Source organism: Odocoileus virginianus, chromosome 20 (genome assembly GCF_023699985.2).
Source record: "Odocoileus virginianus isolate 20LAN1187 ecotype Illinois chromosome 20, Ovbor_1.2, whole genome shotgun sequence".
Lineage (NCBI taxonomy): Eukaryota > Metazoa > Chordata > Mammalia > Artiodactyla > Cervidae > Odocoileus > Odocoileus virginianus.
Window position 1 is genome coordinate 4,040,251 of NC_069693.1, and position 72,089 is coordinate 4,112,339.

At 43.4% G+C, this 72,089-nt stretch overlaps 1 protein-coding gene and 2 long non-coding RNA genes across 3 annotated transcripts in view; 1 reads left to right on the forward strand and 2 right to left on the reverse strand.

Annotated features, from left to right (window-relative positions):
- Positions 1-325: 325 nt before the first annotated feature.
- Positions 326-7,236, reverse strand: LOC139029798 (uncharacterized). Its single transcript, XR_011482006.1, has 2 exons — positions 6,909-7,236; positions 326-5,056 (listed from the first exon to the last, which is right to left on the reverse strand). It is a non-coding gene; the product is annotated as an uncharacterized lncRNA (long non-coding RNA).
- A 9,850-nt stretch (positions 7,237-17,086) lies between these two features.
- On the reverse strand, positions 17,087-29,637 carry LOC139029799 (uncharacterized). The gene is made up of 3 exons (XR_011482007.1): positions 29,480-29,637; positions 28,831-28,897; positions 17,087-19,855 (listed from the first exon to the last, which is right to left on the reverse strand). It is a non-coding gene; the product is annotated as an uncharacterized lncRNA (long non-coding RNA).
- A 32,220-nt stretch (positions 29,638-61,857) lies between these two features.
- Positions 61,858-72,089, forward strand: part of NLRP9 (NLR family pyrin domain containing 9) — a 24,681-nt gene continuing 14,449 nt past the window's right edge. Inside the window, exons 1-3 of the mRNA XM_070451875.1 lie at positions 61,858-62,162; positions 64,963-66,526; positions 71,790-71,951. Coding sequence (XP_070307976.1) covers positions 61,883-62,162; positions 64,963-66,526; positions 71,790-71,951 — 2,006 coding nt within the window. The 5' untranslated portion in view covers positions 61,858-61,882. The remainder of the gene's footprint in view (positions 62,163-64,962; positions 66,527-71,789; positions 71,952-72,089) is intronic.

Sequence of the window (72,089 nt, forward strand, 5' to 3'; positions counted from 1 at the left end):
GACCGAGCGACTCAGCCCAGCACAGCGCTGACGTCAACAGCAGCAACTCCTGGTTATAGAATGAGTGAGCCGCCGATACATAATGTGCCAGTGGTTCAGGAGTTACGTATACTGTGTCACATGACGCGAGGTTGTAAGAGAATCAATCTTCCAAGTTTTCACAAGAAAAAATTTCCCTCAGTACAGTACAGTGTGCAGGTGCGTAGATGTTCACGAGACTTATTGAACCCATCTGTAATGTCTACAAATATTCAATCATAATGTTGTAAGTCCTGAAGTGATATAATGTCACACTTATTATACTTTAATAAAAAGTCACTCAATACTTAAAGAAGAGAATTAGTTATTATTGAAGGTATCTAGCTATTTATCACGTTAAGCATTATTTCTACCGACTCCAGAGCAGACCCCCGGCGTTCTAGGACCCCTCAGAAGCAGCAGGAAGGGGGAAACAGTGGGGAAACATGAGGCCAAGACGTCAGAAGTCTGTATCAACCACAGATGAAACTCTAAAGCAGCAGTGATATAAAAACAAAAAGTGGAATTCAGTATGTAAACGACGACAAAGGTGACCACAAGCATCAGGATGGTGCGGGCGGCTCTGGTCTCCGGGGGGCATCTGTGGTGTCCAGTGCAGGTGTGAATATACTGAACCCTCTGGTGGTGTCTGAGCAGGAGAAGCACCATGGAGCCACTGGACCAGACCATGATGGTAAGAAACACGGCATCAGAGACGGGCCACAGGTAGACAAAGCCTGCATTAGGAGCTGAGGGGGAACAGAACCACTTGCCCCAAGTATCAGTATAGTTGTGTATGTCCTGAGGACCAGTGATTTTCAGAGGAACAAGGATGTACGTTAAGAGGCTGAGCATCCAGCAGGTGCAGCAGGAAGGACCAATGACCTTGGGGGCCCTTCCTCTGAGCATCACCCACTCTGCTCTCCTGGGGGTGAGGGTGAAGGCCTGATAGGTGCTCAGGATGCAGGTGGAGCACAGGGTGGTACCGCGACCCACTCTCTGGATGTAATACACAAACTTACATCCAAGGCTGGACAGGGGCTTCCTTGACACAAAAGCAGCCATTGTGTGGGGAACCCCAGGGGAGAGAAGAACCAGGAGGTTGGCCACGGCCAAATGTGGCAGAACCATCTGTGCAGGTCTCAGCTTGTGGCCAAGCAAGACTGGAGAGATGCTGTGGGAGAAAAGGATGGCATTGCCCAGAGCCCCAGCCACCACCTGGAACAGAAAGATGGCTTTCACAGCCGCCTCCCCTGCGTTTCTCAGGGCATCTTTGTGAAAAGACATGCAGAGGACGTCAGAGTGGCCTGGAGCGGAAAGGGGGCTGTGTGGGTGTCGACATATGCAGTCTTCTCACAGAACCAACACTGGGAAAGAATTCCTGCTTTCTGCTCTTCTGTCATGCTCCACAGGCGGGGCTCAACCTGGAGCACACATACATGATACCGGTTACACTTTTCACTCTGATTATATTTATTTCTATTATTTTGGCACTTCCTTATTCTCCACCAGCATGTAAGCTCCATGAAGTAAAGAACCACATCATTTGTTCAGTAACATGGTGTGATGCATAATAGATGTTACAAACTCTGTACTAAGTGTATGACAATGTGACCCGAGACAGTAGCAGATACACTCCCCCCTTAGAGACGTTCCTGCTTCTTATAAGCATGTATCAAGAAAGAAATGGAAAATGCACAATACTGGTGAGCTTTAAGACTGCCCAACTAGTTACAACACAGTTGCAAGAGTCAGTTATTCACACTTGAAACTCATATTTCATCAGAATTACCACGCACAGTAGCACTGGGTTCTTCTTGCCTGAATCTGCTCTCCTGGGAAGGCAGTTAACTGGAGCCTAACCAGCTGGGGTTGGCACAGAGCCTGACTCACCTGGGAAAGGAAATCCCCAGCTCCAGCCCACTCTCGCTGTGCTGTCCCCTCCAAGGGGGAGAGAACCATGGAGACACAGGAGGTTCACAGTCCAGAGGCACACTCAGGGACTGACTGAGACCTCATCGTAGGAGGTGGAATCTCCCCTCTCCTCCAGGAAGGAGATAGAGGGGCCCCCGGGCTGGAAAGCTGGTGTTCGTCAAGTGGAGTAAAACTGAAGGTTTATTCTCATGCACACTCCAAGGAGAAAGCTAGTGGCAGAAGCTGAGCCCTGCTGGGGTAAAGAGATACTGTGCCCATGCCTGAGGTCAAGGAAGACTTCCCTGTCTGTACAAGAGAAGGCAGGCTTCCCAGGGGTCAAAAAGGGAGGGGGACCCCACCCCATAATAAGGGTGGACATGCACCCACAGGCCTCTGTGGTGGGATCCATCTTAGCAAAACGTTGCCCATGCATGTTGGGGAGGGTTCAGGGATCAGTCAGGTGTCAAGAAAGAGACAAGGTAATTGGCCAAAGGTAAACAAAGACAATATTTTAAGTATATATTATGAAATCATACAGTAACCACAGCAATTATTTTGAATTTAGACCAACAGAAGTTTGGTTTGTTTGTTTTTGTGGAGTTTTTAAAGATCTACTGACAAATGTCCTTTTTGCTAGTAAATCCCATCATTCGGTAATCTCAGAAATCATTCCTTATTTCAAAGAGAAAAATTCCACTATAGTTTAATCCCATTGCCTCTGACTGAACTCCCATCATATAGACCAAAGATCAGCAAACTTTTTCTGTAAAGGGACAGATAGTGGTATTTTAGGTTTTGTAGGTCCAGATGCAACTGAGCAACTCCATGTGTTTATGCAGCTGGGAAGGCAGCCACGGACAATATATTAACAGATGAGCATAGCTGTGTTCTCAATAAAAAAGTATTTCTGAAAACAGATGGCGTATGTGCACACCATCATTCATAGCAGCATTGTTCCCAGTAACCAGTAAGTGGAAACAGCCCACGGGTCCGTCAGGAGATAAGTGGATAGGCAAAGTGTCATCCTATATTGATAGGAATAGTATTCATCTGTGAAAAGGAAATATGCAGCATATTTGATATATGCTACAACACAAATGGACCTTGAAAACATGCTTAATGAAGCAAGCCAGGCACAGATGGAAAAATAGTATATGATTCCACTTATAAAAGTTACTGGAGTAGGCAAATTCATTGAACCAGAAAGTAGAATAGAGCTTAGCACTGACTGAGGGGAAGAGGGGTTGTTGTTTAATGAGTAGCAAGGGTCTGTTGGGATGATGGAGTTTTGGGAATAGATGGTGGTAGGAGTTATACACGGGCTTCCTGGTGGCTCAGATGGTAAAGGGTCTGCCTGCAATGCAGGAGACCTGGGTTTGATGCCCAGGTTGTAAAGATCCCTTGGAAAATGAAATGGCAACCACTCCATTCACATCACTAAAGGTTTAACAGGCGCTCTTTTTACCCACTACAAGCATCCAGATAACAAGGCACATTGAAATGCAAAAACAAACAAAAAACCCCCCAAACCCAAACAGTTTGAAGACACAGAGCAAGCATCAGATGCAGACATGGCAGGAATGTTGGGAGGGTCAGACCTGGAACGTGAATCAGCTATGATCACTGTGCTGAGGGCTCTAGTGGATAAAGCAGACACTGTGGGAACAGCTGGGCAACGAGAGCAGGAGAGGGGAATTCTAAGGAAGAACTAGGAAGAAATGCTGGAGACCAAATACTGTCCCCCAAATTCAAGACTGACTTTGATGGGCTTCTTAGTAAATTGGAAGACGCTGATGTGGAAGTAATTTCAGAGGGAGATTTACAGTGAACTCACGGCTCTGGTCCCACTCAGATACACACCCCAGCACATTCCCACCGTCCACCCGTCCAGCCAGGGCACGGGCGGGGCAGCTCAGGACGAGGCCGGGGAGCACCTGTCCTGCCCAAGGTGCTGACAGCACAGCTCTGGGCGCCTCTCCTGCTGGAGAGCCTGCTCTCCCGTTTCCTGCCCTGAGACCGAACACAAGGGCGCACTCACCTGTCTGCACTTGGCTCCACGCTCTGTGCAGGTAGTGTCAGTCAGGATGGGCCCCAGTTATAGGGACGGGGTCCCTGGGCCCGATCTCCCCACAGAGGAGCCGTTATCATGTCATCTGGAGTGGAGGTGACACTGTCTGCCTGGAGAGTCTGGGGCGTCTCCAGGGAGGAGCAGATCCTACCCCCAGTGCTCCTCACCCTCACCCACGCCTGGGACCTGTGACGACTCCTGGCAATTATTGGGAAGGTCCACAAGGGCAGCTGAGCAGAGGGCAGGGAGAGTTTTCTGTGTTCCCTGTGGGAGAACCCAAGTGTAGAGTGAAAGTCGTAACGGGGAGGGACACTCACAGTGCACCAGGGCTCCCTGCACTGTTTCCTGCTGGGCATTTTCCTTCATGGTCTCACTTTTCCAGACTGTTCCAAAGTGTGTTCTCAGTGATCATCAGCATGTGATCTGGAGGCTGGGCTTTCTCCCGTTCGATTTATGGCCTCAGGTCTGTTTAATCTGGAAAACGCCGCCTCTGAAGTCAGTGTTTCCCTCCTCAGAATCCTCAGGTGTCCCTTGTGTCACATGACTCTGCAAGGATTTAGTCATTTGTTCTAAGCCACCCACGGAGCCCTCTCCTAGAGCCTCTCAGTGGACCTCCAGCCTGTCCCTGTGTTCTGGGCCATTACTGTTGGAAAGATTTCTGGACTCACAGACAGGGACTAACAAATACCACTGATAAGGAAAAACAGAGAGGTAACATTAGACTGTATGCTGCAGTCCATAGGGTCACAGAGTCGAACTTGATTTAGTGGCTGAACAATAGCATTAGAAAACTTTAAATTGATCATTGCAATCATCAGTTGATAGTTGGATCTTGGGTACCAGTTACCTCAGCTGGGAAACAGTCCTGAGTTCATCCTTCTGAAGCCCAGAGAGCAGAGGGGTACAATCAATCATCCCCATTGGGCTCCTTCTGCAGGGAGTTAATGCACTGTAGCCAGTGGACTTGTCCACGGTTCAGGTACATGGGTTTGACAAGAGAAGGCAGGCAGGTAAGATGGCCACTGCCTCTTCAAAGTGTTCAACTGTGGCTCCTGTCTGCAGAAAAAAAGCATGATAATGATGCAAATTATTGACAGATTATTGATCCTCAGAATCTGCCCCCACACACTTAAACACACAGAAGCTACTGTGTGCTGTCCCTAGGACTTGGTAATGAAGGTGCAAACAGAAACACTCATGGTCCTGGTCCTGAGATATGAGATGCTGGTTACATGAAGGCCATGGTTCATCATCAGACTCTTCCTTGAACTGGTGAAAGGGTCTTGATTTCGCTGTCTATTAAGGTAGCTCCAGTCCCACGTGGCTACTGAGCCCCTGAAACGGGCTCGTCTGAGAGATGCTCTGATTGTAAACACACACTGGACGCCAAGCGTCTGCTAAGACAGAGAGACAGTAAGCTACCTTGTCAAGAACTTTTCAGAATTGATTATAGCTTGTGCTCAGTCGCTCACTTGTGTCCGACTCATTGCGACCCCATGGACTGCCACCCACCAGGCTCCTCTGTCCATGGGACTCTCCAGGCAAGAACACTGGAGCGGGCTGCCATGCCCTCCTCCAGGGGGTCTTCCTGACCCAGGGGTCCAGCCTCCGTCTCCTCTGTCTCCTGTGTTGCAGGCAGATTCTTTACTAGCTGAGCTATCAGCGAAGCCCCCATCCTTAATAAAATCTCACTTATTCCAGAAATAAGTCAACACTTGATGGGATTAAGGAGGTGGGGTGTAAATAAGGAGGAAATAGGAACCATATTCATAAAATCCCCTTGCAGGGGAGCTGAGTGGCAGTGGGGGCACGTGGAGGCCACAGGCGAACCTAGTGGACTTGAGGTGGGCCCACCTCATGGAATTTCTTTTTCACGTCTCCGATTTCTCCAAAAGACAGATTTGAGAGACATGGTCTGTAGTCTGTCTGCAAATGGAGGCATTTGTTAATTCAGCAAGCATTCTTGAGGTCAGCTCAGTGCCGGGCAGTGTGTGTCCATTTAGGGGCACTGGACACAGTACTCTGTCCTGAGAGAAGTCAACTGACCCTGGCAGGGTCTTCTTCACTTCCTTTATCATCACTGCTTCACAGTGTATGCAAGATCGTGACTTTTCCCCATTGACTTCATCAACCTCTCAGGTCGTGTCAGGCCTCCTGTCATGGCCAGGAGGGTCCTGCTGGGGTCAGAAGGCTCAGCAACGTGCAGTAGAAACGGAATACGGCATAGTCACTGTGCACTTGAAATGAATGTGTTTTTCAGCTCTTGAATGAAACTGATTGCATGCACACAGTTTTACTGTTGAAACAAGTCTTGTTTCCATAATATAAAAACCTCCATCACACACTAGGTTACAATTACAGAAAATTAAAAGAAAACTTTTGGAAATTGATCTGAAAAAAAAAAAAAAAAAAACACCAACCAATAATTGAAATAGAAATAAGTCCGGAAACCACAACACTACTTCTGGAAATGTAAGCTTCCCTTATACCATTTGTGTTAGTGATTCATGAACTATTCTGTATTTCTCTGCTGCGCTTCTGCGTCACGCGGGCAGCAAACGGGGACGTCCCGGTCCAGCCCCGCGCACACGACAGTTCTCTCCTCGCGCCTCGGCAGTCGGGGCCACTCGCTTTGCCCCGGATTCGGCGAGGACCGCCAGTGCCCAGACTCACAGGGCAGATCCTCAGGATCCTCAGGTCGTCCTGGCTAGGATGCGATGCAGAGAAAAATGGACGCAGCGGGAACTTGAGTGAATGTAACGACACGGGACCTCTCGCCAACGCGGTAGGAGGAAACGATCCCGACATTCAGGAAGACCCCCGCTCCGCGCAGCCGGGGGCTCACCCTGAGCGCGGCGCAGGAAGGCTCGCTGCAGGCGAACAGCACGGCTCCGTCTCTCAAACTCACGGCCCAGAAGCCGCGTCTCCAGTCGGCCGCGTCTCCTCTCGCCGGCGCGCACACACGCGGCAGACGCCCAGGTGCCCTCGGCCGCACCCCGCCTCCACCTCCGGGAGTGGCGTCGGAGGAGAACCGCGGGGAGTGCAGGACGCTAGTGGTGCGGCTGAACCTCTGAGGTCTCGGCTCCTTCTGCTGCTTGTAAACCCGCAATGGACAGGTCTCAGGTTCTCGGGAATGAGGAGGTACTCAGTGGCCGGGTCAACGTCCAAGGGCGCGTCCACGGCGGGGAGAAAGGTCAGCAAGAGCAGACACGGGACTCGACACTTCGTGCCCTCGGGGTGGGGGTGGGGTCACGTGGCTCACTCAGCTCACTTCCGTAACTCGGCACTTCTCACCCAAGCAGAGGGCTCCTGCTGATGCTCCCCTGAGCCTGATGAGATAGTTCCACGTATAAACTGAATGATTAAAGAGATACAGTTCCATGTATAAACTGAATGATTAAAATGGAACCGGTCTTTCTCATTCATGCCCATGTTCTCTTTGCATTAACTGGATTATTTGATTCAAGACTTCTGTTTAGAACATGGTATGCGTCAAAAAAAAAAAAAAATCCTTGGGTGTTGATTTTCCTCAAAATTGTCCAATTGAGACAGACTTTGTCAAAATACAGACACTGAATATACACCTGAATGGTGGTGATTTGACGTGTCCCAGAATAATGTTGGAATAGTAAGGTATCTTTTTCTTCTTTTTGCATCTTCTCTTTCTGTAAATGAACAACAAGCAATTGCATTCCAGTCCTTCCCATTCTCTGAGTTGTAGAAGATATAAGGAGACGTCTCAGAGGTCTCTGGATGAGGGGGTTTAACTCTGGAAGTCAAGACAGAGGAAGGGATTCCCGAGGACACGGGAAAGGATGGGCTTGGATACTGTAGTGACTCAGACCCAGAACTCCATGTGGCTGGGCTCAGAGGGCCGGGAGGAAGGACTAGGTACATTGGCAACATCTCGGCCTAACCCTGTGATGATGAGGGGGGCTCCACCCGCCTGTCCTGATGTGACCGTGTGGATGGGGCCACACTTAAGTTCAGTTGCTCAGTCATGTCTGACTCTTTGTGACCCCATGAACCGCAGCACACCAGGCCTCCATGTCCATCACCAACTCCCGGAGTCCACCCAAACCCATGTCCATCGAATCAGTGATGCTATCCAACCATCTCATCCTCTGTGGTCCCCTTCTCCTCCTGCCCTCAATCTTTCCCAGCATCAGGGTCTTTTCAAATGAGTCAGCGCTTTGCATCAGGTGGCCAAAGTATTGGAGTTTCAGCTTCAGCATCAGTCCTTCCAATGAACACCCAGGACTGGTCTCCTTTAGGATGGACTGGTTGGATCTCCTTGCAATCCAAGGGACTCTCAAGAGTCTTCTCCAACACCATAGTTCAAAAGCATCAAGTCTTCGGCCCTCAGCTTTCTTTATAGTCCAACTCTCACATCCATACATGGCCACTGGAAAAGCCATAGCCTTGACTAGATGGACCTTTGTTGGCAAAGTAATGTCTCTGCTTTTGATGGGGCCACAGGAGACTCAAAAAGAAACCCTCTGCCCTAAAGACTGATGACTCCACTTGGCTCCCTCCTCACATGGCTCTCTGGGAGATGCTGAGACTTTCTGACCATTGGAGAGAACGTGCGAAGATTTCCCAGGTCCCCATCATAAACACGGGTGTGCACGGAGCAGGATGGAAGCACACTCAAGGAGCCGAACCCCCCGGCTGCTTTCCCGATGACACGCGGGTTGGAAGGGCACCGGAGCACAGTCATCACAGCCCACGGATGATAGGACCCGTCCCAGGAGGAGGCTGGAAGGAGCCTGGGCACTCTCTGCACAGCTGGGGAGGTCAGCCCTGGCATTCAGAGCTAACCCAGGAAACGCAGCTGAGCTGTTGTCACTCCCCTTCCCTCCGAGTCCCGAGCCGGAATCAGGCACCTTAGGTCCCGGCCAGGGCGGGAGCACACAAGACCCGACTGAGACCTCCAGTCACACAGCCCGCGCACCTTTCCCTTTGGCCGGGCGTTCGTGCCCTCGGTACGCCCTGTCCACTCGAGCTGTTCAGAGTCACCTGGGGCTTTGCCACATCCTGTGGGAGGTGCTCAGTTGTGTCTGACTCTCTGCAACCACAGGGAATGTAGCCCACCAGGCTCCTCTGTCCACGGGATTCTCCAGGCAAGAATGCTGGAGGGGGTTGCCATTCCCTCCCTCCAGGGGATCTTCCCTACCCCGGGGATGGAAGTGGCCTCCCAGGCATCTCCTTCATTGGCAGGTGGATTCTTTACCATTAGTGCCACCTGGGAAGCCCACACAGGACTAAGGCATGGCCTAAATGTTATCATTGCTTAAAAAAAGAAAAATCTACGGGTAGCTCTTACCTACACCTAATGGAGGAGAACACTTGCTAGTTGGAAATAAGAAACATTTCAGGTGGCAGAATTCAGTGGGGCCCTCAGCGAGGCCTTTAGCTAGCCGAGCGCTGTTGAAAAGGCGCTTTGCCCGGGGCGATTGCCTCACCTCGGAACTTGCGGATCCTTGGGTTCATCTGGGGGACGGCTCTCAGCTGGGGCTCGAGGCCTTGACCTTGCACACCAGTGCTCCGAGCTGCAGTGCGCGCCTGAGCTCAGTCTTCTGGGAGACCACCGAACATTTGCGGCACAGCAAGCCCTCCGCGCCGGGCGCCTTCTGCAGCGAATCCAGGCAGCGGAAGCCGCATTTCAAGTATGTGGGGTTGTCCAGGTACGTCGGGCAGACCGTACATTTACTCGCTTTAAATAAGGGTTCAGCCATGGGTCCTCTCTGGGGAAACGTGCTTGAGACGGGAATTTCCATGAGCTGAATGGATACTAGTCCCTGGGGCACTTTTTAGCCCAGAATTTTTGTCTGATACAGAATATGACTTTAGTCATGTCTGATTCTTTTGCTACCCCATGGATTGTAGCCCGCCAGGCTCCTCTGTCCATGGGATTCTCCAGGTTAACAATATTGGAGTGGGTTGCCATTTCCTTCTCCAGGAGATCTTCCCAACAGGGTGATCCAACCCGAGTCTCCTGAGTTGGCGGGTGGGTTCTTTACTTCTGAGCCACCAAGGAAGCCTGATGGAGAATATAAATCTCTGCAATTTTTTTTTTGGCTGCGTGGAGTATATTATGCACAGTGAAGTCAGTCAGAGAGAGACAAACACTGCATGATATCACTTATATGTGGAGAGTAAAAAACAATACAAATGAACACATATGAAAAACAGAAACACGTTTACAGATATAGAAAACAAGTGTGTGGTAACCAGAAGGGAGGTTGGGTGGAGGGCAGTGCCACAGATTAACAGAGAGAAATTACTGTATGTAAAATTGCTAAACAAGGACCATACTGTTTAGCACTAGGGATGTACACCCATTACCTTGTAATAACTTAAAATAGAGAATACTTTGCAAAAATACTGAATCACTGTGCTGTACCTCAAAGTAACATATTGAAAATCAGCTATTCTTCAATAAAAATATAAGACTAATAAGTATGCTAGTGTCAATGCAATAAAGAGTCATTTGTCTTTTAATAAAAAACCCCCCAAAATTTAAAAAATGATGTTGCAATGATTACACTTGGCCTGTTAACATTGGTTAGATTTATCTGCTTCTCCTTTGTTTATGTGCATACTGGAAAATGAACTTAAAATCACACATGTGGGTCACCCTGGACTCTCCACCTGTCCAAACTGCGTGTGGCAAAACTCACACAGGAACTTGAGAGGTGGAACCAGTCTGTGACTGAAACTTCATCTCACAGAGTCTACCAAACTCTGATTAGACTCAGATAATGAAGATCAAACTAGTCAGTCCTAAAGGAAATCAACCCTGAATATTCATTGGAAGGACTGATGCTGAAGCTCCAGTACTTCGGCCACCTGATGCCAAGAGCTGACTCATGGGGAAAGACCCTGATGCTGGAAAGACTGAAGGCGGGAGAAGAGGATGACAGAGGATAAGATGGTTGGATGGCATCACCGACTCAATGGACATGAGTCTGAGTAAACTCCGGGAGATAGTGAAGGATAGGGAAGGCTGGCATGGGGTTGCAAAGAGTTGGACATGACTGAGTGACTGTCTTCTGTAGAACAGAAATGTAAGAATGAACACTCCTAAGACAGACTTACCTCTACTCAGTCAGGTCCAGCTGCTTGCCCCCTCTCACAGCTCAGTTCTGCAGTGAGAGCCACCTCCAGGGGCTTTATAAGAGATGGCTTCTCCCATCTCACGCCCATTCTTTGCTAATCCAATCAGGTTGTGATTTAATTCTGGCCTTAGGTTTCTTTATCCTCCAGTCATACAGAGATTTAACACACACACACACACACACACACACACACACACACACACACACGAGATAACTGTATCTTAAAAGTGCTATCTTTAATCTAATAGGAAACAAATATTGCCAATTCAGTCAGTCCTGAAGGAAATTCACCCTGACTATCCATGGGAAGGCCTGAAGGCTGAAGCTGAAACTCCAATACTTTGGCCACCTGAGGGGAAGAGCTGACTCATTGGAAAAAACCCTGATGCTGGGACAGGCTGAAGGCAGGAGGAGAAGGGGACGACAGAGGATGAGATGGTTGGATGGCATCACTGACTCAATGGACATGAGTTTGAGGAAACTCCAGGAGATAGTGGAGGACAGAGGAGCCTGGCCTGCTACAGCCCATGGGGTTGCAAAGAGTCAGACAAGGCTGAGCAACTGAACAACAAATGATATCCAAATAGCTGTCAGAAAAAAGTTTTCTGTATTCCCTGTGGAAAATTTTAGTTCAGAGTCAAAGTTAAATCAGGCGTGCAAGGGACCATTGAAGGTGCATCAGGGATTTCATTATTTCCAATTGGGCTGGTTCTTCAGTGCTTTTTCATGTATCCAAAATACTGAGTGTCACCAATGGATCAGGAGTCTCTTTTCAAGGACCTTAAATTCCATGCTTCTTTCTAATTATATCCCTAGGTCTTTTCATCTGTAAACTCCCCCATTTTAGGCCTTCTTTTCCACCTCAAAATCCTTTGTATCCATAATGTCAACATGATGGCACAGGTAAACAAAGAATTTTATTGGAAAGAAAGTTTTGTTGTGTTTTATTGGAATGCAGAGGGGCTTCACAGGTGGCGCTAGTGGTAAAGAACCCACCTGCCAATGCAGGAGACATGAGAGGCGGGGGTTCCATCCCTGGGTTGGGAAGATCCCCTGGAGGAGGTCATGGCAGCCTACTCTAGTATTCTTGCCTGGAGAATCCCATGCACAGAGGAGCCTGGTGGGCTAGTCTATAGGGTTGCCAAGAGTTGGATACGACTGAAGAAGGGACTAAGCACGCATGCATTGTAAAGCAGCCACCTCTGTCTGCATATTGTCTAAGGTGGCTTCTACCTACAAATGTAGCATTAAGCGGTTGTGACAGAGACCATGTGGCCTGTGAACATAAAGATATTTACTATCTGAGTCTTCGAGTAAAAGTTTGCTCCCAAGAACTAGTTTGTTGTACTTTGTGAGAATTCCAGTGCCCACAACCCACCCCATCTAAGAGTTAATGGTGCCCCCAGCCCCTGGGACAATCCCACACTCCTCAGGTTTTTCACTGAGAAATTGTTCTTTCTGCCATCTTTTGTTTCATATTGAGTTTTTTTTCATGCTTTTGTTCTCATGGTAGGGCTAATTCTTTGTTTCAGCCATGTTATTTTTTTCCGCGGTTTGAATATTATTAGAATTTCCAAGAGTACTGTTAAAAATTTCTCCTTTAAATACAGTTTCTATTTATTTTAAACTTAATTTTTACTGGAGTATAGTTGCTTTACAATGTTGTTAGTTTCTATTGAACAGCAAAATGAGTCAGCCACAAGGATACACATATCCCCTCCCTTAATGGATGTTTTCAAGCATACAAACTGTAGACAACAGGGTAATCACCCACTCACCCACCCATACCTCAAGCTCCTTGTCTACTTTTAAGCATCATCTACCTTGAGCAGATCTAGCAGTTCTTTCCACCATCATCTACCTTGAACAGATCCAGAAGTTCTTTCCACTGTAGAATTTTTACTTTTTGGCTGTGCCATGTGGCATGTGGGATCTTAGTTCCGTGACCAGGGATCGAACCCACGTCCTCTGCATTGAAAGCTCAGAGTCTCATCCACGGGACCACCAGGAACGTCCCTTCACTGGAGAATTTAAGTGATGATTATATCCTGGCTAGGGACAGCTTGGTGTTAGTGTGAAGAGATATAACTCTGAGGCATTTATGGGGGGGAAACCCTGCAGCAGTCACCACCATACACTCAAAGGGGAACGAGAGGAGAAGCTCACGATACGACTGTGGCTGAATCACTTGTGTGCTGCCTTCTAGAAAGTTCCAAATGACAGCTTCAAATCTTCTCACTCCCGCAGAAAAGGTAAGTTGAGTCAACCATCATTAACTCCAAACATTATAGAGAAAAATGATAATTTAAAAAAATTTTTTTTATTTTTTTGTTTTCTTTTTATTATTATTTTTTTAGTGAGGCCCCGCTTTCACGGTCTGTATTCGTACTGAAAATCAAGATCAAGCGAGCTTTTGCCCTTCTGCTCCACGGGAGGTTTCTGTCCTCCCTGAGCTCGCCTTAGGACACCTGCGTTACCGTTTGACAGGTGTACCGCCCCAGTCAAACTCCCCACCTGGCACTGTCCCGCTTGGCGCCAGAAGCAAGAGCCCCAAGGGGCTGGCCGCACCCCCCCCCCCCCCCGCCCCCGCCTCACCAGGTCCGTGAAAAAAACGATCAGAGTAATGGTATTTCACCGGCAGCCTGCAAGGCCGGCGGACCCCGCCCCGCCCCCCCGAGGGGGGGCCTCCCACTTATTCTGCACCTCTCATGTCTCTTCACCGTGCCAGACTAGAGTCAAGCTCAACAGGGTCTTCTTTCCCTGCTGATTCCGCCAAGCCCGTTCCTTTGGCTGCGGTTTCGCTGGATAGTAGGTAGGGACAGTGGGAATCTCATTCATCCATTCATGCGCGTCACTAATTAGATGACGAGGCATTTGGCTACCTTAAGAGAGTCATAGTTACTCCCGCCGTTTACCCGCGCTTCATTGAATTTCTTCACTTTGACATTCAGAGCACTGGGCAGAAATCACATCGCGTCAACACCCGCCGCGGGCATTCGCAAGAAAAATGATAATTATTTGAGAGTGTGCGTAAGACAGAATGTTAAAAAAGGCGCCGTAGGGTACGTGGTTGGGTCCCCGCTCTGATGCCTACATCCACACTGTACCTACTCCCGTCTCTCTCTCAATCTCACTGTTTGAATAGCAAACATCTTCTGGGGACCTGGGTATTCACAGTATGAAGCTGGCAGCTCTGGAGCAGATTGACGTGGAGAGGAGGGGTGTGCACATGTCTGTGTGGTTCTGCCCCGAGCATCTTTGTCTTTGGGGGCTGAAGTGGGAAAGATAATCCCAAACAAGGGGATTCCAGTCCTGTTGCTGATGCAGAGGAGTTCCAGGTGTCTTGTGTTCACCTGTGTATGTGTGTGTGTGTGTGTGTGTGTGAGACCGAGAGAGAGAGAGAGAGAGAGAGAGAGAGAGAGAGAGAGAGTAGGATGGATGCATAGTTGGGCACCCTCTTTTCTGTTACAGAGAATTAACTGTATCTGATGTTGGGTGGAGGAGAACTTTGTGAGATGATGAAAATGTTGTGTTGTACAGAAATATGTCACTATGGAGCAACTGGAATGAGTCTAGGGCAAATGAGGAGCAGAATTTTATTTTTTTCTTCTTTCTTTTTCTTTTTAGAGGAGCAGAATTTTAATCTTGCTCTGCTTGAATTTAGACGTAGGCAGCTCCACGTTGCTAGCCCAGGGACTGGGAGGAGCAGGTGTCTTCCCTTGTGGTGTGGGGCACCTGGCCCAGCAGATGGTGCCAGAGCTCCAGGATGGAGAATCAGGGCTGGAGTTGGTGGTGAGGAGGGAGGAGGCCGGAGATGATGGAAACGGCTGGGATCCACACACTTGCAGCTGCTCTTCCCAGGTCACAAGAGATTATGAAATAAAGGAATTAAGCTTCTTAAAGGGTTTCCCAGGTGGTGCTAGTGGTAAAGAATACACTCGTCAATGCAGAAGATGCCAGAGATGCAGGATTGATTCCTGGGTCGGGAAGATCCCCTGAAGGAGCAAATGGCAACCCGCTCCAGTATTCTTGCCTGGAGAATCCCATGGACAGAGGAGCCTGGTGGGCTACAGTCCGTGGGGTCGCAGAGAGTCGGACACAACTATGCTTGCACCCACACAAGCTTCTCAGAACCGTTTCTCCTCTGCCTCCTATTTTCTCTCCTTCAGGGAGAGACACACACACTCCCTCTCGCTCACACACACACCCTCACAATCTTACTCGTGGTCTCAGTCAGTCTCTCCACTGTGCTTCCCAACATGCACACCCTCTCTATTACACACACTCTCACACACCACTTCTGGTGTGTGCTTTGCAGGACTGCTATTACAAGAATGAAGAGGAACTTCAGTGCTTCTGGTTCCAGTAAAATGGTGTGTGGAACCAAGAGAGACCCGTCTGTCATGGCCACATGAGGATGCTGCAGCACCTGTCCTTAGCCGGGCCAACACGGCATGTTCTCTAGAGATGGGAAAGTGTGGAAACTGGCGCAGCCTCTGGATGGCCTGACGTCAGGACTGAAATGAACTCCACCAAAACCAGCTTAGGGGCCGAAGTAGAGTGATCTGTTGAATCCAGTTACAAGAAAACACCAGAGAATTTTTAAAAGTTAGAAAACTGTATTTTTTTTCCCTTTGGTGGTTGCCAATCATGTTCTACCTACATCATTCCTTCTACATTTACTTATTCCTATTAGATGTATCTATGTTTAAATCCTGACTTTGCCATTCTAAATATAACTGATTTTTGTGTGTACAGCTGAAGCTAACACAATATTGCATCTTTTTATTTTTCAACACCAAAACATTTTGTATTGGGGTAAATCTGATTAACAGTGTTGTGATGGTTTCAGGTGAACATTGAAGGGATTCAGCCATACATGTACATGTATCCATTCTCCCCCAAACTCCCCTCCCATCCAGGCTGCCACATGACATTGAGCAGAGTTCCATGTGCCATACAATAGGTTCCCATTGGTTTTCCACTCTAAACACAGTAGCTAACACAATATTGTAAATCAACTATACTTGGATTAAAAATGTGTGTGTAAGTGTTGAGTGTAGCTAGGTATATCTGCTTGTATGAGTATGTTCATGAAACTGAATTATGAGCTGTTTGTGCTGAGAGGCCCCAGAGCAATGACACATTCATGGCAGTGTGCAAAGCTAGCAGTGCACCCTGGTTTCTCAAAACTGACTTCCATTCGAAAGAATCTGTATTTTTTGATGAAAACATAAAAAAAATAGCAAAAGGCATTACAAGATCTGTAGAATTATACTATTTAAAGGTTTTTACATGTTCTTTGATAGGGTTGAAAGCAGTCGGATCAGACTATAATACTTTGGGAACCCATATATAATGGCTACCACAATCAACAGAAAATTCTTACACCTTAACACTATCAAAATAAATTTTTTGCCTTAGAAAGGTGAAAAAGATTTATGTATTAAAGTGAAAAGATATCCTTGATATACTGTTAAGTCAAAAAGGAGGTTTCAGAATGATAAATAAGGTTTGCATGCATGTGTGCTCAGTCATGACAGTCGTGTCCGACTCTTGGCGACCCCATGAACTGTAGCCCGCAGGCTCCTCTGTCCATGGAATTTTCCAGGCATGAATACTGGAGTGGGTCGCCATTTCCTCTCCCAGGGGATCTTCCCGACCCAGGGATCCAACCTAGTCTCCTGCCTTGCAGGTGAATTCTTTATCACTGAGTCACTGGTGAAGCCCTGAATATGGTTTAGTTTCCTCTCATTTAATAACTCAATATGAATTCATTTTATTATTTTTTCTATTCTTTTTCAAATTCTTTCCCAATTTAGGTCATTACAGAATATTAAGTAGAGTTCCCTGTGCTATACAGTAGGTCCTATTGGTTATTTATTTTAAATACACTACTAAAATTAGAGACACAGATATAGAGAACAAACATATGGACACCAAAGAGGGGAAAGGGGGGTGGGATGAACTGGGAGACTGGGGTTGACGTATATACAGTGTTATGTGTAAAACAGATAACTAATGAAAACCTGCTGTATAGTACAGGAAACTCTGTCAGTGCTCTGTGGTGACCTAAATGGGAAGGAAATCTAAAAAGAGGAGATATATGTACAGCTGATTCACTTCTGTGCAGCAGAAACCAACACGACATTGTAAAGCAACTAAAGACCAGTACTAGGACATAGAAGCAACCTAGATGTCCATCAACAGATGAATGGATAAGGTAGTTATCATACATACACACAGTGGAATATTACTCAGTTATAAAAAGAAATGCATTTGAGTCAGTTCTAATGAGGTGGATGAACCTTACAGAGTGAAGTTAGTCAGAAAGAGAAAGACAAATATCATATATTAATGCATATATATATGGAATCATGGAGAAGGAAATGGCAGCCCACTCCAGTATTCTTGCCTCGAGAATCCCATGGACTGTAGCCTGTCAGGCTCCTTTGACCATTGGGAAGAGTTGGACACGGCTTAGCGACAAAACCACCATCACCGTGGAATCAAGAAAGATGGCACTGATGAACCTACTTGCAGGGCAGCAATGGAGACACAGACATAGAGGAGAGACTTACGGACACAGTGGGGGAAGGAGAAGGTGGGACGATTTGAGAGAGTAGCAGTGAAACATATACATTAGCGTATGTAAAACAGATAGCCAGTGGGAGTTTGATGTAAGACGCAGGGGACCCCAAGCTGGTGCTGTGTGACAACCTAGAGGGGTGGTATGGGGAGGCAGGAGGGAGGGGGGTTCAAGAGGAGGGGACATGTGTATACCTATGGCTGATTCATGTGGAAGTACGGCAAAAAAAAAAAAAAAATCACAATATTGTTAAGTAGTTATCCTCTAATTTTAAAAAATTTAAACAATTTTAATGGTATATTAAAAACAACAGTCTGTCACAAAACAAGGGGGGAAGGAAAAATAAAGAGAGTAAAAACCCAACAGAACAGACAACTGAGACCCCTATTTTTCAAAGAAGAAAACTACACATTTAAGTGACAAATATAAAAGACGGCAGTTTTTACTCCTTCTTTCATACGACTTCATCCATCCAATCAACCAGATTACTGAGAGTCAACCATGTAAAGAACATGCAGCTTTCAGGTGAAGGAATCCATTGAAGAACACTGATTTTCTGTGTAACACTATAGCTGACTGGAGAAACATGAGTTAAACAAAGATTCAAGGTAATACAGAACAACACCTTCTCCTTTTCCCAGTTTTTAAAAAATCTTCTTTGCTGAAATAAAATCTCCATCCATCCTGGAATAATATTTACCTGGACCAAAACTGGATTATGTGCCAATGTATTTCAGGTATCATTCACAGTAACACTGAGATGAAATTTGTGGAAATACTTTAAATATTTCTTTATAAAGGAGATTTTTATCAGATGGTTGGATGGATTGAGAGAGAAATCGATTTCCTCAAAAATCTGAAGTATCCTTTTCAAGCTGATATAATTTGATGGCTGGACTATCAAATATACCAGTGCAGCACCTTATTAAACTTATCTTCCCTGTTCACTGGATTTTATGTGAAAATTTGGTACTTATTATAAACATCAAAAAGTATAAATGTTCAGTTGTAAAATAAGTCACAGGGATATAACGTACAATATAGTGACTATAGATAATAATACTGTATTGCATGGTTTTAAAATTGCTAAGAGAGTAAATCTTAAAAGTCCTTATTACAGGAAAAATAATTTTTGTGTCTGTGTATGAATACAGCAATTAATTTTTACTGAGGTGATATTTAGCAACATATACATGTATAGAAACATTATATTGTACAACTGAAGCTACTATAACATTTTATGTTAATTATATCAGTAAAAACGCATTGAGTAAAGAGTCACAGAATAGAGTGATACAGCTATTAGTGAAGCTATCTTCTACACATTTGCGCTTCAGCTGTTACTTCTGACAACATGAGAGCAGAATCTAGGAAATCTAGGATCCCTAAGGATAAGCAGAAAGGGGTTAAAAGTGGGGAAACATGAAACCAAAACTTGAGCGGTCTGTATCAACCACAGATGAATATTTGAGAAGGAAGCAATATAAAAAGAAAAAATGGAATTCAGTATGTAAACAATGACAAAGGTGACCACCAGCATCAGGATGGTGTGGGTGGCTCTGGTCTCCAGCGCGCATTTGTGGTGCTTAGTGGGGGTGTGAATATACTGCACCCTCTGGCGGTTTCTGTACAGAAGCACCACGGAGCCACTGGACCAGACCATGAGGCCAAGAAACACGGCATCAGAGACGGACCACAAGTAGCCAGAGCCGTCAGCAGGACCTGAGGATGAGCAAAACCACATTCCTTGGTTATCAGTATAGTTGTGTCTGCTCTGTGGAGCAGTGGTTTTCAGAGGAACAATGATGTACATTAAGAGACTGAGCATCCTGCAGGTGCAGCAGGAAGGACCAGTGACCCTGGGGGCCCTTCCTCTGAGCATCACCCACTCCACTCTCCTGGGGGTGAGGGTGAAGGCCTGAGAGATGCTCAGGACACAGGTGGAGCACAGGGCGGTGCTGCGAGCCACCCTCTGTAAGTAACAGAGTTTACACCCAAGACCAGACAGGGAGTTCTCTGACACAAAAGTTGCCATTGTGTGGGGAATGCCGAGAGCGGAGAAGAACCAGGAGACTGGCCACAGCCATGTGGGTGAGAATCACGTACGTGGATGTCTTCTTGTGGCCCAGCAAGACTGGAGAGATGCTGTAGAGGAAAAGGATGACATTAACCAGAGCCCCGACCACCATCTGTAACTGCAAGAGAGTTTTCAGAACCATGTCCCCTGGGATTGTCAGGGCATCTTTGTGAAAAGACATAGAGAGGACGTCAGAGTGTCCTGGAGCAGAAAAACGGCTGTGCTAATGATGACATCAGCAGTCTTCTTACAGAACTGACACTGGAAAAGAATTCTCAAAATAAAAAAGAATTCTTACTCTTCTTTATCCCGAGAAAGCAGATACTTCTATACTCTACAGGAGGGGCTCTACTTGAAGAACAAGCACATAACAACAGCTGTATTATTCACCATTATTGTTTTGTATTTATATCTGTGGTTCCAAATAGGAAAAGGAGTGCATCAAGGCTGTATATTGTCACCCTGCTTATTTAACTTATATGCAGAGTACATCATGAGAAACACCGGGCTGGAAGAAGCACGAGCTGGAATCAAGATTGCCAGGAGAAATATCAATAACCTCAGATATGCAGATGACATCACCCTTATGGCAGAAAGTGAACAGGAACTAAAAAGCCTCTTGATGAAAGTGAAAGAGGAGAGTGAAAAAGTTGGCTTAAAGCTCAACATTCAGAAAACTAAGATCATGGCATCTGGTCCCATCACTTCATGGCAAATAGATGGGGAGACAGTGGAAACAGTGTCAGACTTTATTTTTTGGGGCTCCAAAATCACTGCAGATGGTAACTGCAGCCATGAAATGAAAAGACACTTGCTCCTTGGAAGGAAAGTTATGACCAATCTAGATAGCATATTAAAAAGCAGAGACATTACTTTGCCAACAAAGGTCCGTCTGGTCGAGGCTATGGTTTTTCCAGTGGTCATGCATGGATGTGAGAGTTGGACTGTGAAGAAAGCTGAGCGCTGAAAAATTGATGCTTTCGAACTGTGGTGTTGGAGAAGACTCTTGAGAGTCCCTTGGACTGCAAGGAGATCCAACCAGTCCATCCTGAAGGAGATAAGTCCTGGGTGTTCATTGGAAGGACTGATGCTGAAGCTGAAACTCCAACACTTTGGCCACCTCAAGCGAAGAGTTGACTCATTGGAGAAGACCCTGATGCTGGGAGGGATTGGGGGGCAGGAGGAGAATGGGACGACAGAGGATGAGATGGCTGGATGGCATCACTGACTTGATGAGCATGAGTATGAGTAAACTCCGGGAGTTGATGATGGACAGGGAGGCCTGGCGTGCTGCAACTCATGGGGTTGCAAAGAGTTGGACATGACTGAGCGACTGAAGTGAACTGAACTGAACTCCATGACTTGGGAATCATGTCTGTCTTGTTCAGCAACGTGGTTGATCTCTGACAGGTGTTAAGTAATACGTACTGAGTATATGAATATATGATAGGAGACAGAGTCAAGGATATAGTCTACCACCCACAGAACTCATGATTATCCTGCCTATGGTAAAAATGTATTAAGAAAATAAAATGCAAAAATATCACTGAGGTTATAAGACTGTCCAACTAATTTTAATATGGCTGCAATTGAATTAGCTGTCAACATTGGAGAACTCATGTATCATCAGAATTACTCTACCCAGTGTAACTTAAGAAATTAGTCATGGACTTCTGGTTTCTGGTTTTTCATGCATGGAGCTTGAAAGTCACCACTCTGCTTTAACAACAAGAAACAAAAAAAAACTGAACAGAGGAAAAATTCTTGGATCTGTAAAAGAGGTGAGAAAACTGGGGGCATCACTGCCTCAAAGACTGAAGACTTGGACAGTGAATAGAAGGGATCAAAGCTTATGGGAGCAGAGACTCATGATGGAAAGAAACACCTTGGAAACAAGACCTGGGGTAGGAAAACATGCACTCTATCCTTGGGTTGATGGGGACTCAGCGTGTAGAGTCTGAAGGTAGAAACTCCAGGAAGAACAACTGCATTGGGATCTCCAGAGTTTTGCGGGTTAAAAATTATTACTGATAGAAAAAATAGAGAGGGGACATTAGAATACTTTAAATTGACCATAGCAACCATCAATTTATAATTGGTTCTTGGGGACCAGTTCCCTAAGCTGGGAAATAGTCCTGAGTTCCTTCTTCTGAAGCCCACAGAGCAGAAGGGGTACAATTAATCGTCCCCATTGTGCTCCTTCTGCAGGAGTTGATGCACTGTGGCCAGCAGACTTGTCCACAGTTCAGGTACATGGGTTTGAGAAGAGAAGGCAGGCAGATAAGATGGCCACTGCCTGTTTAAAGTGTTCAACTGTAGTCCCTGTCTGCAGAAAATATGCATGATAATGATTTAATGTACTGAATGATTTATTCATCCTTGGAATCTGCCCCCACACATTTAAACACATAGAGTTACTGTGACCCAACTGTGTGCCATCCTTAGTACTAGGTAATGAAGATGAAAACAGAAATAATACTCATGGTCCTGGCTCGGAGATATGAAATGCTGGTTACATGAAGGATGTGGTTCACCACCAGACTTCTAGTGGAGCTGGTGAAAGTGTCCAGATCTGGGCTGTCCAGTGTGGAAGCTCCAGTCCTGTGTGGCTACAGAGCTCCTGAAATGGGCTCATCTGAACTGAGAGGGGCTGTGGGTGTAGCACACACACTCAATTTCAACAAAGTATTAAGACAGAGATTTTAAACCATCTTGTCAAGAACTATTCAGAACTGATTACAACCTGAAATGGTAATAGTTATGACTGACACCATAAAATAACTGACACCGTAAAATAATTGACACTTACTTTAATGTGGCTATGTGTAAATTTATAATCATAATCGACCTCTATGACCAATGTCTGTTTCCATTGGGTGTTGCTGGTCAGACTCAGAGCTTCTACCCCTCAGCTGAACCCACCTGGCTGTGGCAAAACACCTGGTCCAGTATCAGGGACTGAATAAGTCAGCAGGGGAAGTGCAGCATCTCATGCAGCCTGCGAAACCTTCTTCAACTTCTTTGAAAAATAACGCGACATTATTTTGTCACGTAAACATTTATATTCTTCATGGCAGATCAGCTGTATAACCAGGAGAAACTCTTATACATATTCATCAGAACACATGTGTAAGAAAGTTCATCACAGCATGTCTTACAATGGTAAGAAGCCAGAAAAGACTCAAATAACCATCAGCACTAGAATAAGTAATGAATGGAATATTATAAAGCAGTAATAATGAGTGTTCAACATCACTAGTCATCAGGAAAATGCAAGTCAAAACCACAATGAGATATCACCTCACATTTGTCAGAAAAGCTATTATTAAATAGACAACAAATAACAAGTGTTGGTGAGGATGTGGAGAAAAGGCAACTCATGTGCACCGCTGGTTGTAATGTAATCTGGTGTGGTCACTGTGAAAAGCAGAATAGAGATTCCTCAAAAAATGAGATATGGAACTACCATACAATCCAGCAATTCCAATCCTGGATATTTTTCCAAAAAACAAAAACAATAATTCAAAAAGATATGGACACCTTAATGTTCATTGCAGCATTATTTACAATAGCTAAGAAATGGAAACAATCTAAGTATCTACCAACAGATGAATGTATAAGGAAGATGTAGTATACAAAGGAATATTACTTGGCCAGAAAAAGAATGAAATTTTGCCATCTGCAACAATGGATGAACCTAGACCTATTATGCTAAGTGAAATAAGTCAGATAAAGAAAGACAAATATTGTGACTTCACTTACATGGGGTGTCTACAAAAGAAAACAAAACAAACAAGATCAGACTTACAGAGGCAGATACTCTGGTGGTTTTCAGGAAGGAGGGAAGTTGGAGGTTGGATGAAACAGATGAACAGATGAAACAGATTAAGGCACAACCTCCAGTTATGACATAAATAAGTCACTAAGATATAACATTAGGAATACAGTCAACACTGTAACAACTTTGTACAGAGAGGAGTGGTAACGGGCCTTGTGGTGATCAACTCATAATGTAAATAAATGTGGAATCACTATGTTGTACACCAGAAACAAATATAACATTTATGTCGACTTTAATTAAATTAATTAATTTAATTAAAAAATAAAATAAAAAGAGAAAAGAAATAAATTCTCTTGATCCATATCCTTTCAACACTTGGTACTACCACATTTGTTGCATTAGAGACAACTATTTTATCACAGCAAAAACCATAGCATTAACTGTGGGTAATAATATGTATGGAGAATAAGCATTTATAAAAACAGTACCATAAAACATTACAAATGTGTGGAACTGTATAGTCTAAGAAATTCCTACATATTCTATAAAATGGCCAACAGTGATTCTAAGCAGAATACAATACTTTAGGAACTCATACAATGGCTACAAAAATCAAACCAATAAAAAAGTAGTTATACCATAACACCACATACTTTTCAAATGGAATGCAAAAAACAGAACACTAGACTATCCAAATAAAATGCAAAAAAAAAAGAGGGAAAACAGGAAAAGCTGAAAACTAAGACCCAAGTTTCTGATTTTCAGTGATGAACAATAAACACTCAAGTGACAAATATAAAGACAGTTTTTACTCCCTCCTTCATGTTACTTAATCCATTCAATCAACCAAATTTATTGATGGTCAATCACATAAAGAAAATTCAGGTTGAAAGAAGAAGCAACCCATATGAACAACATTTATTTTCTGTATTAACACTACAGCATACTGGAAAATACAAGTGAAATAAAGGTATATAGTAATACAGAAGAACACATCCACTTTATGTATTTATTATCTTCATCCATGAAATAAAAATTTCCACCCACCCTACAGTAATATTTATCTAGACAAACATTAGATTATGTGTCAATGTATATCAGGTATTAGCTGCAACATATGGAAAAAATAAAGAAGGTTTCTTCTAGAGAGCTGAACTGGCCATCAAGGAAATGATTTCCTCATAAAGAGTTTGTATTTATTTAATGATAAATTTCTTTCTTTTAAAAATTATTTATTTTATTTTTGGCTGCACTGGGTCTTTGTTGCTGTGTATGGGTTTTGTGTAGTTGCTGTGAAGGAGGCTACTCTCTAGTTGCGGTGCACATGTTTCTCATTGTGGTGGCTTCTCTTGTTGCGGAGCACAGGTTTAGGGTGTGCAGGCTTCATATCAATTAGACACTGTGGTGATCATTTTGCAGTACATATAAATACCCATTTATCATGCTGCACAACTGGAACTGACATTATGTTATATACTAATTATACTGGAGAAACATTACTGAGGAAACAGTTACAGAACGGAGTCACTACTCTCATTACTGAAGCTACTATACATTTCACACTTTAACAATACATTTTAATAATTCAGGAGCAGAATCTAGGTGCTCTAGGATCCCTAAGGAGCAAGAGGAAGGGGGAAACAGTGGGAAAACATGAAACTAAGACACTAGAGGTCTGCAGCAACCATAGGCGAAAATCGTGAAAAGCACTAATACAAAAAGCAAAAATAGAATTCAGCACATAGAAGATGACAAAGGTGACCACCAGCATCAGGATCGTGTGGGTGGCTCTGGTCTCTGGGGGGCATCTGTGGTGTCCAGTGCGGGTATGAATATACTTCATTTTCTGGTGGTGTCTGTGCAGAAGCAGCACCATGGAGCCACTGGACCAGATCATGAGGCTAATAAATATGGCATCTGAGACAGACCACAAGAACGTAAAGCCTGATATATGACCCAAGGATGTGCAGAACCACCTGCCTTGAGTATCAGAATAGTTGTGCGTGTCCTGAGGACCACTGATGTTCACAGGAATACAAATACTCATTAAGGCACTGAATATCCAGCAGATCCAACAGGAAGAATCTGTGACCCTGGGGGCTCTTCTGAGCAATGACCTCCCTTCACTTCTGGGCGTGAGGGTGAAGGACTGATAGGTGCTCAGGACACAGGTGGAGCACAGGGTGGTGCCGCGAGCCACTCTGTGTACGTAATATACAAGTTTACACCCTAGACTGGACAGGGGCTTACTTGAAACAAAAGCTGTCATTGTGTGGGGGATCCCAGAGGAGAGAAGAACCAAGAGATTGGCCAGGGCCATGTGGGTGAGAATCATGTCTGTGGGTCTCTGCTTGTGTCCAAACAAGAGTGGAGAGATGTTGTGGAAGAAAAGGATGACATTGACCAGAGACCCAACTCCCATCTGTAAGAGATAGGTAGTTTTCAGAGCTGCCTGACTTGCAGTTCTTAGGACATCTTTCTGAAAAGACATGGAGAGGATTTCAGAGTGTCCTGGAGCAGAAAGGAAACTGTGCAGGTGATGACATGAGCAGTCTTCTTACATAACCAACACTAGGAAGGGATTCTCACTCTTAACTTCTCTTGAGAAAAATGACACTCTCATATGTCAGATAATCAGTTTTACCTGGAGAACATACACTTGACATTAGTTATAAGTTTCACCATTATAATTTTTTATTTACTCCTACTTACTTATATATCCTATTCTCCACCTGCATGTAAGGTCCATGAACTCAAGAACCATATCTGTCTTGTTCAACAACATTTGCTGACCCATCATAGGTGTTAAATAATATGTATCAGGTATACGAGTGACAGAAGACAGAGATAAGAATGTACTCTACCACTTTAGGAGTCATGATCATCCCATTTATTATAAGAACGTATTGAATGATTTCACCAAGATGGCAACACAGAAAGTTTGCTCCTCCCATGGACACAGTGAATACATTTACACATGGATCAATTCCTTTGAAAGAAATTCAGGAAATCACTGAATGACTTGTACACATCAGATGACTTTGGAAACACCCACATCAAAACAGGTGGTAAAGTCTGGGACACCTGCTCACCATGAACCCCACCTGTAGCACAGTGCATTCCAATCACAATGAAATACTCAACTATTTGCTTCTCTGAGAAGTAAGGACTTGAACCACATTAGCTCCCTCAAATCACTTAGCTCTGGTAGACAGTGTGGATGGGCACTGTGGAGCTTCAAAGGGCTAAGAAAATCAAAAAGTGGCTATGAAATGACCTGCTAGCATCCACCATGGCCACATCCCCAAGATCAGTGCAGCATGAATAGGCTTTAACACCCATCACCCTGCTGGAGTTTGACTGTACTCTCGACTGGCTACTGCCTGAGAATCTGGCGTTTTAAGCACTGCATTGAGCGGCTGACTGGGAGGCTCTCAGGAGACTGAAAGAACAAGTGGCCACTCCTTCCACATTCTCCCTCTGGTTTGGTTCAAAAAATAAAACCAAGCCTTCATCTTGTGCCTGGAAGGAACTTGTCCACACACATCTCATGCCCCAACCTCTGTGGCTGCCCCTGAAGGGGTGGACCCTCTAATCACCCACCCCAACAGTGAAGGGTACTCAGCCTATTGGTGTCCCACAGGACTATGTTATGCAGAATGTAAGTTTTCAGTCACACATAGACCTAAAGAGAAGGGATGGAAAAAGATAGTCCATGCAAGTGGAAACCAAAGGAAGTAGTGGTAACTGTAGTCATCTCAGACAAAAACAGGCTAAAGGGCAAAAACTGTAACAACAGACAAAGGAAGTCATTATATAATGATGAAAGTATCAATTCATTAATAAAATAGAACAACTGTAAATACTTGTAAGCCCAACATTGGAGCACCTCAATACACTAAGGACTTGTTCACATAAATCAAGGGGGAAAATATACACCCACACAGTAATAATATGGACATTAATTTCATAGTCTCAGCAATAGATTAATCATATAAAAATCAATAAGCAATCATTGAACTCAAACTATATATGAGACCACATGAACTTAACAGACACACCATCCATCAGCAACAGAAAATATATTCTTAGGTGTACATGGTCCATTCACCATGTGTCTTATATTTAAGACTGAAATCATTTCAGGCATCTTTTTCAACCACAGTGATAAGAAACTAAAAATTAATTATTAAAGAAAAATGGGATAATTCACTAATATGTGAAGATTAAACTACACGGATGAAATGAAAATAAAAAATAAAAACATCTTCAGAAAATGACAATGGAAATACAAGATAACAAAAATTATGGGAAGCAGATTAAGAACTAAGTTGATAGCAATAAATATCTATATGAAAAAGGAAGAAAGATCTCAAACAAAATAGCTTTACACCTCAAGGAACTATAAAAGAAGAACAAATTAAGCCCAAAGGAAATAAATTGTGAGGTCCACAGCAGAAATATAGACATAATTTAGAGAAGTTGTGTTTGGTTCCAAACCATAGCAATAAAGTCAATGTCACAATATAGTGGGTCACACAATTTTTTGGTTTCCCAGTGCATATGAATATTATATTTATACTATGTTGTAGTCTATTAAGATTGCAATAGTCATCATCATGCTGGTGCACAAGATAAGCCTTCTATATAAGTTCTCACTCACCTCAGAGCATCTAAACAATAAAGCAAAAATTGTATCTAAAGTGAGAAACATAACCATAGTGAGGACTGCAATACTCCCACTTTCATCAGACAGAAAACCAACATGGAAATGTTGGAGTCAGCTACACATTAGAACAGTTGAACTTTATGGACATAACCAGATCAACCTATCCAAGAGCAGCAAAATATACATTCTTCTCAAGACCACAGAGAACATTCACCAGATCACATCACATGTTAGGACCCAAGCAGGACTTTTTTTAAAAATCTTTATTGAATTTGTTATAATATTATTTTTTTTAAATGTCTTGGTTTTGGCCCTGAGACATGTAGAATGTTAGAACTCTGACCAGGGATCGAACTCCTATACCCTGCTTTGGAAGGTGAGGTCCTAATCACTGGGGCACCAGGGAAGTTCCCCAAACAAGTCTTAACAGATTTAACACTGATATCACATGAAGTTTCTTTTCCCACAGTTATTATATGAAATAAGATGCCAATAACAGCATGAAAGGTGGAAAATTCACAGATATGTGGAGATGAACAAAAAGTGCAGAACAAACTGTGGTCAAAGAAGAAATCCAAATGGAAATAACATACCTTGAGATGCAAGCGTGAGTGGGAACACAGCAAACCGAAAGTTACGGGAGTCAGCAGAGGCTTTGCTCTAAGAGAGATGGTTCAACAACAAATGAGATTAAGAAAAAAAGATTCTGATAATCAACATAACTTTATACCACAAAGAACTAAAAACAAAAACAAAAAATCACACAAAATACCAAAAAACCCCCAAACCAAACATAACCAAACCACCCACTCAAAACTAAGGCAAAGGTTAGCAGATACATGGAAATAAGAAAAAAAAAAAGTGGAAATAAATTAAATAAGGACCAGAAAAGAAGTAGAAACTACCAAGGAACCCATGAGTTGGTTTTTGAAAGATGAACATTCCCCTTGTCTCTGAGCACCTGCAGCAACGTGAGGACGAAACAGTGACGTCGGACACGTAAGGCGTTTCTAACCCCACGGCCGCCCTCGTTCCTTTTCCCACCAGAGCGGCGGCATTCCCTCCCCTCAAAGCAGGAAACCCGTCCTGGCCTCACCTCCCAGCTCCTAGTCGCCCCTCTTCCCGCCACCCCAACGGTCTCGTCCTTCAGGCTCAGCCTCCTGGCTCCATCTGCTCAGTCACCTCAGGAGACCCCTCAGTCACGACTGACTCGCTCTCTTCATCTCAAGATGAAATTCATACCTTTTTGTTTGTTTGCTCTTCTCTTCTCTCTCTTCCTGATAAATCGAGAGCTCTTGGAAACAAGAAATACTCTCCCGGCAGATGCAGCGGCCGCCGACAAGCACCGCGGCTCCCGGCTCTCTTCGCCTTTCGCAGCGGCTCCTCGTGCTCCAGGCTGCTGTGAGTCGCGGCCGAACCAGGCACCACCTCTGCTCTCGCGACAGCTCCGAGAGAGAGGACCTAGACACTTATTCCTGCTCTCGCAACAACTCCTGAGACAGGACCTGGACATTTACTTTAGTTCTCATGACAGCTCCCGGCAGTGCACCTGGGTGCTTGTCCCTCCTCTCGCGTTAGCTCCCTAAATGCGGGCCTGGACACGTGTACCCCTGGTCTCGCGATTGCTCCGGAGTTGCGGGCCTGGACACGTGCCCCGGCCATTGCGTGGAGAGTTACCTCTTGGCGCCTGGAGCTAGACAAGCGCTTGGACTGTGCGTCCTCCCCCGCGTGAGCGCACATGACTTCTACCTGCTCTGTATCCCCGTCCAGCCTCCTTCAGGCTGCGGTGGCTCATCCTGCGGGTGTCCTGAGCCTGGCCCCCCTGAAGGGGCTGCTCCATGAATCCCGTTGAACTTTCTTTATTGGCAAAAGCTCGAACTTGAGTCTCCTGCACAGTGAATCCTCATAGGATCCTCCCTGAAACCCCCCTCATTTCTCCCTACATCACAGCTCCCAGTGACTCCTAAGTACATGCAGGTCCCCTCATCCTCTTGCATCTCTCCTCCCACACAATTGGCCCATGATCTCCTTTCTGTGGGGCTGAGTATTTATTGGGGTGAGTGATGTGGTCATAGGTACTGTTTGCTGTTTTGTGGGACACACAGAGATCAACCCCACAGAGGAGGTGCCTCCCTGATGCCATCATGAACCAGAATTGCAGAAGGACATACCTGTCCCCACACAATCTATGACACCCAACCCCACACAGTCACACATGGGGCACGACTACAGCCAGAGTCAAAAATGAACCCTCAGAAGGTGCCCTTGTGCTGTGAGAGGAACACACATCCCAGTCCTTGCTGACCCCAAGGAGCCTCTTTGTTCCCACAGGTGTCAGGGGACCAGTGTGAGCCGGTCTCTCTCTATGTAACACAACAAGCTGGAAAAACCTATCTTAGAAGAAAACAGAGAACCCATAAAAGCCTTATTTTCCAGCAACTTTTCTGATGACACAGCTCTGCCTTCACAAAAAACAATTTAAAGGCAGTTCTCTCTTTTGCTCCTGAGCACTTTCTGCTACAATAGCTTCCTCATATTGTCTTCGTTTTCTTTTCTTTTTTTAGTTATGTGAGTAAAAATACTTACAATACAGTGGAAGCAGCAGGAGTTCTGTTGTGTTGACAGGTGTGCGTAACTCTTCACAGGTGAGCCCTGAAATCAGAGCTGGTATGTAGCCCAGTGCTGAGGGAATGCCGAGAATGAGCTGCTTAGAGGCATCGTCATGAGCTGTGGGCAGCGGGACTAACGGAGCCTGGAATAAGGTCCCGCGTGGAGATACAGTGAGAAAGGGGGCAGGGGGACTCCTTCCCCTGCAAGCGTAGATCTGTGAGGTCTGCTACAACGAGCAGAGTCCTTGTTAACAACAGGGAGGAGCTCAGTGACTGGACCATCAAGGCTTGGCACACGTTCCAGAGACCCCATCCCTCCTCTCTCATCTTTAGACTCCAGGGCACAGGGATCTGTGGTGGACCACCCGCCTCTGCTCCCGGCCTGAGACACTCCCGGGCACACAGCCACCCTCCACCCAGCAGAGCATGGATGTGGATGCTCAAGGGAGGCCGTGTTGCCCCTGTCCTGCCAAGTGTGAGTTAAGTCTTAAGTCCCTCTCCTGCTGGAGGCAACGTCTCTCTCTCCCAGTCTTTGCCCTGAGTTTGAAGAGAAGGAAGCACTCACCTGTCTGGTCTTTGCTTCAGAGCTCTGTGCAGGGACGTGTCACTCAGGATGAGCCCCGAGCACCTGAGGTCATGGTTATAGGGACGGTATTTCTAGTCTTGGTCTCTCCACAGAGATTCCATTATCATGTCACCTGCTGTGTGGGTGACACTGACTGTATGGGGAGTCTGGGGCATTTCCAGTGAGGAGCAAATTTTATCCCTAGTGTAAATCATCATTTTCCTCCTTGGGTGATTAAGGACACCTTTTGGGAATGAATGAAAAGATCTGAATGGGCAGTCAAATAGCTGGCAGAAAACTATACACCAGCTCCCTATTACACAGTAGGTTAATAAAATTAGTTATCTATTTTATATATAGTAGTGTGAAAATGTGAAAATGGGGCTTCCCTGGTGGCTCAAAGGTTAAAGTGTCTGCCTGCAATGCGGGAGACCCGGGTTCAATCCCTGGGTCAGGAAGATCCGCTGGAGAAGGAAATGGCAACCCACTCCAGTATTCTTGCCTGGAGAATCCCATGGATGGAGGAGCCTGGCAGGCTACAGTCCACGGGGTTGCAAAGAGTTGGACACGACTGAGCGACTTCACTTTTCACTTTCAGTGTGAAAATGAAGCAGATTTGAAATTACTTCTAATCAATTATTTAAAAACTAAAAACAATTCATAGGAATTTAATTCCTTAGTGTTTAAGAGGAGGTTGTTGCTAAGTACACCTTTATTATTGATCATGTTTTATTAGCTTTTTATATACTCTAATAGGAAAAACAGTAAGTAAAATTATGATATTTTTAGATAAACATTGAAACAATTCACTCATAGTAAAACTAGCTCTTTCATATTAGTTAAAGGAAATTTTTCAAACAGAAGGCAAATTATACCAAAGAAAAAAACACAAAAAATAACTACAAACATTGGAAAAGGCAGTCATATTGATACATGCGTAAACTCTACTTTCTCTTCATTTCTTATTTTATATAGGACACAACTAGTTCATGACAGCTACAATCATAGCACTGATTGTCAGTAATTACATATATATATACAGTATTGAAGGATCCATACATGATGGCCAAAACATCACTGAAAAATAGTTACACCTTAACACATTAGATTTTTTAATTGGAAATTAAAAAACAACAGAAATGACCAAAAAAACCTAGAAGATAAGACAAATAGAAACAATCTCAAGTTTGCAAAATGCAATCATGAACACTGTGTATTCGAGTGACAAATGAAAAAGAAGACAGCTTCTAGTCTGTCCTTCAGATTATGTCATCCATCTGATCTATTAAATTTATTGAGGGTCCACCATATAAACAATCCAGTTTTAAAGAAGAAGCAAGACACTGAATAACATTGATTTTCTGTGTAACACTATCGTATATTGGAGAAATAGGAGTGAACTAAATTTACAAGGTAATATAGAAGAACACACTTTCTACTTTCCTGTGTGTTATCTTTCTCTAAGAAATCAAATCTCCACCCACACAAGAGTAATATTTATGGAGTCCAGTATTGGATTATGTGCCAATGTGTGTCAGGTATTAGCCACAACACATGGAGATAAAGTTTGTGGAAACTCTTGAAATGTTCTGGAAGAAAGGAGGTTTCTTTCAGAGTGCTGCATTTGTTAAGGCAGAAATGATTTCCTCAGTAATGGTTTGTACATTTTTCGAGCTCATAATTTCATGGATTGACTTTCAAATCTCCTAAGGCATCACTAGCATTAAGTGAACATTCTCAGTTCATTGGAAATTCTGTAAAAATTTGGTATTGAGTACAAACATCAGAAGCTATCAACATCTAGTTATAAAATAAGCAAGTCAAGGGGACATGGTGTACCACATGGTGAATATAGTCAATTATATTCATTGCATACTTGAAAAAAATAGTCAAAAACTTTAAAAAAAAAAAAGATCATGGCATCCAGTCCCATCAGTTCAGTTCAGTTCAGTCACTCAGTCGTGTCCAATTCCAGCGACTCCGTGGACATGCCAGGCTTCCTTGTCCATCACCAACTCCTGGAGCTTGCTCAAACTCGTGTTCATCGAGTTGGTGATGCCACCCAACCATCTCATCCTCTGTCATCCCCTTCTCATCCTGCCTTCAATCTTTCCCAGCATCAGGGTCTTCTCCAATGAGTCAGTTCTTCCCATCAGGTGGCCAAAGTATTGGAGCTTCAGCATCAGTCCTTCCAATGAATATTCATGACTGTTTTGATCTCCTTGAAGTCCAAGGAACTCTCAAGAGTCTTCTCCAACACCACAGTTCAAAAGCATCAATTCCTCTGCACCCGGTCGCATCACTTCATGACAAATAGAAGGGGAAAAAGTGGAAGCAGTGACAGTTTTTATTTTCTTGCGCTCAAAAATCACTGCAGACTGTGGCTGCAGCCATGAAATTAAAAGATGATTGCCCCTTGGCAGGAAAGCTATGACAAACCTAGATAGCGTATTAAAAAGCAGAGACATCACTTTGCCAACGAAGGCCTGTGTAGTCAAAGCTATGTTTTTTCCAGTAGTCATAAATGGATATGAGAGTTGGATCATAAAGAAGGCTGAGTACCAGAGAATTTGTGCTTTCGAATTGTAGTGCTGGAGAAGACTCTTGAGTCTCTTGGACTGCAAGGAAATCAAACCAGGCAATCGTAAGGGAGATCAACCCAGGATATTCATTTTGAAGGACTGATTCAGAAGCTCCAGTATTTTGGCCACCTGATGTGAAGAGCTGATTCATTGGGAAAGAGCCCGATGCCAGGAAAGATTGAGGGCAGGAGGAAGGGGGCAACAGAAAATGAGATGGTTGGATGGCATCATCCACACAATGGACATGAATTTAAGCAAACTCTGGGAGAGAGTGAAGGACAGGGAAGCCTAGCATCCTGCAGTCTATGGTGTCTCAAAGATTCAGATACAACTGAGCGACTGAACAACAAGAGAGTCAACCTTCAAAGTTTTCATCACAGGGACTTACTGGTGGTTAAGACTTTGAGCTTCCACTGAGGGGGAGCTGGTTCAATTGACAGTCCAGGAACTATTATCCCATGTTCCATGCAGCCAAATAATAATGATAACTAAGTAAATAAACGTGGCAAAGTTTGTGTCCCAAGAAAAAAATTTGTATCTTCTCTGGAGGTGGGAGAATGCAACTAGCTAGACTTATTTTGATCATTTTGCCACATATACAAATGCACATTCATTATGTTGTATATCTGGAATGAATACAATGCTATGTGTTAGTTATATCTCAGTAAAAAATGGATGCTGAGGACTTACGGAATAATTACAATTACTATTGAAGGTGTCAACTAGATATTTAGCACTTTATTCATACATTCTAATGACTGAAGAGCAGAACCTAGGAGTTCTAGCAGCCCTCAGGAGCAGCAGGAGTAGGGAAATAGTGGGGAAACAAGAAGCCAAGACATTAGAGACCTGGAGCAACCACAGACGAAAATCTGAAGAGGCACTGATATGAAAAACAAAACTGTAATTCAGCAGGTAGAAGATGACGTAGGTGACCATGAGCATCAGGATGGTTTGGGCGGCTCTGGTCTCTGGGGGCATCTGCAGTGCCCAGTGGGGGTGTGAATATACTGCACCCTCTGGTGGTGTCTGTGCAGGAGAAGCACCACGGAGCCACTGGACCAGACCATGAGGCCAATAAACATGACATCAGAGATGAACCAAAAGTAGCCAAAGCCTGTGACAGTACCTGAGGCTGAGCAGAATCACTTGCCTTGAGAATCAGTATTGTTGTATCTATGCCAAGGACCAGTGATTTTCAGAGGAACAGGAATGTATATTAAGAGACTGAGCATCCAGCAGGTGCAGCAGGAAGGATCAGTGACCCTGGGGGCCCTTCCTCTGGGCATCACCCACTCCGCTCTCCTGGGGATGAGAGTGAAGGCCTTATAGGTGCTCAGGACGCGGGTGGAGCACAGGGCGGTGCTGAGTCACCCTCTGTATATAATACAGAAATTTACACCCAAGACTGGACAGGGGGTTTCTCAAAACAAAACCTGTCATTATATGGGGAATTCCAGAGGACAGAAGAAACAAAAGATTGGCTATGGATATGTAGGCAAGAATTGTGGGTGTGGGTCTCCAGTTGTGGCCAAGCAAGATTGGAGAGATGTTGTGAAAGAAAAGGATGATATTGGCCACAGACCCAACTCCTATCTGTATAAGATGCGTGGTTTTCAGGGCTATTTGGCTTGTGGTTCTCAGGGCATCTTTGTGAAAAGACATGGAGAGGATGTCAGAGTGTCCTAGAGCAGAAAGTAGGCTGTGCTGGTGATGCCATCAGCAGTCTTCTTACATAATCACCGTTGGACAAAGATTCCCACATTTTATTTCTCCTGAAAAGGAAGACACTGTCATAGTCCAGAGAAATGACTCTACCCGGGCAACATACTCCTGACATCAGTTAAATCACTCAGCGTTACTATTCTGAATTTTTTCTATTTACTTTTATTAAACATTGTTTTTTAATTGTATGTTAATTGCTTTAAGATGTGTTAGTTTCTGTTTTGCAACAGTGTGAATCAGATATAAGTACACCTGTATCTCCTTCTTTTAGAGCCTCCCTCCCACCCCCTCATCCCACACTTCTAGGTCATCCACCAAGTTGAACTCCCTATGTTATACAATAGCTTTCTATTTACTTGTATATCCTGATCTTCTATCTTCATGTAAGATCTGTAAACTTAGAAAACATGCCTGCCTTGTTCAGCAACATTGTTGGCTCAGTTCAACCATTTTCAATGTCGATATTCACAGAAACAGGAAAAAAAAAACCCAAATTTGTATACAACCACAAAATACCCCAAATAGAAAAAGCACCACGTGAAATATGAACAAAACATCAAACTTCCTCATTTCAAACTATATGTTAAATTTATGGCAACATAAATTTGCATAAAATATGCATAAAAGCAGACATACTGATAGGACAGAACAGAAACCCATGCACTTATGGTGAATTAATTTTTGATGAAGGTACTAAGGCTATATAAATGGAATAAGGTTAGTCTCTTCAATAAGCAGTGTTTGAAAACTGGAAATCCACATCTAACGATTAAAACAGAGAGAGTAAACCTTACAGATTCTGGTCAAATGAAAAATATAACTGCATGTATAACAGATGTAAACTAGACTTACTGTGATCAACTAGAAATGTATACAAATATTTAATTGTTATTTTGTACCCGTGAAACAGACAAAACATTGTATCAATCATATCCAAATTTAAAATTCCAAAAAAAAAAAAAATCTGGACACTCTTACACCACACACAGAAATGTTCTAAATTGGATTAAACTTGGATGTAAGATCTGAAACCATCAAACTCCTACATTAAAGAAGTAAGCTTTTTGAATTGGTCTTGGTCATAATGGTTTGGATTTGACAACAAAAGCAAAGCAACAAAAGCAAAAGGGTGAGAGTTTATCATAGAAGAGCCTCTGCGGAGCAAAGGAACAATGCAATAGGAGACAATATTTGCAAGCCATGTATCCAGGAATGAATGAATATCCAAAATATGAAATAAATTTGTGTAAAAACCCAAATAATCCAGTTTAAAATGGGCAAAGGACCTGAACAGATATTTTTTCAAAGAAGACATACAAAGAGCCTAAAGGTACGTGGACAGGTGCTCAACATCTCTAGTCATCAGGTCAAAATTACAATGAGATAGCATCTCTTACCTGTTAGGATGTCTAGTCTCCAAAAGAGAAGAGATAACACATTGGCGAGAATCTTGACAAAAAGGAACACTTCATACACTGTTGGTGGGAGTATCAATTGGTACAGCTTCTATGGAGAACCTTATGGAAGTTCCTGAGAGGTTAAAACCGGAACTCCCATATGACCCAGCAATTCTGCTTCTAGTATATATACAAGGAGATGAAATCAGATCTCAAAGTAATATCTGTACAGATGAACATCTGTAAATGAACCCCTATGTTCACTGCTGCATTGTTACAACAGCCAAGACATGGAAACAGCCCAAGGGTCCACTAATAGATAAACTGATTAGGAAGCTGTGGGGTATTACACAGGGAAATATTACTCAGGTTAAAAAAGGTGGAAATCTTTCCTTTTGCAACAACATGAGTAAAACTCGAGGACACTTTGGTGTGTGAAATATTCATACACGGACAAACACTGCCTTCTATCACTTATAGATAGAGTTTGAAAAAAAATCAATTTCATAGAAAGAGAGTCGAATGGTGGTTGCTTGGGAACTGGGGTTGGGGAAAAGGGGAGAAGATGGTAAAGGGGTACAATCTTTCAGTTATAAGATGAACAAGGTCTGAGGGTTAATGTAGAACCTGGTGACGACAGGTGGTGACACCTAATATGTGAGGTGATGGATGCATCAATTCAGTCAACTGTGGACTCCTTCACAATGTGTACATATATTAAATCATGATGTACATTTTAGATATATTGCAATTTCAGTAATCAATTATGGTCCATGACCTCCTTCCCGTGGAGCTGAGTGTTTATTGGGGTCAGTGATGTGGTCAGACCTCCTGCCTGGACATTTCCTGGATACAGAGACCAACCCCACAGGGGAGGTGCCTCCTTGACACCAGCAGTCATGACTCAGGTTGCAGGACATACCTGCCCCCACATGACCTATGACCCCTAACCCCACACAGTCAGACATGGGGCACCCCCACAGCCAGAGTCAGAAATGAACCTGGAGTAGGTCCCTTGTGCTGAGACAGGAACACACATCCCAGAGCCTGCCACCCCACAGGAGCCTCTCTGCACCCACAGGTGTTGGGTGGGGGGAGCCCAGTGTGGGCAGGTCAGTTTCCATGAATTTTGACAAGGTCTGAATTCTGTTCACAAACGCTCACCCACCTAATATAAGCTCTTCCAAAGGTCCATCTTCTAACACCATTATCTTTGAAGTTTAGGTTTTTCTTTTTTCTTTTTTTATTAAAATTTTTTTCATTTATTTTTATTAGTTGGAGGCTAATTACTTTACAATATTGTAGTGGTTTTTGTCATACATTGACATGAATTGTAAATTCATGTCAATGTATGAGGTTTAGGTTTCTCAATATATGAATATCTGCAGACAAAAACATCAGACTATAGCTGTCCAAATATAATGTTGAATTACCATAGGGGAAACTGCTTTACTTCCTAATTCCAATATTTTCAAAAAACTTCACTTACTCTGCAACCTTTATACTCATTTGGCAGACTGGAGGTTAACTGGATTCTATCTCAGTGCAAATTTTTTTCTCTTTCCCCTGCTCTTCATGTTAAGAAGGCTGAGCGCATTTTGTCATTCGATTAGAGAGAGAAAAACATGAGCAACACTGATATACATAATACAGAACACGGAGAGACTTGAGACAGAGTACTGCGGCATAAATTACTGAGCCAACTGCATCCCGTGAAGGAAAATGTGAAGGTTGTTACAGGGCCCTGTTTCTCTCTGTATTTCTGTTTGTATGTGTATATGTCTGTCACTGGATCTTATTTTAGGACTTCCAGGTTCTAACCCAAATTCAGCATATCAATTTATTCCACTATATTCACACCCAAGCCTAATCTATAGGTCCAAGGAAATGAGTAGTCCCTTTCATGCAGTACTGAGAAGCCCACAGCACTGGTCACACAGGACTTGGCACAGATTCCGCAGTGACCCCTCCCTCTTCCCCTCAGTGTCAGGGGCCCCAGGACTCAGGATTTGCCGTGAATTCACGGCTCTGGTCCCACTCAGATACCCACCCCAGCACATTCCCACCTTCCACCTGCCAGCCAGGGCATGGACAGGGCAGCTCAGGACGAGGCCGGGGAGCACCTGTCCTGCCCAAGGTGCTGACAGCACAGCTCTGGGCGCCTCTCCTGCTGGAGAGCCTGCTCTCCCGTTTCCTGCCCTGAGACTGAACACAAGGGCGCACTCACCTGCCTGCACTTGGCTCCACGCTCTGTGCAGGGAGTGTCAGTCAGGACGGGCCCCAGTTATAGGGACGGGGTCCCTGGGCCCGATCTCCCCACAGAGGAGCCGTTATCATGTCATCTGGAGCGGAGGTGACACTGTCTGCCTGGAGAGTCTGGGGCGTCTCCAGGGAGGAGCAGATCCTACCCCCAGTGCTCCTCACCCTCACCCACGCCTGGGACCTGTGACGACTCCTGGCAATTACTGAGAAGGTCCACAAGGGCAGCTGAGCAGAGGGCAGGGAGAGTTTTCTGTGTTCCCTGTGGGAGAACCCAAGTGTAGAGTGAAAGTCATAACGGGGAGGGACACTCACAGAGCACCAGGGCTCCCTTCACTGTTTCCTGTTGGGCATTTTCCTTCATCGTCTCACTTTTCCAAAGTTTCCCAAAGTGTGTTCACACTGATCATCAACATGTGATCTGGAGGCTGGTCTTCCCCTGAGTTTCAGTTCCACTATCTTTTCTATTTAAGGCCTCAGGTCTGTTTTATCTGAAAAACACACCATTTTAGGCCAGTATTTTTCTTCTTACAATCCTCTCCTCAAGTCTGTCTCACATCCACACGACTCTGTGAGGACATGAGAAAGAAAGTGGAAGTTGCTCAGTCGTGTCCGACGCTTTGCAACCCCAAGGACTATACAGTTCACGGGATTCTCCTCCAGGGGATCTTCCCAACCCAGGTCTCCCGCATTGCAGGCAGATTCTTTACCAGCTGAGCCTCAAGGGAAGCCCAAGAATACTGGAGTGGGTAACCTATCCCTTCTCAGCAGATCTTCCTAACCTAGGAATCAAATCGAGCTCTCCTGCATTGCAGGTGAAATCTTTACCAACTGAGCTATCAGGGAAGCAAGGGCATATTTGCTCTAATTCACCTATGAATCCTTTTTCTTGAGTTGTTCATTGGACCACCAGTCAGTCCTGTGTTCTGGGCCATTTGGGATGGAAAGGTAACAAAGGAATCTTTACAATGAAGACTGTTTCAAGAGACAAAGAAGGACACTACATGATAAAGGATCAATTCAGGAGAAGATATAGCAATTCTATTTCCAGTTTTTTAAGGAATCTCCACACTGTTCTCCATAGTGGCTGTACTAGTTTGCATTCCCACCAACAGTGTAAGAAGCTTCCCTTTTCTCCACACCCTCGACAGCATTTATTGTTTGTAGGCTTTTTGGTGATGGCCATTCTGAGCAGTGTGAGATGATACCTCATTGTGGTTTTGATTTGCATTTCTCTAATACTGAGTGATGTTGAGTACCTTTTCATGTGTTTATTAGCCATCTGTATGTCTTCTTCGGAGGAATGTTTGTTTAGGTGTTTTTCCCACTATTTGATTCTGTTGTTCGTTTTTCTGGTATTGAGCTGCATGAGCTGCTTGTATATTTTGGAGACAAATTCTTTGTCAGTTGTTTCGGTTGCTATCATTTTTCTCCCATTCTGAGGGCAGTCTTTTCACCTTGCTTATAGTTTCTTTTGTTCTGCAAATGCTTTTAAGTTTAATTCAGTCTCATTTGCTTAGTTTTGTTTTTATTTCCATTACTCTGTGAGGTGGGTCATAGAGGATCTTGCTGTGATTTATGTTGGAGAGTGTTCTGTCTATGTTTTCCTCTAAGAGTTTTATGCCATCAGTTCAGGTCGATTCAGTCATTCAGTTGTGTCCAACTCTTTGCAACCCCATGGACTGCAGCATGCCAGGCCTCCCTGTCTGTCACCAACTCCTGGAATTTACACAAATTCATGTCCTTCGGGTTGGTGATGCCATCCAGCCATCTCATCCTCTGTCGTCCCATTCTCCTCCTGCCCCCAATCCCTCCCAGCATCAGGGTCTTCTCCAATGAGTCAACTCTTCGCATGAGGTGGACAAAGTATTGGAGTTTCAGCTTCAGCATCAGTCCTTCCAATGAACACACAGGACTTATCTCCTTCAGGATGGACTGGTTGGATCTCCTTGCAGTCCAAGGGACTCTCAAGAGTCTTCTCCAACACCACACTTCAAAAGCATCAATTCTTCAGCGCTTAGCTTTCTTCACCATCCAACTCTCACATCCATACATGACCACTGGAAAAACCACAGCATTGACTAGACAGACCTTTGTTGGCAAAGTAATATCTCTACTTTTCAATATGTCTAGGTTGGTCACAACTTTTCTTCCAAGGAGCAAGCGTCTTTTAATTTCATGGCTGCAATCACCATCTGCAGTGATTTTGGAGCCCCCCAAAAATAAAGTCTGACACTGTTTCCCCATCTATTTGCCATGAAGTGATGGGACCAGATGCCATGATCTTAGTTTTCTGAATGTTGAGCTTTAAGCCAACTTTTTCACTCTCCTCTTTCACTTTCATCAAGAGGCTCTTTAGTTCCTCTTCACTTTCTGTCATAAGGGTGGTGTCATCTGCATAGCTAAGGTTATTTATATTTCTCCTAGCAATCTTGATTCCAGCTTGTGCTTCTTCCAACCCAGCATTTCTCATGATGTCCTCTGCATATAAGTTAAATAAGCAGGGTGACAATATACAGCCTTGACGTACTCCTTTTCCTATTTGGAATCAGTTTGTTGTTCCATGTCCAGTTCTGACTGTTGCTTCCTTACCTACATATAGGTTTCTCAAGAGGCAGGTCAGGTGGTCTGGTATTCCCATCTCTTTCAGAATTTTCCACAGTTTATTGTGATCCACACAGTCAAAGGCTTTGGCATAGTCAATAAAGCAGAAATAGATGTTGTTCTGGAACTCTCTTGCTTTTTTGATGATCCAGCGGATGTTGGCCATTTGATCTCTGGTTCCTCTGCCTTTTCTAAAACCAGCTTGAACACCTGGAAGTTCACGGTTCACATATTGCTGAAGCCTGGCGTGGAGAATTTTGAGCATTACTTTACTAGCGTGTGAGACGTGTGCAATTGTGTGGCTGAGCATTCTTTGGCATTGCTTTTCTTTGGGATTGGAATGAAAACTGACCTTTTCCTGTCCTGTAGCCACTGTTGAGTTTTCCAAATTTGCTGGCATATTGAGTGCAGCACTTCACAGCACCATCTTTCAGGATCTGAAATAGCTCAACTGGAATTCCATCACCTCCACTAGTTTTGTTCATAGAGATGCTTTCTAAGGCCCACTTGACTTCACATTCCAGAATGTCTGGCTCTAGGTGAGTGATCACACCATCGTGATTATCTGGGTCATGAAGATCTTTTTTGTATAGTTCTTCTGTGTATTCTTGGCACCTCTTCTTAATATCTTCTGCTTCTGTTAGGTCCATACCATTTCTGTCCTTTATCAAGCCCATCTTTGCATGAGATGTTCCCTTGGTATCTCTGATTTTCTTGAAGAGATCTCTACTCTTTCCCATTCTATTGTTTTGCTCTATTTCTTTGCATTGATAGCTGAGCAAAGCTTTCTTATCTCTCCTTGTTGTTCTTTGGAACTCTGCATTCAAATGGGAATATCTTTCCTTTTCTTCTTTGCTTTTCATTTCTCTTCTTTTCACAGCTATTTGTAAGGCCTCCTCAGGCAGCCATTTTTCTTTTTTGCATTTCTTTTCCATGGGGATGGTCTTGATCCCTGTCTCCTGTACAATGTCACAAACTGCTGGGAGCCAACACACGAGACCCTACCCATGACAAGGCCATAAGGGAGAAAACCTGACGGGAAAGGCGGATCAGGTTTTCAGGGATTTCGAAAAGCTGCCCCCGGCACTCACCTTAAAGATGATATCTGTCTTTCTGATGCCTGCCTCAATAGACTACCCCCTAATTTCTGTGACACAGGCAGAAGGCCTTCCCTGATCTCTTCCCAAATAAGAATCAATTTAGAATTTTAATTAGTAAGTTTCCCAGGTGGTGGTATTTTATGAGATTATCCAGGGAGAAAGGAGTGTTTTAATTTAAACTCCTTTGCTGGTAGTTTGTTAGCCAAATGCATTTATGCCCTTGGTACTAATATGCACGATTGCTTATAATATCCTAATCATAAAATAGCATAAAGAATCTGATTATATAAAAGCCCTAATAGACATAGAGCCTTTTTAAGGGGTAAAGGAGTCTTATTAGAAAACATAAGAAAAATTATTCTATAGGTGGTTCTTGGGTTGAGATTTGCTTGCTGTGTTTTGCTTGCTGTGTTTTTGCTTTTAATGTGCTAAGGTTGTGTTATAGAAACCACTGTTAATATAGTTAAATATCTACAGAAATAAGGACTTAGCCCTAGTATGGTAACAATGAAATGGTTGTTAATTGTCAGCCAGGAGTGCTAGGCAGAAGCTGCCTCACCAAAGTCGCAGAGTCAGTATGGGGTAAACTTCTTAGATAAACGCAACTGACAACCTTTGTGGAAGGATTAATTTTTGTATTAACAAGAATATCATTCTACTCTGTACTGTTGCCCTATAAGACTGTTACCTTTCAGTTCAGGTCACCATAAAAACAGAAAATAGGTTTACATTCACCTGACCTGCATAAAATGTTAATAGCCCCAAGGCCAGAAGATCATGTGCTAAGAATTACTATAGAATTAGAAAGCAAAAAAATCCTGCTTTTCCTAAAAAACAAAATGATGTAATACTAATCCTGTGTAATCATGAGTAAGCATCTTGTACCTTGAAAACGTTCTGTGAAAGGGTATAAAACCAGTTGTCAAAAAGTAAAACACAGACTTGGCCCTATCAAGGCTGGTCTCACGTGTCTTCTCTCTCTCTCTCTCTCTCTCTCGCCGACGCCTTTCATCCTGAGGGTACCCCCTGGATCCTGCCGAGGCTGGACCCCGGCAACAAACCTCCGTCCATAGTTCATCAGGCACTCTGTCTATCAGATCTAGTCCCTTAAATCTATTCCTCACTTCCACTGTATAATCATAAGGGATTTGATTTAGGTCATACCTGAATGGTCTAGTGGTGTTCCCTACTTTCTTCAATTTAAGTCTGAATTTGGCAATAAGGAGTTCATGATCTGAGCCACAGTCAGCTCCTGAACTTGTTTTTGCTGACTGTATAGAGCTTCTCCATCTTTGGCTGCAAAGAATATAATCAATCTGATTTCAGTGTTGACCATCTGGTGATGTCCATGTGTAGAGTCTTCTCTTGTGTTGTTGGAAGAGGGTGTTTGCTATGACCACTGCATTCTCTTGGCAAAACTCTATTAACCTTTGCCCCGCTTCATTCCGTACTCCAAGGCCAAATTTTCCTGTTACTCCAGGTGTTTCTTGACTTCCTACTTTTGCATTCCAGACCCCTATAATGAAAAGGACATTTTTTGGGGGGTGTTAGTTCTAAAAGATCTTATAGGTCTTCATAGAACTGTTCAACTTCAGCTTCTTCAGCATTATCGGTTGGGGCATAGGCTTGGATTACCGTGATACTGAATGGTAATATTGATGATATTGAATCATCAATTCAATGATATTGAATCACGGTGATATTGAATTGCTGCGGCTGTGTTGGACCGTGCAAGAGCGTGGCAGAGAGGAGCTACCCTACACCCAAGGTCAAGGGTGGCGATCGAGAGTGCCAGGCCAGGACGGCGCAGGAGCGGCCGAGAGGAGCTAATCCCTCGTCCGAGGTCAGGGGAGGCCGCCAAGAGGAGCTACCCCACGCCCGAGGTCAGGGGTGGTGGCCAAGAGGAGCAACCCCATGTCCAAGGAGTGGCAGCTGCGCGGGTGCAGGAGGGCCGAAAGGAGCTACTCCATGTTCAAGGTCAGGAGGGGTGACCTTGTCCAAAGTAAGGAGCAGTGGCTGCGCTTTGCTGGAGCAGTCGTGAAGAGATACCCCACTTCCAAGGTAAGAGAAACCCTAGTAAGATGGTCGGTGTTGCGAGAGGGTATCAGAGGGCAGAGACACTGAAACCATAATCACAGAAAACTAGCCAGTGTGATCACATGGACCACAGCCTTGTCTAACTCAATGAAACTAAGCCATGCCGTGTGGGGCCACAAAAGACAGACAGGTCATAGTGGAGAGGTCTGACAGAATGTGGCCCACTGGAGAAGGGAATGGAAAACCACTTCAGTATTCTTGCCTTCAGAACCCCATGAACAGTATGAAAAGGCAAAATGATAGGATACTGAAAGAGGAACTCCCCAGGTTGGTAGGTGCCCAGTATGCTACTGGAGATCAGTGGAGAAATAACTCCAGAAAGAATGAAGGGATGGAGCCAAAGCAAAAACAACACTCAGTTGTGGATGTGACTGGTGATAGAAGCAAAGTCCGATGCTGTAAAGAGCACTATTGCATAGGAACCTGGAATGTTAGGTCCATGAATCAGGGCAAATTGGAAGTGGTCAAACAGGAGATGGCAAGAGTGAACGTCGACATTCTAGGAATCAGCAAACTAAAATGGACTGGAATGGGTGAATTTAACTCAGATGACCATTATATCTACTACTGTGGGCAGGAATCCCTTAGAAGAAATGGAGTAGCCATCATGGTCAACAAAAGAGTCCGAAATGCAGTACTTGGATGCAATCTCAAAAACGACAGAATGATCTCTGTTCATTTCCAAGGCAAACCATTCAATATCATGGTAATCCAAGCCTATGCCCCAAGCAGTCTTCTCCAACACCACCTTTCAAAAGCATCAATTCTTCGGCACTCAACTTTCTTTATAGTCCAACTCTCAAATCCATACACGACTACTGGAAAAACCATAGCTTTGACTAGATAGACCTTTGTCGGCAAAGTAATGTCTCTGCTTTTTAATACGCTGTCTAGGTTGGTCACAACTTTTCTTCCAAAGAGCAAGCATCTTTTAATTTCATGGCTGTACTCACCATCTGCAGTGATTTTGGAGCCCTGCAATATAAAGTCTGTCACTGTTTCTACTGTTTTCCCCATCTATTTGCCATGAAGTGATGGGACCAGATGTCATGATCTTAGTTTTCTGAATGTTGAGTTTGAAGCCAACTTTTTCACTCTTCTCTTTCACTTTCATCAAGAGGCTCTTTAGTTCTTCTTTGCTTTCTGTCATGAGTGGTGTCATCTGCATATCTGAGGTTATTGATATTTCTCCTGGCAATCTTGATTCCAGCTCGTGCTTCTTCCAGCCCAGCGTCTGTCATGTTGTACTCTGCATATAAGTTAAATAAGCAGGGTGACAATATACAGCCTTGACGTTCCAAATCCTTTTCCGATTTGGAACCAGTCTGTTGTTCCAAGTCCAATACTAACTGTTGCTTCCTGACCTGCATACAGATTTCTCAGGAGGCAGGTCAGGTGGTCGGTATTCCCATCTCTTTCAGAATTTTCCACAGTTTGTTGTGATCCACACAGTCAAAGGCTGTGGCATAGTCAATAAAACAGAAGTAGATGTTTTTCTGGAACTCCTTTGCTTTCTTGATGATCCAATGGATGCTGCCAATTTATGCCATATTACCCAGCAATCCCACTGCTGGGCATACACCCTGAGGAAACCAGAATTGAAAGAGACACTTGTGCCTCAATGTTCATTGTAGCACTATTTATAATAGTTAGACATTGGAAGCAACCTAGATGTCCATCACCAGATGAACAGATAAGGAAGTTGTAGTACATATGTACAATGGGATAATACTCAGCTACAAAAAGGAACACATTTGAGTCAGTTCTAATACGGTGGATGAAACTAGAGCCTATTATATAGAGTGAAGTAAGTCAGAAAAAGAAAGACAAATACTGTATATTAACACATATATAGAGAATTTAGAAAGACAGTAACAATGATCTTACATGCAGGGCAGCAAAGGAGACATAAATGTAAAGAACAGACTTTTGGACTCAGTGGGAGAAGGCGAGGGTGGGATGATTTGGGAGAATAGCATTGAAACATGTACATTACCATATGTAAAATAGATGACCAGTGCAAGTTTGATGCATGAAGCAGGGCAACCAAAGCCAGTGCTCTGGGACACCCCAGAGGGATGGGGTGAGGAGGGAGGTGGGAGGGCGTTCAGGATGGGGGGACACATATATATCCACAGCCGATGCATGTTGATGTATGGCAAAAACCATCACAATATTGTAAAGCAATTATCCTCCAATTAAAATAAATGTAAAAAAAATAAAATAAAATTAGACTGTGGTGATAGCTGTAAAACTCTGTAGATTCACTAAAAATCATAGAATTGTACCCTTACAGTGTGTTAATGTTATAGTATGTATATTGTACCTCAACAAAAGTGTTAAAATATGAGAAAATAAAGATTTTTCCTATGATGTGCTTAAAAAAAAAAAGAAGATATAACAATTGTAAATATATATGCACCCAACACAGGAGTATGTCAATATGTGAGGCAAATTTGGTAGTTCAGCTGGTAAAGAACCCACCTGCAATGCAGGAGACCCTGGTTCAATTCCTGAGTCAGGAAGTTCCACTGGAGAAGGGATAGGCTACCCATTCCAGTATTCTTGGGCTCCCCTGGTGACTCAGCTGGTAAAGAATCTGTCTGCAATGTAGGAGACCTGGGTTCGATTCCTGGGTTTCGAAAAGCACCCCAGAGAAGGGAACAGCTACCCACTCCAGTATTCTGGCCTGGAGAATTCCACAGACTGTATAGTCCATGAGATTGCAAAGAGTTGAACACAACTGAGTGACTTTCACCTAATAGACTTGAAAAGAGAAATCTATAGTAACACCCTCATAATGGGGCCTTCAGCATCCTGATTACATCAACAGACAGATCATCCAGACAGAAAATTAGTAAGGAAACACATTAGACCAAATGGATCTTACCAGTTTTCATTCAACATAATTTTGGAAGTTAGCCAAAGCAGTCAGAGAAGAAAAATAAAGGCAATCCAAATTGGAAAGGCAGTAGTAGAACTGTCACTCTTTGCAGATGACATGATCCTATACATAAATAATTCTAAATATCTACCAGAAAAATGCTAGAGCTCATCAATGAATTCAGTAACACTGCAGGAGAAAAAATTAATATACAGAAATCTTTTACACTTCTTACCTTAATAACAAACTATCAGAAAGAGAAACTAAGGAAACATTCCATTTACCATGGCATCAAGAAAATACCTTGGACAGACTTGTGGACTCTGGGAGAAGGCGAGGGTAGGATGTTTCAAGAGAACAGCATTGAAACATGTATATTATCTAGGGTGAAACAGATCACCAGCCCAGGTTGGGTGCATGAGACAAGTGCTCGGGCCTGGTGCACTGGGAAGACCCAGAGGGATCGGGTGGAGAGGGAGGTGGGAGGGGGGACCGGGATGGGGAATACATGTAAATCCATGGCTAATTCATTTCAATGTATGACAAAAACCACTGCAATGATGTAAAGTAATTAGCCTCCAACTAATAAAAATAAATGAAAAAAAAAAAAAAAAGAAAATACCTTGGAATAAACTTACTGAAGGAGATAAAGGAACTGTCCTTGAAAACACTGATACACTGGTAAAAGAAACTGAAGGTGACACCAAAGGATGAAGAGATATATTCTGCTCTCAGATGGAAGAATCAATATTGTTAAAATGATCACTGTTACCAAAAGTGGGGTCTGGCTGCTCACCGCTCAAAAGTCATTAAAGAGACCCAGGTTGGTGGGAAAGAAAGTTTGCTTGATTTTAGATGCTGGCAACGTGGTGGAAGGGGGAAGAGGTGGGTGATGTCTGTCCAACAGCGTGCCCCTCTAATGACAATCAGGGGGCAAGACCTTTTATAGACAGAGCTGAGGGGCTATGCAGAAACACCATGGTCAGCTCTGACAGTCATCTTGAAACTGGTCATCGGTGGTCCAAACCAGCATCATCTTTGTTTCAGGTACAGTTAGTCTATGATTTGTTCCCATTTTTTGAGGCCAATTCTCAGAATTGTGGCAACTTACGTTGTGGCTACAGTCCAGTCATCATGTAGTTAACTTCTTCCTCCTGGTGGAGGTTTCTGTATCTAAAAGACAGTTCACAAGATATGACTCGACTACAGGTCTTTGACTTTGTTTAATGAGTGCATTATTATTATTTGGTCTCCCTTGTTTTCCTTTGGTTTTGCAAGTTCTCATTTCTTGGATTAAGCTTGTTCTTTGGTTAAAGCTTTTCCACTGACAAAGGGAAGGCAGAGGACATAGTGAGGGGCAGTAATGACCATATAGTCCTTCTCCATTTCAATACTACCCAAGCCAAACTGTGGATTCAGTGCAATCCCTATCATTTACCAGTGGCATTTTCCACAGAACTAGAACAGGGAATGTAAACTGATCTTGTCATGAGGACTCATCAGAAACACCAAACGGAAGGGTCATTCTAGAGAGTGAAGTAGAGCAAAGACGTGATAATGAAAATAACAACAGAGAAAGACTTTGAGATTGGAGAAGAAGGAAAAGGTATGACAACTAAATGCAACACACAAATCTCATTGGGAGTCTCAAGGAAAAAAGAATAGAAGATATTTTGGATTATTTGGAAATTCTGAAAGGGACTTATGGATAGTAGTGCTGTAGCCATGTTGGTTTTATAAATCAAATGGGAGTATGTTTGTCAGGTATGAGAGTGTCTTTGTTAAGGGAAAACCATACTAGTCAGTCAAGGTAGAATTCACCATGTTCACACATTGCTCTTAAGTGGATGGGGAAAAAAATCTAGTGATAAGGGGATAAATACACAGAAAGTAGTTGATATATCAAATGTGTTAAAGTGTTAAAGAGCATATCAGTAAAAAAGAAAATAAAGTATTCTGAAAATTATTCTGATCAATTATTTAAAAACTGAAGAGGACAGAGGCATTTAATCCTGTGTTGTTTAAATGAAGTTGTCTATTACTAAGTATGATTTTATTATTGATCACATTTTATTACATTACTATATACTTAATAGGAAAAACAGAAAGTAAAGTTCAAATATTTTTAGGTAAATAAACATTAAAACAATTCACTCATAGGAAACCAACTCCTTGAAAGTTACAGGAAGTTTTTCAAACAGAAGGCAAGTTATATGAAAGTGAAAACTCTAAATAAAAAGACACTAAAGGTAATAGAAATGACAATCATATTGATACATGCATAAACTACACTCTCTCTTTTCTTATTTTACATAAGACACCACTAGTTCATGACAGCAAAAAGGATAGCATTAATTGTGGGTAGCAAATATATCTACCAATAAAAAGTTCAGTTTAGTTCAGGGGCTCAGTCATGTCCAATTCTTTATGACTCCATGGACTGCAGCATGCCAGGCTTCCCTGTCCATCACCGACTCCTGGAGCTTGCTCAAACTTATGTCCATTGAGTTGGTGATGCCATCCAACCATCTCATTCTCTGACATACCCTTCTCCTCCTGCGTTCAATCTTTCCAAGAATCAGGGTCTTTTCCAATGAGTCAGTTCTTCACATCAGGTGGCAAAGTACCGGAGTTTCAGCTTCACTGTCAGTACTTCCAATGAATGTTCAGGACCGATTTCCTTTAGGATGGACTGGTTGGATCTCCTTGCAGTCCAAGGGACTCTCAAGAGTCTTCTCCAACACCACAGTTCAAAAGCATCAATCGTTTGGTGCTCAGCTTTCTTTATAGTCCAACTCTCACATCCATATGTGACTACTGGAAAAACCATAGCTTTGACTAGATGGACCTTTGTCGGTAAAGTAATGTCTCTGCTTTTTAATAAGATGTCTAGGTTGGTCATAGCTTTTCTTCCAAGGAGCAAGCGTCTCTTAATTTCATGGCTGCACTTACCATCTGCAGCAATTTTGGAGTTCAAGAAAATAAAGTCTGTCACTGTTTCTGTTGTTTCCCATCTATTTGCCATGAAGTGATGGGGCCAGATGCCATAATCTTAGTGTTTAGAATGTTGAATTTTAAGCCAACTTTTTAACTGTCCTCTTTCACTTTCCTCAAGAGGCTCTTTAGTTCTACTAATAAAAAGTACTTATACCTTAATACAGAAATGTTTTTAATGAAATATAAAAAAACGCACTACTGAAAGAAAAGGCAAAGTGAAAAAACAGAAGAAACAGAAAACAAATCTCGTTTCTGTTTTGCAATGATATTCAAGTGACAAATATAAAGAGGTTAGTTTCTAGTCCATCATTCCAGTTACAGCATTGACCTAACCAATGTAATTTACTGATGGTCATCCATGTAAAAAAAATCCAAGTTTAAAGGAAAAGCAACCCATAAAAAAGCATTTATTATGCTGGAGATGGTGTAGAGAAAAGGGAACCCTCTTACATTGTTGGTGGGAATGCAAATTAGTACAGCCACTATGGAAAACAGTGTGGAGATTTCTTAAAAAGCTGGAAATAGAACTGCCATATGACCCAGCAATCCCACTTCTGGGCATACACACCAAGGAAACCAGATCTGAAAGAGACACATGCACCCCAATGTTCATCGCAGCACTGTTTATAATAGCCAGGACATGGAAGCAACCCAGATGCCCATCAGCAGACGAATGGATGAGGAAGCTGTGGTACATATACACCATGGAATATTACTCAGCCATTAAAAAGAATTCATTTGAATCAGTTCTAATGAGATGGATGAAACTGGAGCCCATTATACAGAGCAAAGTAAGCCAGAAAGATAAAGACCATTACAGTATACTAACACATATATATGGAATTTAGAAAGATGGTTAACGATAACCCTATATGCAAAACAGAAAAAGAGACTCAGATGTATAGAACAGACTTGTGGACTCTGGGAGAAGGCGAGGGTGGGATGTTTCGAGAGAACAGCATTGAAACATGTATATTATCTAGGGTGAAACAGATCACCAGCCCAGGTTGGGTGCATGAGACAAGTGCTCGGGCCTGGTGCACTGGGAAGACCCAGAGGGATCAGGTGGAGAGGGAGGTGGGAGGGGGGACCGGGATGGGGAATACATGTAAATCCATGGCTAATTCATTTCAATATATGACAAAAACCACTGCAATGATGTAAAGTAATTAGCCTCCAACTAATAAAAATAAATGGAAAAAATAAAAAAAAATAAAAATTAAAAAAAAACATTTATTTTCTGTGTTAACACTAAAGCATATGGAGAAATGTGAGTGAAATAAAACACAAGTTAACATAGAAAATGACCCTTCCATTTCCCAGGTTTCTTATCTTCATCTATGAAATAAAATCTCCACCTGCCATGGATTAATATTTAATGAGACCAATACTGGATTATACACCAATGTATATCAGGTATCACCCCCACTTATGGAGATAAAATTTGTGGAAAGTCTTGAAATGTTCCTGAAGGAAGGAGTGTTCTTTCAGACAGCTGCCATGGTCAAGGGGGAATGGCTTCCTCAATATTAGCTTTTGTCTTCTCTGAGCAAATAATTTCATGGATTGACTTTCAGATCTCTCAAAGCACCTGAACTAACCTTCTGTGTTCATTGGATTTTACATAAAAAATAGTGTTGAGTACAAATGTCCAAAAGCATCAACAGCTAGTTACAAAATAAATAAGTCACGGGGATGTGATGTCAAACATGGTGACTACGGTTAATTATACTGTGTTGCACTTTTGGAAAATCCTAAGAAATTCAAACTTCAAAGTACTCATCACAAGAAAGAATCTGTACCACATGTAGGGATGGATGCATGGGTGTCAAGAAGAATTGTGGGATCATTTTGCTACATATACAAATATATTCATTTGTCATGCTCTAAAACTAAAAATAATGCCATATTATAGATTAATTATAACTTAATTTTAAAACTTGGTATTGATTAGTTACAGGATAATTTCTGTTATTATTCAAGCTGTCTACTAAATACATATCACTTTAGACATTCTTGCTAACAACTCAAGAGCAGAATCTAGGAGTTCTAGGATCCCTGAGGAGAAGTAGGAAGGGGGAAATAGTGGGAAAACAGGAAATGAAGACATCACAGGTCTGTATCAACCATAGACGAAAATCAAAAAGGGCAATGGCATAAAAGGCAAAAGTAGAATTCAGCATGTAGAAGATGACAAAGGTGACCACCAGCATCAGGATGGTGCCGGTGGCTCTGGTCTCCGGGGGGCATCTGTGGTGTCCAGTGGAGGTGTGAATATACTGCACCCTCTGGTGGTGTCTGTGCAGGAGAAGCATCATGGAGACACTGGACCAGACCATGAGGCTAATAAACGTGGCATCAGAGATGGACCACAAGTAGACAAAGTCGGCTTTAGGAAATGAGGATGAGCAGAACCAATTGTCTTGGGAATCAGTATAGTTGTGCATGTTCTGTGGACCAGTGATTTTCAGAGGAACAACGATGTACATTAAGAAACTGAACATCCAGCAGGTGCAGCAGGAAGGACCAATGACCTTGGGGGCTCTTCCTCTGGGCATCACCCACTCTGCTCTCCTGGGGATGAGGGTGAAGGACTGATAGGTGGTCAGAACACAGGTGGAGCACAGGGTGGTGCCGCGAGCCACTCTCTGTATGTAATATACAAACTTACACCCAAGGCTGGACAAAGGGTTCTTTGATACAAAAGCTGCCACTGTATATGGAATTCCAGGGGACAGAAGGACCAGTAGATTGGCCATGGCCATGTGGGTGAGAATCACGTCTGTGGGTCTCCGGTTGTGGCCAAGCAAGATTGGAGAGATGCTGTGGAAGAAAAGAATGACATTGCCCAGGGAGCCCACTCCAATCTGTATAAGATACATTGTTTCCAGAACTGCCAGACTTGTGGTTCTCAGGGTATTTTTGTGAAAGGACATGGAGAGGATTAAAGTTTCCTGGAGCAGAAAGGAACCTGTTTGGGTGAGGATATCAGCAGTCTTCTTACATAACAATGTTGTACAAGGACTCTTGCATTTTATTTCCCCTGCAAAGGATGACACTGTCACAGCCTAGAAAAATGACACTGACAGGATAACATACTCCTCACCCCAGGGAAAGCCTTTACCATTATTATTTTAGTTTTATTTATTTATTTTTTTACTTTTAAATCTTCATCTTCTACATCCATGTAAGGTCTGTAAACTTAGGAAACATGTCTGTCTTCCTCAACAACATTGTAGGCCCAGTTCAACCATTTTCAATGTCTTATTCACAAAAATATATATATAAAAAACCCAAGTTACATACAACCACAATATATACCAACTACTCAAAGCATCATGTTATAGAAGAACAAAGCATCAAACTTCATCATTTTAAACTATATATCAAATTTATGGTAACAGAAACAGTATAATATGGGCATAAAAACAGATGGATCAATGCAACAGAAAAGAGAGCCCAGAAATAAATCCATGTACCCCTGGTTAGCTAAGCTCTGACAGGCACTATGATTATATAATGGAAAAAGGATAATGTATTCAATAAATAGTGTTTGGAAAACTGGAAATTCATATGTAGAAACTAAAACTGAGAGACTAGACCTTACAAATTCTGATGGAATGAAAAAGTTGTAACTGCTTGTATAATAGATGTTAACTAGATGTACTATGATCAACTGGCAATATATACAATTACTGAATCATTATTTGACGCATGAAACGGACATAATGTTATGTCAGTTACATCCCGATTAAAAAACTCTGAAAAAAGTTGGACACTATCTTACACAAAAATGATCTGAACTGAATCACCAGCAAAATTCCCCAAACAAGTCTTAACAGATATAAGATTGAAATCACATGAAGTAACTTTTCCAACTGCAATTATATGAAACTAGACGCCAACAGCAGCAGGAAAGTTGGAAAACTCACAGGTACATGGACTTTAACAACCACCTCCAGAACCGTAGTCAGAGAGGAAATCCAAAGGGAAATAAAATATCCTGAGAGAAGCTTGCATGGAAACAGCAAACCAAAAGTTACAAGATTCAGCACAAGCTGGTCTAAGAGGGACGTTTTCACAACAGATGTCTACATTAAGAAAAAAGATTCTAATAATCAAGCTAAATTTATACCACAAGGAACAAAATAAAAGAAAAAAGAAAAAAAAAACATAAAATACAAAAAAAAAGAGAAAAACCCACACTAAGAGAAAATTAAGGCAAAAGCAAGCAGATACAAGGATATAAGAAAGAACAGAGTGGAGAATAAATGAAATAAAGACCAGAAAAACAATAGAAAATACCAAGGAAACCATGAGCTGGCGTTTGGAAAGATGAACATTCCCCTTGTCACTGAGCACCGGCAGGAACGTGAGGAGGGAACAGTGACGTCGGACACCTAAGGCGTTTCTAACCCCACGGCCGCCCTCGCCCTTTTCCCACCAGAGTGGCATTCCTTCCCCTCAAAGCAGGAAACCGGTCCTGGCCTCACCTCCCAGCTCCTAGTCGCCCCTCTTCCTGGAGCCCCTCTCCCCGCCACTTCAATGGTCTCGTCCTTTAGGCTCAGCCTCCTGGCTCCACCTGCTCAGAATCACCTCAGGAGCCCCCTCGGTCACCATGACTGACTCGCTCTCTTCACCTCAGGATGAAATTCATACCTTTTTGTTCGTTTCCTCCTCTCTGCTCTCTCTTACTGATAAATCAAGAGCTCTCGGAAACTAGAACTATTCTCCTGGTAGATGACACCGACCGACACACCCCGATTCCCGGTTCGCTTTGCCTTGGCCTTGGCTCCTCCTGCTGAGGCTGCTGTATATCGAGGCAGGGAGCTAGTGCCAGGCACCACCCCTGCTCTCGAGACAGTTCCCCAGGCACCAAGCTAGACAGTTACCCCTGCTCTCGCGACAGCTCCAGAAGCGCGGGCCTGGACCAGTGCACGGACTACGTGTCCTTCCAGCCCAGCGACCACACAGCAACTTCTTACTGCGCTGCTTTGCACCCCCATCCAGCCTCTTCGAGGCTACTATGGCCCATCCTGGGGGTGCCCTGAGCCTGGCCCTCATGATGGGGCTGCTCCATGAATGGCACTGAACTTTCTTTATGGGCAAAAGCTCTGACTTGAATCTCATGCACAGTAAATCCTCACAGGATCCTCCCTGTAACACCCTCATTTCTCCCTACATCAGCCTCCCAGTGACTCCTGCACATGCAGGTCCCCTCATCCTCTTGCATCTCTCCTCCCACACACACGGCCCATGATCTCCTTCCTGTGAGGCTGGGTATTTACTGGGTGAGAGATGTGATAGCTACTGTTTGTCCATTATGTGGGACACGCAGGGATCAACCCCACAGATGAGGTGCCTGCCTGACACCAATTATGGTGAACTGCAGAAGGACCCTCTGCCCCACAGACTTCCTGACCCAGCCCCACGTATTCACACATAGGGCGGGGAGATGGGGTGGGCAGGCACCACCACAGCCAGAGTCAGAAGCAAACCCACAGCAGGTGCCCTTGTGTCATGACAAAAACACACATCCCAGTGCCTGCCGCCCCCTGGAGCCTCTCTGCACCCACAGGTGTCGGGGGACCAGTGTGGGCAGGTCGCTTTCCATGTAACAGGACAAGCTGGAAGCAACCTTTCTTAGAAAAAAACAGAGAACACACAACTGTATTTTCCAGCCCCTTTTCTGATGACACACCCCTGCTTTCACAAAACACAATCTAAAGGCAGTCTGTCTCTCTTTTGCTCCTGAGCACTTCTTGCTACACTGGTTTCCTCATATTGTCTTTGTTTTCTTTTCTTTTTTTTACTTCTGTGAATAAAAATGCTTACAATGCAGTGGAAGCAGCAGGAGTTCTGTTGTGTTGACAGGAGTGCGTAACTCTTCACAGGTGAGCCCTGAAATCAGCGCTGATGTGTAGCCCAGTGCTGAGGGAATGCCGAGAATGAGCTGCTTAGAGGCATCGTCGTGAGCTGTGGGCAGCAGGACTAACGGAGCCTGGAATGAGGTCCCGCGTGGAGATACAGTGAGAAAGGGGGCAGGGGGACTCCTTCCCCTGCAAGCATAGATCTGTGAGGTCTGCTACAACAAGCAGAGTCCTTGTTAACAACAGGGAGGAGCTCAGTGACTGGACCATCAAGGCTTGGCACATATTCCAGAGACCTCATCCTTCCTCTCTCATCTTTAGAGACTCCAGGGCACAGGGATCTGTGGTGGACCACCCGCCTCTGCTCCCGGCCTGAGACACTCCCGGGCACACAGCCACCCTCCACCCAGCAGAGCATGGATGTGGATGCTCAAGGGAGGCTGTGTTGCTCCTGTCCCGCCCAGTGTGAGTTAAGTCTTAAGTCTCTCTCCTGCTGGAGGCAACGTCTCTCTCTCCCAGTCTTTGCCCTGAGTTTGAAGAGAAGGAAGCACTCACTGTCTGGTCTTTGCTTCAGAGCTCTGTGCAGGGACGTGTCACTCAGGATAAGCCCCGAGCACCTGAGGTCATGGTTGTAGGGACGGTATTTCTAGTCTTGGTCTCTCCACAGAGATTCCATTATCACGTCACCTGCTGTGTGGGTGACACTGACTGTATGGGGAGTCTGGGGCATTTCCAGTGAGGAGCAAATTTTATCCCCAGTGTAAATCATCATCTTCCTCCTTGTGTGATTAAGGACAACTTTTGGCAATCAATGAAAAGACCCAGAGGGGCAGCAAAATAGCTGGCAGAAAACTTTTTCTGTAGTCCCTATGGAAAATGGTAGTTCAGAAACAAGTTGTCATTGGGCATTATAGGGACACTGAAGGGGCGTCGAACTTCTTTTTTTGAAACCACATTACCAACTGGGCTTATTTCTCAAGGCATTTTCTTTATATATCTATATTTATATATTGACAGGTATTACAAATTTTATATTGGTAACCATGTTTGAGATTTAATTCACATACCATGTAACTCACCCACTGAAAGTATACAATTCAATGTTCTTAGTTTATTCAGAGTTGTGGTCTTTTTTGTTGTTGTTGTTTAGTTGTTAAGTCATATCTGACTCTTGCGACACCACAGGCTGTAGCCCCCCAGGCCCTTCTGTCCATGGGATTTTCCATCAAGAATACTGGAGCAGGTTGTCATTTCCTACTCCAGAGGCTCTTCCCAACCCAGAGATCAAACCCATATTTCCTGCATTGCAAGTGGATTCTTTATTGCTGAATCACCTGGGAAGCCTGTTGTGGCCTTCACCACACTTAATTTTAGGAAATTTTCATCAACCTGAAAAGAAAGATAGTATCTCTTTATTTTTTCTTTTTCCAGATTTTTTTTGTTAAACTTATATTTTGTATTAGAATGACTGTGTGGATAACAAAAAACTGTGGAAAATTCAGAAAGAGATGGGAATACCAGACCACCTGACCTGCCTCTTGAGAAACCTGTATGCAGGTCAGGAAGCAACAGTTAGAACTGGACATGAAACAACAGACTGGTTCCAAATAGGAAAAGAAGTATGTCAAGGCTGTATATTGTCACCCTGCTTATTTAACTTATATGCAGAGTACATCATGACAAATGCTGGGCTGGAAGAAGCACAAGCTGGAATCAAGATTGCTGGGAGAAATATCAATAACCTCAGCTATGCAGATGACACCACCCTTATGACAGAAAGTGAAGAGGAACTAAAGAGCCTCTTGATGAAAGTGAAAGAGGAGAGTGAAAAAGTTGGCTTCAAACTCAACATTCAGAATAGTAAGATCATGGCCTCTGGTCCCTTGGTCAAGGCAAACAGATGAGGAAATAATAGAAACAATGAGAGACTTTATTTTTTGGGCTCCCAAATCACTGCAGATGGTGACTGCAGCCATGAAATTAGAAGATTCTTGTTCCTTGCAAGAAAAGCTGTGACCAACATAGACAGCATGTTAAAAAGCAGAGAAATTACTTTGCCAACAAAGGTTCGTCTAGTCAAAGCTGCGGTCTTTCCAGTAGTCATGTGTGGATGTGAGAGTTGTACTATAAAGATAGCTGAGTGCTGAAGAATTGATGTTTTTGAACTGTGGTGTTGGAGAAGACTCTTGAGAGTCCCTTGGACTGCAAGGAGATCCAACAAGTCTATTCTAAAGGAGATCAGTCCTGAGTGTTCATTGGAAAGACTGATGCTGAAGCTGAAACTCCAATACTTTGGCCACCTGATGCGAAGAACTGAATCATTGGTAAAGAACCTGATGCTGGGGAAGATTGAGGGAGGAGGTGAAGGGGATGACAGGATGAGATGGTTGGATGGCATCACTGACTCAATGGACATGAGTTTGAGCAAGCTCCAGGGGTTGGTGATGGACAGGGAGGCCTGGCATGCTGCGGTCTATGGGGTCGCAAAGAGTCGGACACAACTGAATGACTGAACTGAACTGAAGCCACACCTGCCCACTGATCCAGCCTCACTCTCTCTAAACTCCCAGTGGGATTGATGTTGCCTGGGAGGCTGCTCAGAAGAAAGGTTAAAATTAAGGCTAACCAGGTATGGATGTTCTCAACTCTGGCCTCCACCTGATGGCCTCACATATCTTTGAAAAGCAGGGAGGGTGTAAATGATACCACCTGCTTCAGAGGGCTGAAGACAATCAGATCTTGCCTGAAATGCTCTTACCTGGAGGGCTTTTGCATTATTAGCATCCAGTGAATGTTAGAGCTGGTGGATACTCTTATGATAGTCAATGGTGGGTGATGGTGATAAGAGTGATGCTGGGGCAAAGTCTCCACAAGTCTCAATGATGATTGTAATGGGGTATCAAGAGACACCTGTGGTGGAAACTTCACCTTTGAAAAAGAAGGAAATTCTGCCACATGCAAAAACATGGATGGGCCTGGAAGACGTGGTGCTCAGGGAAATAAACCAGCCACAGAAGGAAAAACACTGCATGATTCCACTCCTATGAAGTATCTAAAATAGTCAGACTCATAGAACCAGAATAGAGCAGGCGTTTCCAAGGGCTGGGGCAGAGGGAGGAGGAAGTTGGGGGTAAATGTTTAGTGGGTATAAACGGTTGGTTATGGGAGATGAGTTCCAGTGTTTTGCTGTTCAAAACATGCCTATAGTCAACAATACTGCGTCAGACACTTAAATATGTAAGAGTGGGACTTCTCTGGTGGTCTAGTGGTTAAGACTCCACCTTCTGATGCAGAGGTTGTCAGTTCAATCCCTGGTCAGGGAACTAAGATCCCATATGCCAAGGGGTGTGGCCAAAAATTCAATAAATAATAGATAAACAAAAAAACCATTTAAGATTGCAGGTCTCACGTGCAGTGTTCTTATCACAATAGAAACAGATATTTGCAAATTCTAATTTCTGCCGTTTCCATCTAGAGCTAGTTTACTCGGGAATATTCGTTGATTTCCTAATATACGAATGCTTCATCTAGGTGCTGCTATGAAAGTTGAGAGGACACACACCACAGGCTCCCTTGGGAAGCACACAGTGTCGGAGAAGTTAAGACACTCAGGATGAGCGGAAGGTTCCCGACACCAGTCTCCGCATCTTCCATCAACGGCAGTGAGAGAACACTGTTCAGAGAAGCCCAGTGATGAGATGGTAGAAAGAGAACTGTGAACAGCTTCATAGGAATGAATATCCAGGAGCCAGCAACTCCAGAAGCAAGATCATTCACACCTGAGGTGGAAAAACAAGGCCAGTTTCCCATCACCTTCTGAGACTTGTCAATCAAGAGCCACGCCAGCCAATGGGAAGAGAGAGATTTTATGACCAATCAGGAGCAGGCACAGCCTTTACTCCTCAGTCTCTACAGCGGCTCCTAGATGGGTGCCGGTCAGGAGGACCAGGGATCAGACTGGGTGAGGAGGTCTTATCGCTGTTCTTTCTTTTCCTTCATTTTCCACTCAGAGCTTACTGTAGGTAGAGGGGTGCTTGAAGAACAAGAGGGAGGGGTACCAGAAGTGGCCAGGTCTCCCCCGTTTTGTTTTGGCAAGAATGAACTAAAGTGAAAAGCATTTAAATTCACAGAGAGGTTGTGTATCCAGCACTTTCCCTCTTTAAATCTCCATGTTTCTCAACTTATTTTTGTTGGTATTTACCTGTTCCCCGCCCCCCCTCCCCCCACCCAGGTAGTTCCGATTTTTATTTTAACAACACATCTTTAGGCTGACCCTTGCCTACGTGAAACAAACAATGCTAACAAAGCATCACAGACTTCCATTTGTATTCTTATTTCTATTTTTAATTTGAGGATAATTACAATGTTTGTGGCTTCTGCCATACAACAATCCTCCCTTCCATGGACTGCAGCACACTAGGCTTCCCTGTCCTTCACTATCTCCCGGAGTTTGCTCTAATTCATGTCCCTTGAGTCGGTGATGCCATCCAACCATCTCATCCTCTGTCGCCCCCTTTTCCTCCTGCCCTCAATCTTTCCCAGCATCAAGGTCTTTTACAATGAGTTGGCTGTTTGTGTCAGGTGGCCAAAGTATTGGAACTTCAGCATCAGTCCTTCCAGTGAATATTCAGGATTGATTTCCTTTAGGACTGACGGGTTTGGTCTCCTTGCAGTCCAGGGAATTTGGTTTAGTATCAGCCACATTTTCAGTTGCTAGCACTGAATTCACATACGTGGTTTTGGAATGTTGAGAAAGGATGGGGTACTTCCCCACCAAGTGAAGCTGGGAAGATAGAGTTTAAACAAGAAATGCATGATACGATATCCACATCTGTTGAGATTTAACTTCATCATGACACCCTTCTTCCCAGGTATCATATCACCTATTGCTTCTTTTTGAGAATTTCCCCCTTTCCCCACAGCTGGAGAAGTCCAGCTCCGCAATCCCATGACGAGATGGCCGAATCTTTTTTTTCTGACTTTGGCCTGTTGTGGTACCTGGAGGAGCTCAAAAAGGAAGAGTTCTGGAAATTTAAGGAGCTCCTCAAGCAAGAACCTCTGAAATTCGAACTCAAGCCCATCCCGTGGACCGAACTAAAGAAGGCTTCACGAGAAAATGTGTCAAAGCTGTTGAGCAAGTATTACCCGGGAAAACTGGCCTGGGACGTGACCCTGAGTCTGTTTCTTCAGATAAGTCGGGCTGATCTCTGGAGGAAGGCTCGGAATGAGATCCGACGTAAGTGTCCTGGAAGGGATGGGGGGCTGGGACCCACGGGGGTGGCTGGTTTACTGGGAGTTTCTAACGAAGGTTGCATTGTTACTGAGTTAGCGGCCACGCCTCCATCTGTTGAGAATGTGTTAGGGGTCAGTAGGACCCTTGGAAGTAGTAGAATTGCAAGCCAACTCTGGTCATTCATGGGCCAGAGTGGTTGGATAATGTCCTCAGACCATTAATCTAAGTGTCTTCTCCTCATTTTTCTGTTCCAAGATGAGTCACTGCTAGTTTAGAAGATCCCCTGGAGAAGGAAATGGCAACCCACTCCAGTATCCTTGCCTGGAGAATCCCCTGGACAGAGGAGCCTGGCGGGCTACAGTTCATGGGGTTGCAAAGAGTCAGACCCGACTGAGCGACTGAGCACCTGGGGCTTAGTGTCTGTGTCACCAGGACTGCGGAGATGGAATTCCATGATGCTTCTGACCCACCCTCCCCCTTTTTCTTAAAATAAATTTTTTTAATTATTTTTTTTAATTGAAGGATGATTGCTTGACAGTACTGTGTTGGTTTCTGCCATATATCAACATGCATCAGCCATAGGTATATGTATGTCCCCTTCCTCTTAAGCCTCCCTCCCACCTCCCACCTCATCCCACCCCTCTAGGTTGTCACACAGCCCCAGTTTGAGTTCCCTGCTTCACACAGCAAATTCCCACCCATTTTACACCTGGTAGTGTATATGTTTTCATGCTACTCTCTCCATTTGTTCCACTCTCTCCACCCTTTTTCTGATTAAATATTTTTTTATTGGAGTAGGGTTGACTTGCAGTGTTGTGTTAGTGTCTGCTGTATAGCAAAGTGACTCAATTATACATGTACATGTGTCTACTTTTTTTAGATTCTTTCATATGGGTCACATATTTTTCACCAGACTGGCACAAGAAGCTAGCAGAATCCTAAGATGAGGAAATAGACAGCAGATGCCCCTGCTCCCACAGGAAGCACTTTTCGTGTGTGATGTTGTTTCATTTTTACCATGACTCTAAGGTTTGCAAATGAGAAAAACGCAGACCTAACAGTGCCCCCTCATGTTAGATGACGTTTCCAAAAGGGACACAACTGACTCAGGACCAGTTATTTTTGACTCACTGAAGGGCTTTACATCCTCCTCTGGGCGAGTATGCCATTTTCTTTCCCTCAGAGAATAAGATCAGTTGAGTTGTAAATTCTGGCAAACAGAGTGACAAAATACCAGACAAATCACCCATTAACTTTTTCCTCTTTATATATATATATATACACACACACACATATATTTAAATTTATTTTTGAGTGAGTGTTTGATCTTAAATTGGAATTCACGAACGTGGAAACTCTTCCAATACTTCTTTATATTTTATTTTTCTGCTCTCAAGATTCTCTTTTATCTGTTTTCATGGCTTTATTATGATTTCTTAAAAGGAATTATTGTTGATTTATAATGTTATAATGTTGTGTTAGTTTCAGATGTATAGCCAAGTGATATATAATCTATATTATACATTAAAAATGTTAGTAATAATTTGTTGTTGTTTCATCGCTGAGTTGTGTCCGACTCTTTGCAACCCCGTAGACTGTAGCCCACTGGGCTCCTCTGTCCATGGGATTTCCCAGCCAAGAAAACTGGAGTGGGTTTTGCCATTTCTTCCTCCAGGGGATCGTCCTGACATGTAATTTATATATTATGTATTATAATGCACAATATACATAAGTATTATATAGTAGATAAATTATATAAGGTATATATATTTTACATTCTTTTCCCTTATAAGTTATTACAAAATAATGAGTAAAGTTTCCTGTGCTATGCAGTAGGTCCTTGCTGGTTATCTGTTTTATACATGCATGCATGTTCAGTCGTGTCTGACTCTTAGTGACCCCATGGACCATAGCCTACCAGGCTCCTCTGTCCATGGAATTCCCCAGGCAAGAATACTGGAGTGGGTTGCCATTTCCTTCTCCAGAGGATCTTTCTGACCCAGGGATTGAACTCATGTCTCCTGCATTGGCAGGTGGGTTCTTTGCTGCTGAGCCATCATGGAATCCCTAAATAAATACCAGTGCTTATGAATTCTTGACTGGGCAGATAGTGTTCTCCTAGTTTGAAGTGTAATCCCCGGGTGTTCATATTCTGTGTAAAATCTGGGGCAGATTTTTTTTTTTTGGATTATGTTTTTCTCTCAGTCTATGCCCAGCAGTGGGATTTCTGGGTCATATGATAGTTTTATTCCTAGGTTCTTAGGACACACTGGGAGAAGGAGAGGCTGGGATGAATTGAAAGAGGAGTACTCACATGTACACACTACCATGTGTAAAACAGATAGCTAGTGGTAAGCTGCTGTGTAGCACAGGAACTCAGGTTGGTGCTGTGTGATGACCTAGGGTGGTGGGATGAGAGGCGTGGGAGCAAGGCTCAAGAGGAGGGGATGTATGTATGCATATAACTAACTCACATTGTTGTACTGCAGAAAATAATGCAACATTATAGAGTAGTTACCCTCCAATTAAAAAAATCCCATAAGCCATAATGGAAAAGAATATTAAAAAAGGATGACTATATAACTGAATCAGTTTGCTGTACAATAGGAATTAAGAACATTGTATGTCAACTGTACTGCAATAAAAATAAATAAGAAAAAAAACCCCAAAGTTTATGAGCCTGGTCCCCCATGGGCATACATCAGTCTTTGCACATGTGTTTGAGTAAATCCATAGGGTTTGTTCTCAGTACCAAATATGGGGTGTATTTTTTAAAAATTGTCTTCTGTCCCTGTTAATTCAGAGGAGGTAAACCCGTATAGAAGCCACATGAAGCAGAAATTCCAAGTCCTGTGGGAGAAGGAGCCCTGCCTTCTGGTTCCTGAAGATTTCTACAAAGAGACCACAAAGAGTGAGTACGAACAACTGAATGCTGTCTACCTTGACACCCTCGAGCCTGGAGAGTTCTCACCCACTGTGGTCTTGCATGGTCCTGAAGGGATTGGAAAAACAACCTTTCTGAGAAAAGTGATGCTGGAGTGGGCCAAGGGAAACCTATGGAAGGACAGGTTCTCGTTTGTCTTCTTCCTCACGGGCCGTGAAATGAATGGTGTGACGGACATGAGCCTGGTGGAGCTGCTCTCCAGGGACTGGCCTGAGTCTTCAGAGCCCATTGAAGACATCTTTTCCCAGCCAGAGAGAATCCTCTTTATCTTGGATGGCATGGAGGAACTGAAGTTTGACTTGGATTGCAACACCGACCTCTGTGAAGACTGGGAGCAGCCACATTCCTTGCAGGTTGTCCTGCGGAGCCTGCTGCAGAAACAGATGCTCCCAGAATGCTCTCTGCTCCTCGCACTCAGCAAGATGGGGATGAAGAAAAACCACTACTTGTTGAAGCACATTAAATGCATCTTTCTCTTGGGGTTCTCTGAGCGCCAAAGGAAGCTGTATTTCTCTCATTACTTCCGGGAGAAGGGTGCATCCTCGAGAGCCTTCAGTTTTGTGAGGAAGAGGAGCTCACTCTTCATCTTGTGCCAGAGCCCCTTTCTCTGTTGGCTAGTCTGTACTGGCTTGAAGTGTCAGCTGGAGAAGGGAGAAGACCTGGAGCTGGACTCTGAAACCATCACTGCTTTGTACGTGTCTTTCTTCATGAAAGTATTCAAATCAGGAAGTGAGACCTGTCCGTTGAAGCAGAGAAGAGCCTGTCTGAAAAGCCTGTGTACCTTGGCTGCCGAGGGTATGTGGACTCGCACGTTCCTGTTTTGCCCCGGGGACCTCAGGAGGAATGGGGTGTCCGAATCGGACACCTCGATGTGGTTAGATATGAAACTTCTTCACAGGAGTGGTGACTGCCTTGCCTTCATCCATACCTGTATCCAAGAATTTTGCGCAGCCATGTTCTACATGTTCAAACGACCCAAGGACCCACCTCACTCGGTCATTGGAAATGTGACCCAGCTCATCACCAGGGCCGTGAGCGAACACTGCTCCCACCTGTCCTGGACAGCGGTATTCCTGTTTGTGTTCTCAACGGGAAGGATGACCCACAGGCTGGAGACGTCCTTCGGTTTTCCACTGTCCAAAGGGATAAAGCAGGAAATAATGCAAAGCCTTGACACTTTAAGTCAGTGTGACCCCAATAATGTCATGATGAGTTTCCAGGCATTGTTCAATTGTTTGTTTGAGACCCAGGACCCAGAATTTGTAGCCCAAGTGGTGAATTTCTTCAAAGACATTGACATTTATATTGGTACCAAAGAGGAGCTGATAATATGTGCAGCCTGTCTGCGACATTGCCATAGTCTGCAGAAATTTCACCTGTGTATGGAACATGTCTTCCCAGATGAGTCTGGATACATCTCAAAGTAAGTCCATGTATTAATTCCCTCTCTCCTACATGCCATATTTGTGCCAGTCCCAGATGGGCTTCGCTGGTAGCTCAGATGGTAAAGAATCACCCATAGGGCAGGATACCCGGGTTTGATGCCTGGGTTGGGAAGATCCCTGGAGAAGGGAATGGCTACCCACTCCAGTATTCTGGCCTGGGAAATTCAATGGACAGAGGAGCCTGGCAGGCTGCAGTTCATGGGGTCGCAAAGAGTCAGACACAACTGAGCGACTAACTCTCACTTTTTACTTTCTTTCCAGCCCCCAATGGGTATTTCATAAACCATTGTACTTTTGTACTTAAAAAAACATGACTTTTGTAGTCAAAGAGACACTGGTTTGAGTCCTTGTACTGCTATTTGCTAGTGTTTTGACCATGAACTGTGAGTCTTCAGTTTTTCCATCTGTATAAACAAGGGTCAGTGTCTTACTTCATAGGGCCAATGTCAGGTTGAAAGGTAAGCAGTTTTTACTGTTGCCAGAACAATGCTCCCCCGGCCCTGCCCCGTCAACAACACACCTCCATAGCATTTTAGCATATCCTGATAATTCCACTGGGAAGGCACACTTAGAAGACTGTGCCTGATTTCCTCCAGATTTTGCTTATGTGTCTTTTCTCTTTGCTGATTTTATTTATTTTTAAAAATAAATTTATTTATTTTAATTGGAGGCTAATTACTTTACAATATTGTAGTGGTTTTGCCATACATTGACATGAATCAGCCATGTGCCCCCCATCCTGACCCTCCCTCCCACCTCCCTCCTCATCCCATCCCTCAGGGTCATCCGAGTGCACTGGCCCTGAGCACCCTGTCTCATGCATCGAACCTGGACTGGTGGTCTATTTCACATATGGTAATATACATGTTTCAGTGCTATTTTCTCAAATCATCCCACCCTCGCCTTCTCCCACAGAGTCCAAAAGTTTGTTCTTTACATCTGCGTCTCTTTTTCTCTCTTGCATATAGGGTCATCATTACCATCTTTCTAAATTCCATATATATGTATTAGTGTACTGTATTCACATTTCTCTCTTCACTCTGTATAATAGGCTCCAGTGTCATCCACCTCATTAGAACTGACTCAAATACATTCTTTTTAATGGCTGAGTAATATTCCACTGTCTATATGTACCACAGCTTTCTTATCCATTTGTCTGCTGATGGCATCTAGGTTGCTTCCATGTCCTGGCTATTGTAAACAGTGCTGCGATGAACATTGGGGTGCACGTGTCTCTTTCAATTCTGGTTTCCTCGGTGTGTATGCCCAGGGGTGGGATTGCTGGGTCATATGGCAGTTCTGTTTCCAGTTTTTTAAGGAATCTCCACACTGTTCTCCATAGTGGCTGTACTAGTTTGCATTCCCACCAACAGTGTAAGAGGGTTCCCTTTTCTCTGCACCCTCTCCAGCATTTATTGTTTGTAGACTTTTGGATAGCAGCCATTCTGACCAGCGTGAGATGGTACCTCATTGTGGTTTTGATTTGCATTTCTCTGATAATGAGTGATGTTGAGCATCTTTTCATGTGTTTGTTAGCCATCTGGATGTCTTCTTTGGAGAGATGTCTGTTTAGTTCTTTGGCCCATTTTTTGATTGGGTCATTTATTTTTCTGGAACTGAGCTGCAAGTGCTGCTTGTATGTTTTTGAGATTAATTCTTTGTCTGTTGCTTCATTTGCTATTATTTGCTATTATTTTTTCCCATTCTGAAGGCTGTCTTTTCACCTTGCTTATCGTGTCCTTCGTTGTGCAAAAGTTTTTAAGCTTAATTAGGTCCCATTTGTTTATTTTTTCTTTTATTTCCAATATTCTGGGAGGTGGGTCATAGAAGATCTGCTGTGATTTATGTCAGAGAGGCTTTTGCCTGTGTTTTCCTCTAGGAGTTTTATAGTTTCTGGTCTTACATTTAGATCTTTAATCCATTTTGAATTTATTTTTGTGTATGGTGTTAGAAAGTGTTCTAGTTTCATTCTTTTACACGTGGTTGACCAGTTTTGCCAGCACCACTTGTTAAAGAGATTGTCTTCTCTCCATTATATATTCTTGTCTCCTTTGTCAAAGATAAGGTGTCCATAGGTGTGTGGATATATCTCTGGGCTTTCTATTTTGTTCCATTGATCTATATTTCTGTCTTTGTGCCAGTACCATACTGTCTTGATGACTGTAGCTTTGCAGTATAGTCTGAAGTCACGCAGGTTGATTCCTCCAGTTCCATTCTTCTTTCTCAAGGTTGCTTTGGCTGTTCAAAGTGTTTTTTTGTATTTCCATACAAATTATGAAATTATTTGTTCTAGTTCTCGGAAAAATACTGTTGGTAGCTTGATAGGGATTGCATTGAATCTATCGATTACTTTAGGTAGTATACTTATTTTCACTATATTTATTCTTCTGATCCAAGAACATGGTATATTTCTCCATCTATTTGTGTCCTCTTTGATGTATTTCATCAATGTTTTATAGTTTTCTATATATAGATCTTTTGTTTCTTTAAGTAGATTTATTCCTAAGTATTTTGTTCTTTTCGTTACAATGGTGAAAGGAATTGTCTCCTTAATTTCTCTTTTTTTTTTCTCATTGTTAGAGTATAGGAATGAAAGGGATTTCTGTGTATTAATTTTATATCCTAAAACTTTACTGTATTCATTGATTAGCTCTAGTAATTTTCTGGTGGAGTCTTTAGGGTTTTCTATGTAGAGGATCATGTCATCTGCAAACAGTGAGAGTTTTACTTCTTTTCCAATCTGGATTCCTTTTATTTATTTTTTTCTCTGATTGCTGTAGCTAAAACTTCCAAAACTATGTTGAATAATAGTGATGAGTGTGGGCACCCTTGTCTTGTTTCTGACTTTAGGGGAAATGCTTTCAATTTTTCACCATTGAGGATAATGTTTGCTGTGGGTTTATCATATAGGGCTTTTATTATGTTGAAGTATGTTCCTTCTATGACAGATTTCTAGGGTTTTTTTTTTTATCATAAATGGATGTTGTATTTTGTCAAAGGCTTTCTCTGCATCTATTGAGATAATCATATGGTGTTTATCTTTCACTTTGTTAATGTGGTATATCACATTGATTGATTTGTGAATATTGAAGAATCCTTGCATCCCTGGGCTGATTTTAACTTGCATTCTTTCATCAGGCTCAGGCTCCCAGCTCACACTTTAGCTCCCAGCTCACACATACCCTCTTTCACTGTCATTAAAAAAAAAATTAATGTATAATTGAGGGACTTCCCTAGTGGTCTGGTGGTTAAGACTCCATGCTTCCACTGCAGGGGACATGGGTTTGATTCCTGATTGGGGAACTAAGATCCCATATGCTGGGCGACATGGCCAAAAAAAATGTATAATTGACATACAACAATTATATTGGATTCAGGTGTGCAGCATAATTTTCAATATTTGTATATACTGTGAAATGGTCACCACAGTAAGTCTAGTTAACATCTTTCACCATACATGAAAAGTGAAAGTGTTAGTTGCTCATTCATTTCCCATTCTTTGTGACCCCATGGACTGCAGCCTGCCAGGCTCCTCTGGCCCATGGAATTTTCCAAGCAAAAATACTGGGGTGGGTTGCCATTTTGCTCTCCAGGGGATCTTCCTGACCCATGGATTGAACCCAGGTCTCCCGCATTGCAGACAGATTCTTTACCAACTGAGAACCAGTTAACATCTGTCATCATACATAGTTACAGATTATTTTGCCCATAATGAGGACTTTTGTATCTACCCTAATGTTTGTAGCAGCCTTATTAAGGTATGGAAAGAATCTGGGTGTCCATCGACAGATGAATGGATAAAGAAGATCTGGTATATATACATATGTATACTAATGCATATATATGGAATCTAGAAAGATGGTACCAAAGAATTTATTTGCAGAACAACAATGGAGAAACAGACAATAGAGAACAGACTTATGGACACGGGGATGGGGAGCAGAAGGTGAGGTGTATGGAGAGAGTCACGTGGAAACTTATATTACCATGTGTAAAACAGATAGCCAGTTTGTGAATCTGCTGTAGGTCTCAGGGAACTCAAGCAGGGTCTCTGTAGCAGCCTAGAGGAGTGAGATGGGAGGGAGGTTCAAGAGGGAGCGGACGTATGTACACCTGTGGCTGATTCATGTTGAGGTTTGACAGAAAACAACCAAATTCTGTAATGCAATTATCTTGTACTTCAAAAATAAATTTAAAAAGATGCAATATAGATAGAATATTACTCAGCCATAAAAATCGACATCTTGCCAGTTATGATGGCATGGATGGATCTGCAGGATATTATGCTTAGTGAAATAAATCAAAGAAAGATAAGTACTGTACAATTTCAGTTATATGTGGACTCAAAAAGATAAAACAAATGAACAAACATATATAGTAGTGTATACATGTCAATCCCAAATTCCTTATTTATCTCTCCTCCTACCTGTCTTCTTTGGTAGCAGTAAGTTTGTTTTTGAAGTCTGTGAGTCTGTTTCTGTTTTGTAATTAAGTTCACTGGTATTATTTTTATTTTAGATTCTGCATACAAGCAATATCCCATGATATTTGCCTTCCTCTTGCCTGACTTACTTCACTTACTTTGATAATCTCCAGGTCTATCTATGTTGCTGCAAATGGCATTATTTCATTCTTTTTTAATGGCTGAGTAATATTCCATTGTGTGTGTCTGTGTGTATGTATATACACTACATCTTTATCCATTCATCTGTTGATGGGAACATTTCAGTTGCTTCCATGTCTTGGTTATTGTAAACAGTGCTGCAGTGAACATAGGAGTGCGTGTATCCTTTTGCATATATCTGCTTTTTTCTAGATGTATGCCCAGGAGTGAGATTGCTGGATTGTATGGCAACTCTGTTTTTGGCTTTATAAAAAAATTAATTTATTTTGGCCTTGCTGGGTCCTTGTTTGCTGCCTGCAGGCTTTCTCTTGTTGTAGTAAGCAGGGTCTCCTTTCCAGCTGCAGTGTGCGGGCTTCCCATTGTGGTGGCTTCTCTTGTTGCAGAGCACAGGCTCTAGAGCATGTGGGCTCAGGAGTACAGACTTAGTAGTCGTGGTGCATGGGCTTAGTTGCCCCAAGGCACGTGATCTTCCCAGATCTGGGATCGAACCTTTGTCTCTTGCATCGGCAGGTGGATTCTTTACCACTGAGCCATCAGGGATGGAAGCCCTATTTTTAGCGGTTTAAGGGGTGGGTTGAGTGGAGCCACGGGAGAATCATGTATTTGTCTTCCCACAGCACCATTGAGAAGCTCACCCTCTGGCGGGATCTGTGCTCAGCATTCACCGCCAGTGAGGACTTCGAGATGCTAAATCTGGAGAACTGTCAGTTCGACGAGCCCTCTCTGGCTGTTCTCTGCAGGACGCTGTCTCAACCTGTCTGTAAACTCCGCAAGTTCGTGTAAGTCGGGTCTTCACCTGTTCTTTAAGTCAATAGCAGAGTGTCATTTTTTCCCACTTTGGTTTCTTTTAAAAACCCGAGCTACAGTCCCATGTGTCGAAAGCAAATTCTGAGCGCTTTCCTTGATTTAAGATGTTT